The sequence below is a fragment of the Rhineura floridana genome, chromosome 22 (genome assembly GCF_030035675.1).
Source record: "Rhineura floridana isolate rRhiFlo1 chromosome 22, rRhiFlo1.hap2, whole genome shotgun sequence".
Taxonomy (NCBI): domain Eukaryota; kingdom Metazoa; phylum Chordata; class Lepidosauria; order Squamata; family Rhineuridae; genus Rhineura; species Rhineura floridana.
The window spans coordinates 15,485,001-15,557,089 of NC_084501.1; the positions used below are offsets into that span (position 1 = coordinate 15,485,001).

Below are 72,089 nucleotides of genomic sequence, written 5' to 3' on the forward strand. Positions count from 1 at the left end.
TAGGAATGGCATGTGTGGTGTTGACAGCCCTTCGCGATACACTGAGCAGTTGGTGACATGCATGACATGCAGTACTATTTGTTTACACTTGGAACAATACAAAGCGACAGCTCTCCGATCTCCCAGTCACCCAGGCTTGACATAAATGATGTACAAGAGATTAGGTGCTAACCAATGAGCAAGTGGCTGAGCAGGACTGAAGAAAATGGATTAAACAAACAAACAGACCAGGTGCGGGGAATCTTGAACAATGAGCAAGCCCTGAGTAGGTGTGCCTGTAATGAGGCAGATCAGCAGGCGCTGGCATCAGCACCAGGCACCCTAGGGAAGCGGCTGAGGTTCCCAGTGCCCCAGCAAGGTCTGGCAACACTGACTTCTGGCCCAGAGCCTCCACATTATTTATTTATATGTATTGATTTAGACCATTTATATACCACTTATATTTAAATAAAACTCTAAGGGGTGTACAACAAGTCAAAACGCCATAAAACAGCAGCTACAAAAAAACAATCAATAAAATACAATTAACTGAACAAAACATCCCTTTTAGTAGCAACATAATATAAACATTGCACATAAAATTCAGTGCAGGAAATACAAGGGGAAAAAATCATAATATACATAGTAGACCAAACAGAATATTCCCTAAGTTCCAAAGAAGAGAAAAAACAAGTTAAAACAAGCTTATTTTAAAACATGATAGATTAAACAAATCTGCTCATTTCTTAATCACAGCATAAAACAATTAAAACAGCCGGATCCTTTATAACAGAATTTTGTCTAACTACAGTTGGGGAAAAAAAGGTATTGTTTAGTTCACTCAAACACACCCTTACAAGATCAGCACATTCATATTTAAAAATATCAACATTCTAAACCAACACACTCACGCTTACCTTAAAATAACTCTACAAGCACACTCATAATTCAACCTCATATCCTAAAAACAACATACTCACATGTACATTCCATGCGAATCACCATGAAAACCACTCAAATCTACATACAGCCAAATAATACACACACATATTCTAAGTACAACATTTATACCAAACGTCAGGTTAAGAATACATTTTACCAGCTTTGGCTGTTATGACAGCTACAGTCGCTTCTGGAGCATGATAGCCTAACCACTGCCATCCATGCGGTGGTAGTCTCCATGTTTCACTACAGCAATGCACTCTATGTGGGGCTGCCCTGATGTCAGCCTGGATGCTGCCAGTGGTCCCAAATGCAGTGGTCAACTGCTCACTGGGGCAGACGATCTCAGCCGTGTTGCACTGCTGGTGAAAGGATTGTCCTGGCTCTCAGTTAGCTACTGGGATAAGTTCAAGGTGCGGGTATTGGTGTACAAAGCCCTATACAGCTTGGGACCAGGATATATAAAGGGTCTTCTCACCCCTTATATACCCATTCAGTCACTGCACTCTTCAGGAGAGGGCCTCCTACAGATATCATCTTATCAGGAGGTCTGTTCCATACGATGCCGGAATCGGGTGTTTAACATGGTGGCACCTAACCTTTAGAACTCCCTCCCACTGCAGCTCAGTCAGGAACTATCTTTATTGTCTTTTTTGGTGCCTGTTGAAGACCTTGATTTTTCAACAAGTCTTTATCTCAGCCTGAGTCTGGGGGTCTGAAATGGTTATATTAAAAAAAAGTTAAATTTCTTCAAGAAGTTTTGTAGGAAACAATCCATTAAATAAATAAACACACCAGGTTGCTGTGTTTCAGAACCTCCATTTTAATTACCCACAATCCCATAAAGGGACAGTGTGCCGGAAGCTCTGGGGCATTGTGGGAGATTAAAATGGCAGCTCGCCACCTGAAGGTACCCATCACCATTAAGAAGGATCCATCAGAAGGCACTTCACACAGGACCCTCTCAAACCTGGAGCCACCTCTGCAGAGGAGTGCTAGTGAGGGCTCTGGCAGTCATCTTTCTCTCTCTCGGTAATGGCCCTGGGAATTGTGCTAAGTCTTGGTTGAGCATCATTCCCACTGGACCATTCCATGGGAAATAGAAACGACAATGGGCAGCCAACAAGTCAAGGATAGAAAGTGCATAAGCTTCTGCCACCCCTGCAAAGGTGTGCCCATGAAGACAAAACTGAGATTTGAGCAGAGCTTGGAAAAGTTACTTTTTTGAACTACAACTCTCATCAGCCCAATCCAGTGGCCATGCTGGCTGGGGCTGATGGGACTTGTAGTTCAAAAAAGTAACTTTTCCAAGCTCTGGATTTGAGTCTCCTAGGTACAAGCTGAACATTCTAACCTAACTTCACTGACCCGGGTACCATCCAGATTTCGTTGGACTATAGCTCCCACCATAATTGCTGGCCAATGGTCATGCTGTCTAGGGGCTGATGGGAGTTGAAGGCACCAGGTCAGGAAAATCTGCTCTAACCACTTAGCTCCACCATCTCTATACCATCTTGTGAACTCTTCCTTTGCACTTTGGATGCTTTAAGCTTATATCTTGGGGGGGGGAAGAAAACATGTTGTCCCTGAAGGAATTCTGTCCCTTGGTAATTAAAATGAATATGCTAGTCATTTTATTTGTCCATATACTTTGAGCATCGCATCCTGAGATACGTTCAGTCTCATTAAATGTCCCGCTACATTGTGTCACATCCACAGACCAAATTTCTTCTGCTAGTAATTACCTGGAATGCAGATTACACAGATTGGGATGAGACATATACAAAGTATTTAGATGGATAAACAGCCCCAACTTTAACTGATTAAATGATCTCTTAACTTGCATGTGGGGTACTCTTTGGCCCTTCTACATGTTGCTGAACAACAACTCACATCAACCCCAGCAAGCATGATCAATAGCCAGGGAAGATGAGAGTTGCCATTCAGAAACACTGGGAGGTCCAAAGATTCCTCACACCTATTTTAACAGCATGCACGTATGCAGGCAGATGACTTCCTGATATGGATATGGATGGGGGGAGAAATTAAATCTATCAAATTTGCACTTTCCAAAACGATATGAGAACCAAAGTACAGACAACCTTCGAAATTCTCTAAAGTTTGTGATGCAGTTCTCCAGCCGAAAATATATTAGGGGAAAGCATGCATAAAAAATGAATGCATGAGTAAAAACAACAAACACAAGAGCATTATATAAGGAGAAATTGCTTGTAAAAGCGTGTAAGTTAATCAAAATTGCATAGAAAAAATATGTGTGTTGGGGGGAAAGCACATTAAAATGTTGACAAATATTTGTGAGGATTTTATTTTTAAAAAAATGACAAAATGCTGAAGAAATGTGGATAAGTTTATTTTAACTGGAGAAATAAGAAATGAAGAGAACCAAAATATACAGATCCTTCCAGCCTTAGTTCTGGATGAGGTGAATGTATACTACCACTGTACGCATCCATTGGATGTCTGGGCAATTAAATTCCAGGTCATGGAGTTTAGAATTATAGGGCTCATTCACACTGTGCCTTACTGTGAGATTGGTGCTACTTGCATCCCCATTTAATTTGTATGGTTCACATGACATTGCAGGCAATCAGCAGCTAGCACACAGTTTTCCTGTATCAGCTCAATCCAATTCTAATGTGAAAAGAAAAGGAAAAACTGGCTCAGCTTTGCTGCGCTCCTCCGTGTTGGCACTTTGCCTCAATGTTTTTTTAGTGGGTGGGCTATCTTATGCCCCATCGCCAGCTGTCTGCCACTAGTAAAAGCTGTGGCAGCTGCTGCCTACTTTGCCTTTCACTCACTCCCCCCTCATTTCAGCACCATACAGTTTCCTATCACTTGCACCCCCACTCTCTCCCACCTTCAGCCAGGAGAGGCATGCAATTGACAAGAAACAATGAAACTGACAAAAAAACCCTCCTGTTCTTTATTAACAACATTGATACTCCAGAGGGAGTAAACATGTAAACTTAGGGGAGGGGCCACAAGGAAACAGTGATACTAAACATTTCCAGAGGAACCCCTACTTATGTGAAAGGAAAACAGCAGATTTGAAGGTAGGAAGTGTGAACCTTGCAGATCTATCACAACGGCAAAAGCTGCATCTTTACTGCAAAGTTCAGCTTCCGTGTGAATGAGCCCTTAGAGCAGTGATTCTCAAACGGTGCGCCCAGGCACACTGATGAGCCCTAAGAGGTGGCTAGGTGTGCCTCAAATATTATGAAAGTATATTTTAAAAATGAGAAGAAACCCATTTGTATAGGGTAATAGTTTTCTATAGTTTAAGTTATTTTTATTCATAGTTTAAAATATATTAATATATTTTTAATTTTGTACATGAAGGGCGCCAGCATTTTTTAATATGTTTTACAGTGCGCCGCGAAGCAAAAAAGTTTGAGAACCACTGCCTTAGAGTTAGAAGGGATCTGGAAAGTCATCTAGTCCAACGCCTGGCTCAGTTGAGCTTCTACAACATACTAGTCTTTCATTCACAACATCCCTGAGCGATCAACATCCAGCCTTTGCTTAAAAGCCTTCAACAGAGGAGAACCCATGGTTTCCTGAGACACTGTTTAAGTTATTTATATGCTGCTTAATTATCAAAGTTTCAAAGCAGTGTACATTAAAATCGTATAAAGAGTACAATGAATTGGATCAATTAAAATGAATCTCTCACTTATATGCCGGTGCAGTGGAGCAGAAAATGGTGTGGGGATGTGCCCCATGTTCTGACAGCAGTAACATAAATGTTATATTTGAAGAAAAACAAACCATCCATAGTCACCCATCCAGGCATTGACCAGACCCATAAAAAGAGCCCTGTGGGATCAAGTCAATGGCCCATCCAGTCCAGCATCCTGTTCTCACAATGGCCAACCAAATTCGGAAGCCACAAGAAGGGCAGGAAGGCAAGAGCTTTCCCTCACTCATCAGAACATAAGAAGAGCCTTGCTGGATCAGGCCAAAGGCTCATCTAGTCCTGCATCCTGTATCTCACAGTGGACAACCAAAGGCATCTTGGGAAGCTCTCCCTACTTGTGATTCCCAGCGACTGGTATTATTCAGAAGCATGCCACCTCTGACAATGGAGGTAGAACACAGCAGAGGCAGAACACTGGCTGACAGTAGATTTCACAATGCACATCATTCACGTAAGAAATTTGCACCCCCAGGGCATAGCAGTGGGGCCAACTAGTTTCAACAGCTTTAAGAAGAGATTGTGATCATTCGTGGAACTAGGAAGGTCTCTCAGTAGCCATTTGGTAGAAATGGAAGGGAGAGGACTAATGCTCCCATGCCCTGCTTCCTAGAGTCATATGACTGACCTCTGAAGGAACCAGGATGTTGGAAGAAATGGACCCTTCATGCTAATCCAGCTGGTCTCTTCCAGTGCTCTTACAATGGGCTGTATTCGACTAAGTGATACTCACAGCAGACCAACTGAAATCAATGGACATGACTAACTTATGGCCATTGATTCCAATGGGTCTACTCTGAGTAGGACTGAGTTGACCGCAACCCATTATGCTCTGTAACTGCAGCCTCCTCCTTCTTCATCTAAAGAAAATGGACAAAGAAATCTGCAGCTGGCTCTCTGAGTCAGGGAGTTTCCCATCTCAGTCGGTTACCTGCAATGAACTTTGTTACATAACTGTCCTACACCAGGTAGTGGATGTTTCAGAATAATCAGCAGCAGCTGCAGGGTGTGAAACAGCAGGCAGTGCACATGGAGTCACTTCATGACTTCTTAGTTTACATGAACATGTCTTTAGATTAGGAATGGAGAACATGTGGCCCTTCCGAGATTTGTTGGACTCCAGCGCCTATCAGCTCTGACCACTGGCCCCTGCTGGCTGAGGCTAGGGCTGGGGGAGACATTCAATTCAGTTCACAATTAAAGCTGAATAGACCAAATTCATAAGGACATAAGATGAGCCTGCTGGACCAGGCCAAAGGGGGCCCATCTAGACCACCTTCCTGTTTTCACAATGGCCAACCAGATGCCCAAATGTGAAGCCCACAAGCAGGACCTGAGCATGACAGTAACCCTCCCCTCCTGAGGCTTCTGGAAACTGGTTTTCAGAAGCATACTTCCTCTGACTATGGTGGCAGAGCACAGACAACATGGCTAGTCGCCATTGATAGCCTTACCCTCCATAAATTTGTCTAATCCTCTTTAAAAAACCACACTTCCCCAAACAATGCAACAGCCAAAACATAATTATCCTTTGGTGTTCACACCCATATTTTGTGAAGCTGTTCTCCAACCAAATGTATTGGGGGCAATGTGTATAAAAATAAAATAAAAAATTGTGAAAATATGTTGTTGTTATATGCCTTTAAGTCGATTACGACTTATGGTGATCCTATGAATCTTTTTTTGGATATATTCATAGGGTTTTCATGGTAAGAGGTATTCAGAGGTGGTTTACCATTGCCTTCCTCTAAGCCTACAGTGTCCGGTATTCTCAGGTGGTCTCCCATCGAAGTACTAACCAGGCCTGATCCTGCTTAGGTTCCAAGATCAGACGAGATCAGGTGTGTTCAGGATAGTATAGCTGTAGGCTTTTGTGAAAATAACCTACAAAAATGTATTATATTAGGAGAATTTGCTTGCAAAAAAAAGTCTGTTTATTAGAAGACAGTCACACTAAAATGCTGATGAATGTTCATGAGGATTTTTTAAAAACACATTTTTGCAAATTTCTGCAAAAATGTGGGGAACTGAATTTAAGATTCAAAAAATGAGAAACTGAGAGAACTGAAATTGACAGCTCCTTTCCCTAGCTGTGGCTGATGGGAACTGGAGTCCAACATTATCTTGAAGGCCACAAGTTCCCTATCCATTCTTTGCATGGATGTTTCTGTAGACCTATTGGACTCCTGCTGCCATCAGCCCAGCACAGATACACCAGCACAGAGTCCCTGTTCCTCACCCAATACATTCAGATCAGGTAAGAAGGTAGATAAGCACCCATTCTCTTCCTCTCAAACAATTGATCTAAAGACCACAGAGGGGTCAGTTTGTAAACCCAGGTCTCCCTCCACTCTATCACTGTGTCTAGAACATAAGAAGAGCCTGCTGGATCAGGCTAATGGCCCATCTTGTCCACCATCCTTTTCTCACAGTGGCCAGCCAGATGCCTCTGAAAAGCCAAGAAAGTCCCCATTTGCTGCTGATTCAGAACCATTTTCTCCTCTGCTTAGAGCTTCTTTCTCCTTTTATTTGAGCGAGTCTAACCAATCAGAGATCCTGTAGTGAACATGGGTAACCTAGTACATCAGATAATCATGTAATAATCAAATGTCTTAGAAAACAATGGTGCTAGTCAAACATGGTTATGTGAAAACATCACATGAGTCCCATTCAGAGAGGAACACACTAATGAAACTATACACAGAAATGGTAGTTTGCTCAGTTCTGGTGGAAATGTACATGGAAATAGAGAGACAGGGTTTACACATCTCTGGCACACCTGCAAGAAGAACTCATCCACTACCCCAAACCAACTCCATTAAGCCAAGCAATTAGTCAGGGCTCTTTATTAACTCATTGTGTTTATTCATCAACAACTAACCAGTGATAGCCATGACAAGTGTTAATCCCCTGCACCTTTGTAAATCATCCAAGACTAGAAGGGCCAGTTGTTAGACAGGGAATAAAAATGCAACTCACCACTCCTGGGGTTGTCTCATTTCCCGTAGGAGAGGCCTGTAGAGAGTATAAAAAGACCTCTGAATTCAAAATATCTTCATTCACTCACTTCCAACTATTCTTTGGTTCCAGTTGCTGAAGAAGGTAAGCCTGTGTTTATTTGATAAAGGGTCTTAAGCCTTTTTACTGAAGCAGGAGCAGAATATGGCAGATGATCTAATTGTTGAGTCTCTGATCAATGATTGTTCAAGAGAAGATTTAGAGAATGGGCTTTGATGCAATCAAGTACTGCTTAAGGGCAATGTAGATGTGGCGATATTTCAGATGGGAACTAGAGAAGGGATTATAGATAGGTAGCAAATAGTAACAGAATTCAGTCCCAAAGCTCAATTTAGAGGTTGCTGCCATTACTCTCAATGGGTTTCTTTTGTCCACAGTGATGTCAGCTCATAGTAATTTACTAGTAACTTAGTAATTGTCACAGTAGTATTGTTAGGTTTTGAATGTGGAATTTGTACTGTATGTCTATATTGATCCTTTGTTGTTCTTGTTGTTGGGATTTATATGCTGCTTAGAGATTTCTGTTGAAAACTGAAGCTGTATATAAACAAATAAATAAGTTTGGCTGCGCCATATTGTGACATCATCACAATCACTGTGTGATCCCTGATCAGTAAGAATCACTCGGGGGTGCAACCCCCATTTTGGCTTAAGTGAAGTAGTGAATAGTGAGGGAAATGAAGGGACGGTCACAAAGGTTCTGCTTTGTGTGTGGCTTCAAGGATCTCCAGAAGTTTTGCTTTGGAGGCTTGCACCACAATCATTGCAGAGCTGCTGCCAGTTAGACAGCAGGTATAATACAGGGAGAATAAGCATGAATCCAACAGTGCATTGGATTCATAGCTTAAGGACATCTTTTGCAAACAGAAGGTCTTCAGGTTCAGGCCTTTGACATCTCCTACTTAAATGATCTCAGAAAGGAAGACCGGGAAAGTCTTTGTAATCCCAGAGAGTCACTGTCAGCCGGAGTATTCAATACTGGGAGAAATGGACCAGTAGAATTATGAAACATTAGTGTTCAAAGGGATCTTGAAGGTCACCTAGTCCAACCTCCTGGTCAGTATGTGATCTGCAGTCCTTTTAGCCAAAGAACTGAAGGGAATGGCAGTGGTTCAGTTATGCAGAAACACAGGGAGTTACCTTCTTCTACATCAGACCATTGCTTCATGTAGCCCAGAAATTGTCCACCTTGTGCAAGCAAAGCACATGCTGTGATCTGTGAGCCTTCTCCATTGTATAAAGCTATTTTACATCATGCCAGACCATTGGACAATCTAGCTCAGCGTTGTCTGCTCTGGTTGGCAGTCACCCTCAACTATCTTAGCCAAAGCTTTTCCCCCTCAAGATCTGTAGATCAAACAAAGAATGCCTTGCATGCCAAACATGTGCCCCTTTATGGCTAAGTTCCCATCACTTCCATAGCATGTTTCTTTTAGATGGCATCACTGCAGGGTCCAGTTCCATGGACCACTTTTTTCTCTTACTAGCCATCCACCAATATCTGGATCTGATTCTTTGGAAGGCATCAGGTGTGATTAGGTATGCCACTGCTTCCATCTTATTTATTTAAGCCACAAGGCTATGGCGACTGATGTCTCTCCAACACATCAGCCAGAGGACTCTCCCCCCCCCCAATAAACTGAGACAAAGGAGACTTTATATAATCCAATCAGTTCCTGGAGCCTTAGGCCAGGGTCATGAACCTCAGGTCTGAGGATCAAAAGCAGCCCTCTGAGTATCTCTATCCAGCCCTCGAGACACTCATCAAGCCACATGGCCTCAGTCCAGGCCATACATCTCACCAGTCCTGCTGTGCATCCTCCTTGAGGGTTTCCCCCTTGAACTCTGATCATGCCCCTTCCTTGCCTGGATGGAGGATGGAGATAAGTGAGTCTGAGCCTGTGCAGAAACCAGCCTACTGCCCAAAGGCAAAGCATATATTTCCTGCTATGCCCAGTTTGGCTTCTGGCCCTGCCCACCACTTGCATGTGGTCCTTGGAAGCTTGCCTAGAAAGGAATATGGCCCACAGGCTGAAGGAAATGCTCCCTGCCCCTGCTTTAAGCCGGTACAGGACCACTTATGCTTGGAAGACTGATTTTGTCTCTTTTCTGTTTCAGAGCTAAACAACCACAAAGAAAGCAAGAAAGCAAGAAAGCAAGAAAGCAAGAAAGCAAGAAAGCAAGAAAGCAAGAAAGCAAGAAAGCAAGCAAGAAAGAAGAGATCCCCTTACATCCCAACATTGAAAAATGAGCTCTGGGCAGCAGAAACAGAGCACTAGCTCTTGTTGGGGCAGCAGCAGTGGCGGCTGCAGCTCATGTGGTGGAAGTAGCGGTGGAGGTTCCTCTAGCTATCCGAGCCAAGGGAAGTTATCAGACTGCTGCTGGGGTGGCAGTGGCGGAGGCAGAAGCTCTGGCCAAAAGACCATCACCATCTCAGGTGGCAGCAGCGGTGGAGGCGGCGGACAGAGCTGCTGTGGAGGAAGTACAGGATCCAGCGGCGGATCTGGACAAATTGCTATATGCAGCAGAGGAGGTGGAGGCAGCGGCCAACAGTCTTCTGGATGCTGCAGCGGAGGAGGGTCCAGTGGGGGATCAGGAGGTGGGATCTGCCAGCAAAAGATCCCAAGCTTAAGTGGTGGGGGAGGGATATGCTGTGGAGGCGGCGGTAGTGGAGGGTCAAGTGGAGTTAAAATGATAGGTGGAGGATCTGGTGGTGGTTGTGGTGGAGGAGGCACCTGTGGAGGAGTTAAGATCATAGGATCAAACAGTAGCAGTGGAGGGGGCTTTGGCATTGGAGGAGGGTCCAGTGGAGGGGTTAAGAATATTGGTGGGGGATCTGGTTGTGGGGGAGGCAGTGGAATTAAGGTTGTAGGTGCCGGATCCAGTGGAGGGGGATCCATTTGTGGAGGTGGGAGCAGTGGAGGATCTGGTGGTAAAACCATCACTGTAAGTGGTGGAAGCAGTGGCGGCCAGAGCTCTGGCGGTTGCATTGGAGGTGGGTCCGGTGGTGGTGGTGGATCAGGTGGACAAACCGTTATAGTCCCATGTGGTGGAGGTAGTGGCTGGGGTGGTCAGACTGTCATAGACCCATGTAGTGGAAGTAGTTGTGGTGGCAGTAGTGGCCAGAGCTCTGGCTGCAGCATCGGAGGAGGATCTGGGAGTGGGGGCAGCTCAGGTGGCCAAAGCATCATAGTCCCATGCGGTGGAAGTAGCGGGGGTGGCCAGAGCTCTGGCTGCTTCACTGGAGGAGTCTCTGGTGCGGGCAGCTCAGGTGGTCAGACCATCATAGTCCCATGTGGAGGAAGTAGTGGCAGTGGCAGTAGTGGCCAGAGCTCTGGCTGCTGCATTGGAGGAGGATCTGGGAGTGGGGGCAGCTCAGGTGCCCAAAGCATCATAGTCCCATGTGGTGGAAGTAGCGGGGGTGGTCAGAGCTCTGGCTGCTTCACTGGAGGAGTCTCTGGTGGGGGCAGCTCAGGTGGCCAGACCATCATAGTCCCATGTGGCGGAAGCAGTGGCAGTGGCAGTTGTGGCCAGAGCTCTGGTGGCTGCATTGGAGGAGTCTCCAGTGGTTGTGGAGGCTCAAGTGGTCAGACCATTATCCTGTCAGGAGCTAGCAGTGGTGGTGGCTGCGGAGCTGGCCAGAGCTCTGGCAACTGCATCAGAGGAGGGTCTGGAGGGGGCTCTATGCAGACAAAGCAACCCGTTTGCCTCCCTCCTGGCATAGGCCAAACCAAGCAATCTTGCCAATGGCCACCCAGCCAGAAGTAAAGAGTTCTGGGTTGTTTGCTCCATTCTACGACGACGTGCTCTCCCAGAAAGAAAGAAAACGAGACCGACATGTCAGTGTATTTCGTTCTTGATGTCATATCCCACCTTTAGGTGGAACAGCTTTGCATGTTGCATGCCTTGTTCCCTGTCTTGGTCACAAGCTTGTCTCCTCGGTGTTGCATGTTCAATGTGATGCTGTCCAAAGGGGAGACAAATGTGAATGCTCATGCTGGAGGAGTGTTGGCAAAATGCTCCATCGGTTTCCTGCTTCAGATCTCTACTAATGCATGGGAGATAATAAAGCTTACTTGAGAATTAAAATGAAGCGATGTTGATATTGTCCTTCTTCCTTTATAAGAACGTAAGAAGAGCCTTGCTGGATTAGACCAGAGGCCCAGTGAGTCTAACATCCTTTAACCAACCAGACAATTATTTTATTGTATTTGATTTATTATTTAAAACATTTGTATACTGCTTGATCATTTGCATTTCTAAGCGGTGCACATAAAAAAGACAAGCCAGGCATAAAACAGATAAAACGCTAAAATCACCGTAAAGCCAAACATTTCCTTTTAAATAAAATAAATCTGTAAATAAAATTTTGAAATCAAAAGGCAAGACAGAAATGATGGAAATCAACAAAATTATTAGAGGCTGGGCACTGAAAAAGTGACAGCTTCTTACAGTTTCACAGTGGCACAACTAAATTTGGGATAAATTCAGAACATCCCTAGCATTGACTGCATTTTGATTGGCTGACGGTTCTGAGGCCTAATTTACATACAGTGTTTGCAATATGGTTGCTATTCCCCTGTAGCTGCATCTCGTATTGAATTTCTAAGCTGTGCACATAAAAAAGCCATACATAAACTCAAACAAGAGGACAATAAAATCATTGTGAAATCAACCATGACCTTAAAATGCCTGCTGCAACAAGAATGTTTGAGTCACATACCTGAAGTTTAACAGATGCCTCTAGGACAGCAGGGTGCAAAAACACCAGCCCTCCCCTGTTATGTTTGATCTGTTTCCGGGGGGGGGAGGATTGTGAGGGATTTTTGGAGGTCCAACTCTAAACCAGGAGATTGCATATAGGCATCATGGGAAGTGAACTTTGACCAACTGGGGATTTATTACCTATCCAAACACATTTGACAAAAGGAGGTAGCTGAGCCCTGAGATGGTAGGGTAGATGGTACCACTTAGGATTGTGGAGGGGAAGGAAAGGAAATGTTAGATGCAATGTTCCCTTTATCTGTCCAACTGCCTTCAAGAGGAATGGGGAACTTATGGCTCTCTAAATGTTGTTGGAGCCCCAGTCATCATAGCCACTGTTCACTGATGATGAGAGTTGTAGTTAGGCAACATCTGGAGGGCCACAGGTTCCCCATCCATGGTTTAGAAAAGGTGTGGGGAACCTGTGGCCCTCCAGACATTGCTGACTAAAACTCCCATCATCCCTGAACAGCGGCTATGCTTTTAGGGTGCTTTTTATGTATAGAGAGCCAATATGGTGTAGTGGTTAAGGTGCTGGACTATGACCTGTGAGACCAGGGTTCGAATCCCCACGGAGCCATGAAGCTCACTGGGTGACCTTGGGGCAGTCACTGCCTCTCAGCCTCAGAGGGAGGCAACGGTAAACCCCCTCTGAATACCGCTTACCGTGAAAACCCTGTTCGTAGGGTCGCCATAAGTCGGGATCGACTTGAAGGCAGTCCATATTTTTATGTAGAGGAGCAACCGTCATCATATCCATCCTAGTCTTCATCTTAAAGGCATAGGGTGAGCCACCGCTTAAAAAATGCAGCATGTGCTACAGTTTAAAGTAAATCACAATCACAGAAATAGGGTGGGTCCTAAAAATATACATCTCAAGTGCCAAAGACCACTTTCCATCACTCGTGACCTCAGCATGTGATGGAAACTGCATACTGAAGGTGCCAGATGTGCATCTGAGGGGAGGGAGTTTCACAACTTAGGAGGTGCCACAGAGAATGGCCTCTCCCAGACCCCCCCCCCCGAGCTTCTGTTCCCTACCTCTGCCCTAGAGGGTATACTCCTTTTAGGTATCTCAATATTTTTTTGTTACGCATAAAATGAGAGCCCACCTAGTTCAGGTGTGGTTAGATTTTTTTACGGTCTGAGGGCTATCTTCACCTTTGGCCAAACTTCCAGGTGTGGCCACCACTCTGGGTGTCACCACTGCACACTTGCACACACACACACACACTTGAATTTGTACACAGAAAGGTAAATGTCTCCGTCCCTTCAGCTGATCTGTGCTGAACAACTGAGGAAGGCTTTTCCTGAGCCTTCTCCATTCATCAAATTCACTATGGAGGGGGTGATTTGCATCCCTATCAGGTGCTGGGCTTTGCTCAGCCCGGAGCCAAAGGGCTGTAGGTTAATGGTAGAGCACCTGCTTTGCATGCAGAAGGCCCCAGGTTCAATCCTTGGCATCTCCTGGCAGGGTTGGGAAAGATAACCCAGGCAGAGAGGTGGACAAGGCTGATCCAGATGGAGCAATGGTCCTACTGTTGCTGTTGTTTATTTCCCGTCCAGGGCAGCTGCATCATGGCTCCTTCAACTGCAGATTGAACCTGGACCTTCTTGCATCCATTGGATGTGCACCTCCATTGAGTTATGGTCCCACTCCTGCATTCAACTGTGCCAGACCATTTGGGGACTATGTAGCTCTATATTATCTGCTCCAGCTGCCAGCAGCTCCCAAAGGACATCAGATGCTTCATTGGTCCATCTAGCTCAGTGTCATCCTCACTGGCTGGCAGTGGCTCTCCAGAGTTTCAGACCTGACCATGCCAGAGATTGAACCTGGAGCCTTGCACAACAAATGCTCTAGCACTGAGCTACAGCCCATCACCAGGTCCCAAGCAGACATAGCTCTTCCTGAGCCCTGCTTCCTGAGGTCCTTTTAATCTGGGGGGCTTTGGGGATTGAACCCGGAGCCTCACACATGTGCTCTGGGCATCATATCTTTGCACATTCCTACTTGTCCAGATGCATGATGCATCCGATGATCATCAGGTGCACCAACCATCATCTGATTATCATCAAGAACCTGACACAACAGGCTCCTACCTACAAAACCCAGTGCCACATTAAATCACATGACAAGTCATTGCTTGACAATGTGCACAGTGACATGGTGACAGACATGTTGTGGTTCTCCTGCTGCTTCCTAAGGCAAGGATTCCATCATGGTTAGCACAGCAAGTAGGCAGGATCTATACAAACTGTGATGCATTGTCAGCGGTTCTGGGGTCACAAATAAGGGCAGGGTTGTAGGTGCAACACAGTGCAAACAAACAAAGGTCAAGAACAGAGAATCAGTCTAGGTCCTAAATATTGATTCAGAAGAGACAAGATCATGCAACTGTCCAGGATCAATGTCACAGGATGCTCAGACAGTAACACAGTAAGGAAATCAGAGGGAGTAAAGTCAAGAGATGAACATGAAAGGTTGTCACACAGAGAAGGGCCGGGATCTCTTCTCAATCATCCCAGAGTGCAGGACATGGAATAACGGGCTCAAGTTGCAGGAAGCCAGATTTCAGCTGGACATCAGGAAAAACTTCCTAACTGTTAGAGCCATACGGCAATGGAACCAATTACCTAGAGAGGTAGTGGGCTCTCCAACACTGGAGGCATTCAAGAGGCAGCTGGACAGCCATCTGTCGGGAATGCTTTGATTTGGATTCCTGCATTGAGCAGGGGGTTGGACTTGATGGCCTTATAGGCCCCTTCCAACTCTACTATTCTATGATTCTATGAGATCTGTGTTAATTTTTGCAAGGGGAAGTCTCAAGATGGGGACCTTATATACTCGGGCCTCCTAGACCACACCTTAACTCCAGCTGCTGGTAGTGAAGGCCATTCACATATTGCTTATTCATGAGGAGACCCCTTTGCGTGTGGGACATACGGCAATTCTGGATTCATAGACAGATGGTATGTCATCAGTGGCACTCAAGGACTGAGGTTGTGGTGGCTTCAGCTCCTCCTTTGACAACTCCAAGAATTATTCATCAGGTCTCCCCCTCAGAGATCCAGGTGATCCTTAGCACTGGTTCCAGGGGACACTCCTGCTCTTCAAGATCCTGGGACTACAGGGTTTGTCCTCAGAAGATTCCACATTGGGTACCCAGCCATGGATAGGCATCAGGTTCTGGGGCTGGGATCTAGTAGACGGAGTGGCCCAGGCTCACATAACAGTAGGGATGGATGAATCTGTGAATTTTGGTTTCTCCCCATTCCTCTTTTTTTCCCAGCTGTATACTCAATCCTCCTCATTTCCAAATCCATCTGTGGGCTTTAAAAAAAAGGACCTCATCAAAATTCAGTGCATTTATTTCTATTATACATGTTTACATACAATTTTGTCTAAAGCAAACATGTTGGCAAAGCATTTCCCCCTATTATAATGCATTGTGTATGTAGTTTTCATGATCATATGCATTTTTTATGCACACTTTACCCTCACATATGCATGTTTGCCCTTGGCTGGAGAACTGCCGTGCAAAATTTGGAGAAGTGCAAATTTTGAAGGCTGGCTGGGTATTCTTTCAGAAAGCGCAATTTAGGTAGGTTCACCATTAAATGAATCAAAGTTTTCCATCTTTACATAAGACCTTTCCCCAAGTGTGTATTCCACACCAGACTCCCTGTGTCTGGGAAGCGGGGGGGGGTTTGCATTGGATAGATCTGGTATAACATATCAGGACCATTCATTTTAGTCTTTGCTAATGTATAGTCTGACTGATCAACTCCACATTCCAGATCACACACACACAGATTAATTTCAATACATATTTTAAATGTCTTTCTCTCAAAACAAGCAATTCTAAACTATTTTGTACATTTAAAAAAACAACAACCCAAGAACTATATACAAACTTTTGGAAAGTGAGAAAGTAAATCCAGATTGTTTATCTGGTACAGAGTAGTGACTATCAGAGCCTCTCTCTCTCTCTCTCTCTCTCTCTCTCTCTCTCTCTCTCTCTCTCACACACACACACACACACACACACACACACACACACACACACACACACTTCAATACATATTTTAAATATCTTTTTTTCTCTCAAAACAAGGAATTGCAACCTATTTGGTGCATTTAAAAACAAACAAACAGGAACTATATACAAACATTGAGCACGTGAGAAAGTAAATCTGGATCCGTCATTTAGTCCAGAAAGGGTGGATCAGGTTGGTGCATATTGGAATCCACAAAGAATCTCAAGCATCCACTCAAACTCACCACACAAGTAAAACTAGATGAAATAACAAGGAAATGGCTTTAATGGCATTTTGCCTTCTGGCTTGTTACGAGCCGGGGGGGGGGGGGGAACAAATAAGTGATCCTTAAAGAGCAGCATTAAAAAAAAATTTCCTGGGAAGAGAGTTTGCTTCCTAGTGTGACAGCACTGGGTAACCTATTTGGCTTTCAGCCCCCTTGAGGATAACAAACCATCAAACCACTGACTAATTTAGCAGTGATCTTCCTTCTAGGAAGGCCCTGTTGCACTTTCTGTGCCACAATTGGGATAGTGAACTAGGCGGATCCAGAGGAGTCCAGGCCCTGCCTGTCAGCCCCTACCTCCTCCTTCGTCTCGATGTTGCTCCTTGTAGAATGCAGCGGGGAGGAAGAAGAGGATGGGGACAAGCTAGAATGAGTTGGTTCCACTTGTCATTGGCTCTGGTTCCACCAATTGGTGAGCTCCCTGTTTTCTGCTGTGCCAGTCTCAATAGACAACAGCCACCATTGTATAAAACATATCCCACCCAGATATCTGAAAGGCTGCCTTCTTCCCTACTGATCCCCTCAGGTGTTACGACTGGCAGAGGGGGTTCTCTTGGTAGTTCTCCCACCCTTAGATGTTTGGGGAATAACAACCTGGAAGAGGGGTCTTTTCTGTGTCACAGTCCCCAAGCTGTGGGATTTCCTCTCCACCGAGATGTATCTCAACCTTCATTGTATAGCAATTGGATTTATCTATTTCTGAAGTTCAGGGTGTGAGTGCAGATCATTATTTATCCAAAATGGCACTATCCACACTGGGCAGGATTCTGAGGGCCACAAGCTAGTGGCGGGCAAGGCCAGAAACAAACATTGGTTGAGCAATGAACATAAATTCAACCTTTGTGCTGTGGGCAAGCTTCTGCACAAACTCACACACCGGAGCCGCTCTGTCCTCCGTCAAGACAAGCAAGAGGAATTACCAGAATTTAAGGACACACCTCAGGCAGGCAAAAATACTCAAGGAGAATGTGATGCAGGTCCAGCAAGGGATGTAGCTTCCAGAGAGTACTGAGGGCCAGATAGAAAGGACTGAGGGGTGATGTCTGATCCCTGAGCTTGAGGAACCCCATCATTGTTATAGATAGTTCTTCCTTGCTATGAACAGGGGCAGCCCCAAAGACATTGGGCATGTTTATTTATTTTAAAAACCTACCTTCCTTTTCAGTCCTAGGACCTACCCCTCCAATATGACAGTACAGAAGTTTAAAAAAAGTCATTAAAATGACACCACAAGGCAATTGATTAGCAACAGCTTAGAAGAACTCAGTGGGGAAAAAAATAAATTGTGACTTTTGTTGGAAAGCTAAGAATTGTGGAATCCAGGCATGCCTTCCTAGGGAGAACAAATAGGGATGCCTAGCCGCTGTTATCCATGCCTTCGGACCTTCCAGACTAGACTACTGCAAAGTGTTGTACACGGAGCTGCCTTTGGAGACTATTTGGAATATTTAATTGGCTCACAATATGGCAACTAGATTACTGTGTGAGGCTGGAGAACATTTCAAAGGTTCTAGAACAGTTTCAGTGCTCACAATCCATCTCTGGGCATGACTCCAAGGGTTGTCCCCGACTAAATTATACTCAGAGTAGACCCGTTGAAACGAGTAAACCAAAGGGCTAACGTGGGATGCAGCTGGAAGGATTTTATTTATTTATTTGCTTATCTTATTGGGAAACATGTTTTAAAACCGCTTAATCAAAGATCTCACGAAGAAAACTGTAGATAAAAGGTAACAAAAAAATCCACCAAACTATTAACGTGTGGAAATTAGCTATATTTAAAACACTGATAAAAATTGATGGAAAGTTGGAACTGAAGTAACTAAATTCTGCCTACTAACTATGTCTGCCTTGGATAGGTCTGCTGATTTTTTTAAAAAAAGGTTTTCAGTGGGCATTTAAACCAATAAAGCCGCCGTGGCTGCATAATGTCAGAAGGCAGAGAATTCAAAAGCACAGGTGCTACCACACTAAAAGGCAGATTCCTCTCTCTGTAACGACACACACCCATGCACCCACACGTGTGCGCTTATGCGTGTGGATACACACACACACACACACAGAGAAACAAGTTCATGGCCCTCTACAGGTTTTTCATGTTTGAAAAACTGTTTATTGAAACCGGTTTTTAACTTCCAGTGGATTACTGCCTTTAGGAATGTTCAGATCATGTTCTGTTCACTCCCTGCCGCTGTTGGATTCTCTTTCTTTGGGGGTTTATACGTCCCTTTGAACTCTTTGACGTTGGATGCTTTATTATTATGGATCCACACCCCTATTTTATTTATTTATTTATACACCTCCCCATCGCCAAAGCGCTCTGGGTGGTTTACGAAAATTAAAAAAACACTGAACATTAAAACAAATATGCAATTTTAAAAAAGCATACAAAGTTTAAAACCACAAAGCACAGAGAAACAAGTTAAAAGACCTGGGGTCAGAGCTCAGCCGATGCTGTTGGAATGCCTGGGAGAAAAGGGAAGTCTTGATCTGGCACTGAAAAGATAACAATGTTGGTGCCAGCCGAACTTCATCGGGGAGGTCGTTCCATAATTTGGGAGCCCTAAGGATCTTGTTTCAGAAAAGCAGAGAGAGAGAGAGAGAGAACCAAACAGGCTGCATATTTAAGGGTTTAAATTCAATATCACTGTTTCTTAATTGATGTGTGCATTTTTATTAATGGCTGATAGAGTCCTTATTAAAAACAGTTTTGTTTAAATTGGTGGGATGGGACACATATTTTCACCTTCTTCCAAGAAAACAGCTTTGAAATTCACCCCAGGTCACTCTTCATTGCAGCATTTGCACAGAAGAAGACCTACAACGTAGTTCTCCTTGTTTATTGTGGTTGCCTGTGGAGTTGTAAACAATGGTTTGTACCCAACTAAGCTCTACTTTGAGGAGACTTACGGAAATTTATGGACCAAAATGAGGTCATGTCCATTCATTTCAAAGGGTCTATTCTGAGTATGATCAGTGGTGCTAACCAATCAATGTCTCCAGATCCCAGCCATTTTCAAGGGTTTGGGGATTCTGTAAACAAACAAAAAAGCTGACCTAGGATTAAATTTATCCCATGAATTTTGCCACTGGAGTTTTTCCTGCACCACCACCAACAACAACCTATTAAAAAAATTGTTTTTTAAAAAAGCTGAGACCAATGTAGGGAAGCAAATGTAATTGGCCTCCTAAAACAACCCACACAACTTAGTTTGGGGATATTTTACCACCCCAAATTGAATTGCTTTGGGGAAGAAGAAAAAAACCCTATTAAACTGTGTGCATCACTTCCACATTGCGCCTCATCAGTTTCATATGCCATTAGAGTTCCCTTGGGGTGGGAAACTATCCCATACACGGTGGCCTTGTTCTGTTTTCTTGAAAAAGTGTTGGAGCCCCAAGACAAGAAAAATGAGGGGTCTTCACATGTTGCATTCAAAGACTGACAACCTATCAATGCCGTTGTGTTTTTTTTCAAAAATAAAAAATTGAGGTGATGGTACTCATATCTTGATAAAACTGTTGTGAGTGCCAACGCAAAACGGCTATCATGGGCAGCCCAAAAAAGAGAGGTGGTGATACTCCTATTACTGAATACCATCACACACAAAAAAAGCCCTGCCCCTCTGAAGCTTCATTAGAAGTTGCTTGGGGTGGAAAACTATCCCATAAAGATGTTTTTTTTTATATCCTTGGAAAAGGGTCAGAGTTCCCAAGACCAGCAAAGACCTCAATGCTCATTGAGGGGTCTCCAAACATGATACTGTTCGACCATCTATTCTGCACCTGTGCCCTGGGCTCCTGCTGGGAAGAAGGGTGGGATATAAATCAAACAATAAATAAATAAATAAATAAAATATGCTCATACAGAAATTCACATGCATTGCTCAACAAGTAGACTGTCTGTGTCCCTGTGTACACAGCAGCTAAGCTACACAAATCAAGAAGTGTACAGTGTTTCACACAAACAGTTGTACATGTGTAGCAAGTTCCATTACATTTTTTAAAAAAGTGAATATGAATGCATACACAGTAAGGAACATGCTTATGGATAAACACTTGTGCTGGAAATAGAATGATTTGTCTATTCCTTCCAAAAGCCGCCCCTTCCCCTCAACAAAACCTTGAATATATCACATCCACCAAGAGACCTCACTATGTGTGGGGCACCGCTAGAAACGAGCATCACAGGAACTTGCCTATTAGGTGGAGCACGTCATTAAGCTGTTTACACATCACAAAATAACGAGTGATACAAAACAGAGATATGGATCTCATATGACTGGTCTGGCATCTTGGGATTGATGAGGACAGTTGTTAGACAGATAGTAACTGTGTCACTCACCATTCTGGGGGTGCCTCACTTCCCGTAGGAGAGGCCAGGAGATGGGTATAAAAAGGAGCTCTGGCTTCCAAGCTCATCATTCGAATCCAGTGTGACTTCTTCACTCCAACGCATCTGCCAAACAAGGTAAGCTCAAGGCTTGGACCCTTGATACTCTTCCTTCCTTTTCATGGATTGAAACGTCTGCAGGATTGATGCAACAATGATGCTATTCAGATAATATGTCTGTAGATGCTAATGGTGTGATTGGGTTGATTTGGGCACTGGACTGAATTCTTGATACGGTATAGAATTCCTTAAAATCAACAGAGGGAGAGAGAGCTTCTTCTGGATGTAAATCAGTTGAGGAGAATCTGTTAGGAGTTCTTCCTTTGTTCTCTTGTCTATTTGCTTCTCAGGTTAGAGTCTGTGGGTGGCATGTAGGGTATACAGTATAGCCATCATTTCCATGCTCATGGAGAAGCATGTTATATTTGGGTGGAGCTTGACAGTCCATGAACAGTTGAGGTCACAGCAGATGAATTAGCGTGCCCTCTCCAACGACAGTGCTTAAATGATAGCTGCAGCTATGTCAGACATTTCATCACGCCCTTAAAATGTTCCAAGAGGCACCTTAATCCTTTTTTTAAACGATTTAAGGATAAATCTGTCAGACAAAAGTTCACCGAGAAATTATTCTCAGCAAAGGCCTTACATCCATGCAGTCTGCACAGCCCAGACCTGCTTAGCTGCTTAAGGAGCAGATTGTTATGACATTATCTGACCTTCACATCTGCACCAGATAAAGGGTTCAGCTTGCCAGCTTGCAGCCTGCAATATAGCTGAGGAAACAGAAAATGGAAAGTATGAAAAATTGAGCATTAAAGCCAGCAACTAATGAGGTGGTCAACTTGTGTCGGGGTTGCACCATTTGCACAAGGGGAGGGTCACCAAGTGGGATGTGCCTCCACAATTTAAATCCTTATGTATTCTGATATCTGTTTTTACTGCCTTTCAGGCTGTGCCAAAATGATGTACAACAGAAAATAGCAATAATAATAGAGACATGGCATTGTTAGGGAGAAAGCAAGGTTAGAACTCAGAACCCTGCATGATGATTTTCTATGTGCGAGGAAATAATTTGCACCATCTAGATATGTTTACATGACAGGTGGAATCTAAATATGTTTTTAAAAAAACACGGGTAAGTATTCAGCCAGATGATTCCCCCCAACACGTACACATACCACCAACACTAATGAAATCTCAAATGCTACACCCCAGGCACAACTTGACCATCATGAGAACTAGGCCCTTGAGCAGTGAGCATTGCAGCCAGCGTGTAACTTAACAACACTTTGTCCCTTTTCAGGACTAACCCACAAAAACACACCGTCCGCAAGATGAGCAAGCAAAAACAAACCGGAGGAAGCTGTTGCTGTTGTGCTTCAAGCGGTGGCGGCTGCTGCTGCTGCGCCAGTGGTGGTGGGAGAAGATGTTGCTGCTGTAGCAGAGGCGGTGGATACGGACAGCCTATCATCGTAGTCCCAGGAGGAGGCTCTTGCTGTGGCGGCGGCGGTGGTGGCGGATATCAGCAAGGTTACTACGGAGGAAGCGCTGGTGGACTCCTCCTGCCTGACGGCGGAGACGGGATAGGCCAGCAAAAGATCCCCCTAATTGGAGGAGGAGGAGGATCAGTCTGCTGTAGCGCCAGTGGAAGTGGAGGGTCAGTCTGTTGCAGCTCAGGAGGCAGCTCTGGTGGGCTGAAGGTTTCAGGTCCAGGGGTTGGCAGTGGGGGGCCAGTCTGCTGTAGCTCCAGTGGAAGAGGAGGGTCGGTCTGTTGTAGCTCCGGTGGGCTGCCGGTTGTAAGTTCAGGGGGTGGCAGTGGAGGGTCGGTCTGCTGTAGCTCCAGTGGAAGTGGAGGGTCGGTCTGTTGTAGCTCTGGAGGCAGCTCAGGTGGGCAGAAGGTTGTAGGTCTAGGGGTTGGCAGTGGGGGGCCAGTCTGCTGTAGCTCCAGTGGAAGTGGAGGGTCGGTCTGTTGTAGCTCTGGAGGCAGCTCCGGTGGGCTGCCGGTTGTAGGTCCAGGGGGTGGCAGTGGAGGGTCGGTCTGTTGTAGCTCCAGTGGAAGTGGAGGGTCGGTCTGTTGTAGCTCAGGAGGCAGCTCAGGTGGGCTTGGCGTTATAGGGTCCCAGACAAAGTGTCCCATTGTTGTCCCACCATGCTTAGAACAAACCAAGCAGGTCTGTCCATTGCCAAGCATCAAGTAAAATGCAACAATTGTCAAGCCATGAGAGAAAAGCTGTCTTGGCAAGCTTCCGTCATGTTCTTATCAATGTCTTGTTAAGCTGGCAACCTTTCTACACGTTGTTTCTTTGTCCTTTTCTTCTTCAATGGCATTTCATTTTTGCGCGCTCAATGTGTGTCTGAGCCTTCTACAATAAGTTATGATTTGTGTGCTGGAGGGGAGTTCAGAATACATCTCCCCCACACACACACACATGCAAATGCTGATTTCTTTGCTTCAATCTCCATTTATGCATGGGAGTTAATAAAACTTACCTCAGAATGAATACATGGTTGGTGTCTTCTTGCATCTTCCCATCACCACCCTCATAATCTGTCCATTATGTGCCTCTTTTAGGTTTGTCTGTAATATTTTTTTGTGTTGCTTCCTATGAAAAAAGTCCCCAAACTATTTACAACCAATGTTTTAAAAATACAAGTCTAAAATCATATAAACCTTATTTATTTAAGGGAAAAAAGTGAAGAATTCAATAACATCCTCAGTGCTGCCAAATGCCTGGGGAAATAAAAAAACTACAACAACCTTTTACCTGGTGCTGAAGAGATGTCAAGGTTGGAGGCAGGTAGTCCTTCTTGGGGACAGCATCCCATAAGCTACACAGAAGGTCCCTTCTTTCATTCCTGCCCTCCAGACTTCCATTGGAGGTGGCAGGCAGAGAAGGGCCTCAAACGACAATCTCAGGGTCCAGGCAGCTTTATATGGGGAAAGGAGGGTCCTTTAGCTGTGGCGCTCATGGGCTGCGTTAGTCTTTCAAGGTCAAACCCAATAGTGAGTTTCCAGGTACTCATATTTTGGGTACAGTTCCCAACCCAGGAATGATGGAGCACATAGACCTCGGGGCATTCAATCTACTCCACACAGGAATGCTCTTTTCCATTAACTCAGCACTCAGTGGTTGCTCACATCTGGATACGTATGGAACCATAACTAGACCCTCGAGCAGCCTTTGCCAACTTGAACTCTTGTTGCCCCAGGCACCAATGGTGGCTGGTGTCCTTAGGGAATGGTGGGGCGGAAGGCAGGGAGCCCAACACTCAATGGAGCCAGAGCCAATGGCATTCTGAGCTAGCAAATCCTTGCCTTTGCTCCGTCTTCTCACCTCCTGAGTTCTATCAGGGACAGCACCGAGACTAAGGAGGAGGAAGGTGGCAGACAAGGCCACCCCCTAGACTGGCTATAAATATGACAGCAGGCAGTTGGGGTCTGGCTGAAGGCAGACAGATGTCCACCCAAACAGATCAGCCTCTTCTGCCAGGTAGCATGGCCAGTCATCAGGGATGATGGGGAATGGTATCCAACATCATCTGGAGGGTGACAGACTTCCTTTCCTTGTGCTAGAACATAATAAAAGGCCAGGAACTGGCTTAAACATATGTGGTGATAAGCACAAACGTCTGCTGAAGCCCTGTCCTGAAAGACAATGGGGCAGAGTCTTTCAACAGGTGACACCTGGATTCCATTTTAGCAGTCCATTAGGGAGCCAAGACAGAACCTTCACCCCACCCAATCAGGTCTATTGTATATCTGTTGTCTTGGCTGACAGCCAGGAATGTTGAATAAGCATTGATGTTCACACAATGCATTGCTCTCTTTGAGTACACCAGAGTCTTCCTTTAAAAAAAAAAAAGGCAGCATCTTGGCCCTCCGTGTTATGAATAAATGGATGTTGAGGTGGCGGTGGTTGCATTTTTCATATGGCTACATTCAGTGGTGTATGGAGTCCTTTGGGACTGATGGGGCAGTAGGTATGGAGGCCAACAGCAGGTGGAGACAGCCAATTGCTAGTGAAGCCAAGTCATTCTGGTTCCTCCCATCCTCCTTCTTCCTGCTGAGTTCTACAAACACATCAACGAGGCTAAGGGAGGGGGGAAGTGACAGGCAGTACCACCTCCTGGGCGGATTGCAAATGAGAAAGCAGGCCAGTGGGAGCTGGGTGGAGTTGCTGGGGCTGCGTCCCCCTTGCCCCAGTGGATCAGCCTTCACTGGCTAGCTTTTAACTAAGGATGGGTGAATTGTCTATTTCCAGTCCATGCCATTCAAACATATTTCCACTCATACTTCTTTTTTCTATCAATTACAGCATGTGTTATGATAGCATTACCCAGAATGTTGGCCACATCTGAACTAGAGCTTTCATTTTATGAGTATCCAAGATACCAGCAAGCATGGCCCATAGCCAAGGATGGTGGAAGGAGTAAATCCAGCTGAAAACTAGAAAAGCTTGTGCAATCCTTTTTTTTTTTTTTGACATCAACTGTCTATACTCAGTCCCAGTGACTCAGATTTATTGAAATTCATGTCGTATCTTGAGGCTAGACAGAGGTCTTTAAGCATGCTATGGGAAGAGTCTATCTTGATTACTTAAACAAAAACAACCTATGAATGGTATCCAACGTTAATCCTATTCAAAGTAGACCCACTGAAGTTAATAGATGTGATTAACATGAATTAATTAATTTCAGTGGGTCTACTCTATGTATAACTTAGGTAGAGACAACCCTATGTCCTCAGCCAAGAATGGAAGAGAAATTTGTTTTTGTTCACTTTTTAAGATGTATTTATTTATTAGATTTATTAGTTGCCCATCTGGCTGGTTGTCCAGCCACTCTGGGCGACATACAGTATAAAAACATACAAATACATTAAAACATTAACATCTCAGCAATAGAGTAAACCTAACCCACCCCAAAAGCCTGTCTGAAGAGCCAGGTCTTCGAGGCCCGGCGGAAGCTCATCATAGCGGGGGCGTGGCGGAGATCGTTTGGGAGGGAATTCCACAGAGTGGGAGCCACAATAGAAAAATCCCTCTCCCTGGACCTCAACAGTCTAGCTGTCTTAACTTGATGTACCTGTGTAGCTCACACTTTTCGAAAGAGTACACGGATCAAATACAGGTATCCTTCAAAATTTGCACTTCTCCAGAATTTGCAGTGCAGTACTCCAACCATGTGATGTATGGAAAAATGTATGTACTAGGGGAACATATGCATATACATGTGAAAATAACATACAGAAGTGAATTCTATTATAGGAAACTGCCTTGCAAAAATATGCTTACTGGACAAAATTACATACAAATGTGTACATTAATTTGGGGGGCCCAAGGCACTGCCATATTTTAATTAGACAGCAATGCCCTAGGAGAACATCAATGAATATTCAACATCTAGGGCTGCCAAACAAAACAAATATACAATGCACCTGATTGGGTAGGGTGAAGATTATGTTCCTGATGGACTGCTAAAATGGAATCCAGGTGTCACCTGTTGAAAGACTCTGCCCCATTGTCTTTCAGGACAGGGCTTCAGCAGACGTTTGTGCTTATCACCACATATTTTTAAGCCAGTTCCTGGCCTTTTATTATGTTCTAGCACGAGGAAAGGAAATCTGTCACCCTCCAGATGATGTTGGATTCCATTCCCCATCATCCCTGATGACTGGCCATGCTACCTGGCAGAAGTGGCTGATCTGTTTGGGTGGACATCTGTCTGCCTTCAGCCAGACCCCAACTGCCTGCTGTCATACTTATAGCCAGTCTACGGGGTGGCCTTGTCTGCCACCTTCCTCCTCCTTAGTCTCGGTGCTGTCCCTGATAGAACTCAGGAGGTGAGAAGATGGAGCAAAGGCAAGGATTTGCTAGCTCAGAATGCCATTGGCTCTGGCTCCATTGAGTGTTGGGCTCCCTGTCTTCCGCCCCACCATTCCCTAAGGACACCAGCCACCATTGGTGCCTGGGGCAAAAAGAGTTCTAGTTGGCAAAGGCTGCTCGAGGGTCTAGTTATGGTTCCTTACGTATCCAGATGTGAGCGACCACTGAGTGCTGAGTTAATGGAAAAGAGCATTCCTGTGTGGAGTAGATTGAATGCCCCGAGGTCTGTGTGCTCCATCATTCCTGGGTTGGGAACTGTACCCAAAATATGAGTACCTGGAAACTCACTATTGGGATTGACCTTGAAAGACTAACGCAGCCCATGAGCACCACAGCTAAAGGACCCTCCTTTCCCCATATAAAGCTGCCTGGACCCTGAGATTGTCGTTTGAGGCCCTTCTCTGCCTGCCACCTCCAATGGAAGTCTGGAGGGCAGGAATGAAAGAAGGGACCTTCTGTGTAGCTTATGGGATGCTGTCCCCAAGAAGGACTACCTGCCTCCAACCTTGACATCTCTTCAGCACCAGGTAAAAGGTTGTTGTAGTTTTTTTATTTCCCCAGGCATTTGGCAGCACTGAGGATGTTATTGAATTCTTCACTTTTTTCCCTTAAATAAATAAGGTTTATATGATTTTAGACTTGTATTTTTAAAACATTGGTTGTAAATAGTTTGGGGACTTTTTTCATAGGAAGCAGCACAAAAAAATATTGCAGACAAACCTAAAAGAGGCACATGATGGACAGATTATGAGGGTGGTGATGGGATGATGCAAGAAGACACCAACCATGTATTCATTCTGAGGTAAGTTTTATTAACTCCCATGCATAAATGGAGATTGAAGCAAAGAAATCAGCATTTGCATGTGTGTGTGTGGGGGGGAGATGTATTCTGAACTCCCCTCCAGCACACAAATCATAACTTATTGTAGAAGGCTCAGACACACATTGAGCGCGCAAAAATGAAATGCCATTGAAGAAGAAAAGGACAAAGAAACAACGTGTAGAAAGGTTGCCAGCTTAACAAGACATTGATAAGAACATGACGGAAGCTTGCCAAGACAGCTTTTCTCTCATGGCTTGACAATTGTTGCATTTTACTTGATGCTTGGCAATGGACAGACCTGCTTGGTTTGTTCTAAGCATGGTGGGACAACAATGGGACACTTTGTCTGGGACCCTATAACGCCAAGCCCACCTGAGCTGCCTCCTGAGCTACAACAGACCGACCCTCCACTTCCACTGGAGCTACAACAGACCGACCCTCCACTGCCACCCCCTGGACCTACAACCGGCAGCCCACCGGAGCTGCCTCCAGAGCTACAACAGACCGACCCTCCACTTCCACTGGAGCTACAGCAGACTGGCCCCCCACTGCCAACCCCTAGACCTACAACCTTCTGCCCACCTGAGCTGCCTCCAGAGCTACAACAGACCGACCCTCCACTTCCACTGGAGCTACAGCAGACTGACCCTCCACTGCCACCCCCAGGACCTATAACCGGCAGCCCACCGGAGCTACCTCCAGAGCTACAACAGACCGACCCTCCTCTTCCACTGGAGCTACAGCAGACTGGCCCCCCACTGCCAACCCCTGGACCTGAAACCTTCAGCCCACCAAAGCTGCCTCCTGAGCTGCAACAGACTGACCCTCCACTTCCACTGGCGCTACAGCAGACTGATCCTCCTCCTCCTCCAATTAGGGGGATCTTTTGCTGGCCTATCCCGTCTCCGCCGTCAGGCAGGAGGAGTCCACCAGCGCTTCCTCCGTAGTAACCTTGCTGATATCCGCCACCACCGCCGCCGCCACAGCAAGAGCCTCCTCCTGGGACTACGATGATAGGCTGTCCGTATCCACCGCCTCTGCTACAGCAGCAACATCTTCTCCCACCACCACTGGCGCAGCAGCAGCAGCCGCCACCGCTTGAAGCACAACAGCAACAGCTTCCTCCGGTTTGTTTTTGCTTGCTCATCTTGCGGACGGTGTGTTTTTGTGGGTTAGTCCTGAAAAGGGACAAAGTGTTGTTAAGTTACACGCTGGCTGCAATGCTCACTGCTCAAGGGCCTAGTTCTCATGATGGTCAAGTTGTGCCTGGGGTGTAGCATTTGAGATTTCATTAGTGTTGGTGGTATGTGTACGTGTTGGGGGGAATCATCTGGCTGAATGCTTACCCGTGTTTTTTAAAAAACATATTTAGATTCCACCTGTCATGTAAACATATCTAGATGGTGCAAATTATTTCCTCGCACATAGAAAATCATCATGCAGGGTTCTGAGTTCTAACCTTGTTTTCTCCCTAACAATGCCATGTCTCTATTATTATTGCTATTTTCTGTTGTACATCATTTTGGCACAGCCTGAAAGGCAGTAAAAACAGATATCAGAATACATAAGGATTTAAATTGTGGAGGCACATCCCACTTGGTGACCCTCCCCTTGTGCATGTCTCTATTATTTAAATGCCCTGGATCACTGCTGTGTTTTCCACCATTCTGTAGATTTTTACTGGCATTTTAATATATTACTTAAAAAATTATGTTAATATTTCAGATATGGTTTTCATGTTCATTTCCATTTCATTGTACACTGCCTTGGGATGCCCCATGAAAAGCATGGTACAAATGTTTAAATATAGTAGGATTTAAATCCTGGAGGAGCATCAAATTACACAATCACTCCTATGTGCTTTGAAGTGGTGCAACCCAGGCACAGATTGGCGATCTCAGTAATCACTAGCTTTAATTCTGTGTTCTTTACAAATATATATATATATATATATATGCCTTGATTTCCTCAGCTACATTGCTGGTGGAATTCTACAAACTGAACCCTGCATCTGGTGTAGTTAATCTGGAGGTCAGATAATGTCATGGCAATCTTCTACTGAAGCAGCTAAGCAGGTCTAGGCCATGCAACTTGATTGGATGTGAGTCCTTTCTTGGAAACAATGCTTTGGTGAACTCTTATCTGACACTTTTTTTTTAATAATCACAGAGGATTAAGGTGCTTCTCCAAATAGGTTAAGGGTGTGGTGGAATGTCTGACATAGCTGTAGATATCATTTAAACACTGTTTTTGGAGAGGGTACACTAATTCATCTGCTGTGACTTCAACTGCTCATGTACTGTCAACTTTCCAGCAAATAGAACATGCTTCTCCATGAGCATGCAAATGATAGCTACATGGTATATCTTTCATGTCACCCACAAACTCTAACCTTAGAAGCAAGTTATTTAGACTATAGAACAAATGAAGAACTCCCAACAGATTCTCCTCCTCTGGTTTACTTCTAGAAGTATGTCTCCCTCTCTCCATTGATTTTAAGGAATTGTAAACTGTATCAAGAATTCAGTCCAGTCCCCAAATCAACCCAATCACACCATTAGCATCTACAGACATATTATCTGAATAGCATCATTGTTGCATCTATCCTGCAGATGTTTCAATCCATGAAAAGGAAGGAAGAGTATCAAGGGTCCAAGCCTTGAGCTTACCTTGTTTGGCAGATGTGTCAGAGTGAAGAAGTCACACTGGATTCGAATGATGAGCTTGGAAGCCAGAGCCCTTTTTTATATCCATCTCCTGGCCTCTCCTACGGGAAGTGAGGCACCCCCAGGAATGGTGAGTGACACAGTTACTACCTCTCTAACAACTGGCTTCATCAATCCCAAGATGCCAGACCAGTCATATGAGATCCATATCTCTGTTTTGTATCACTCGTTATTTTGTGATATGTAAACAGCTTAATGACGTGCTCCACCTAAGATCTGGATTCCTGTGATGTTGATTTCTAGCGGTGCCCCACACACTGTGGGGGCTCTTGGTGGATGCCACATTCAAGGTGTTTTAGAAGGGAAGTGGTGGCTTTTGGGAGGGATAGACCAATGAGTCTATTTCCAGCCTAAGTGTTTAACCATAAGCATGTTCCCTGCCATTTCTGCATCGATCTTCATCTAAAAAAGTATGGAATGCACACTTTGGATGTCTTTTAAGTTGCCACGAATGATGTTGCAATGTTCAGAGAAAGTCAGAATTCAGTGCATAGATACGATTTGGTCTGAACACTGGACCGTTTTAGGATTTGCAGGGATGCCACTCTATTCAGTAGACTCATTGAAATTAATGTTCCTAAGTTAGTCATTCCCATCTATTTCTATGGGCCAACTCTGAGGCCCTGTTCACACGTTACAGTCAACCAGTGTACAGTCTGTGTACCTGGGTACAGAGTAACATGTAAATACCCCTTGAGTTGGACTAACATCGGATACAATCCCTTCTCCTCATGCACATCCACCTCCAGGTGTGATATTCCTTATGGCATCCTCTTCACCTGGGAGTAATGGGAGATATTGACATGTTCACAATTTACAATGAACACAGGCACAAGCTGTCTCCACACATGTACAGCTGTTTGTGTGAAAGAGTGTGCACCGTTGTTGGTGTGAAAGAGGGTGTACAGTTGTTTATATGTACACAGGTGTACAGTGTGAATACTAGTTGCAGTGGATAACTTTACGGGAGTACAGCTCAACTATACTTTGCTCGTCTTGGGACTCACACTTTTAAAGAAAGCAAAAAAAAAAAAAAAAACAAGGCATAGCTTTATGGGATGGTTTTTTCACCCCAAGGGACTTCTAATGACATATGAAAGTGACGAGGTGCAATGTGAAACTGACACATAAAGTTTAATAGGGTAATTTTCTTCCCATAGCCAATTCCCAAGTGTCTCAGGATGATAAAAAGTTCCAAAAGAAAGCTCTGTGTCAGAATAAGACCACTTAAGTCTGCTTCTCTGTGCTGGTTTTTGTTAAAATAAATAAATCCCCATAAACATTGCTGTGGGGGGGGGGAAGCCATGGCAAAAATCAAGACATTTTATGGGGTAATTTTTGTACCTTTTTTTCCTTTTTCTTTTCAAAACAAAAAACTGAAATGCTAAGTGGAAGGAAATTGGAGACATTGCATTTTTGCCAACATTAGCCATGCTCAGAGTAAGCCCAATTAAGTAGGCCAATTCCCTTTATGTGTTCAAGGCAACCCCCACTAAGAAAGACACTATAAGTTGTCAAGAAAAGCACATAAAAATAAAAATAAAGAATAGTGATAGGATTTAAAATGTTCAAACACCTAGCATTTTCCGCTGGCTGGTTATACACAGTATTTAATAGGTTCCCTTCCTCTTAACTCTTCTTTTCTGAAACAAGATCCATAGTTTTATAGATCTATAATAAAGCATCCATCATCATTGAGGAAAAAATCTGCTCAGTTCGCATTTAAAGCTGAATCTATCAAACCCCCACATTCTGAAACACTACAAGAACCAAATATCAGCGGTCCTTCAACATTTGCACTTATCTGAATGTTTGGAATGTATATCTCCAGTGTGGTGTAGGGAGACCAGGGTCCAAATCCCCACATAGCCATGAAGCTCACTGGGTGACCTTGGGCCAGTCACTGCTTCTCAGCCTCATCAGAACCCTATGCATAGGGTCGCCATAAGTCGGAATTGATCTGAAGGCAGTACATTTACATTTTATCTCCAATCAACCAGGGAAAATATGCATAAAAATGAATATATTAATGAAATAATATACAAAAAAAAATTGGATTAGTAGAAGGTGCTTGCAAACAATGTGTACGTTAGTTGAAACTGCCCCCAAATGTGTTTATTAGGGGAAATTTATACTAAAATGCTGAAGTATTTTCAGGAGGATTATTTCTTTAAGGAAAAAAATTGCAAGTTGCTGCAGAAATGTGGAGAACTGAAATTAAGATTGGGAGAAAATGAGAAATAGAGAGAACCAGAGATGGCAGATCATTCCATCCTTAAACATCAAACAGTTCAAAGGTATATCTAAAACTGGAAAAATATGAAAATCCAATAATGGAAGCAAATTGGGTGTTTTTCTTTGTTTGTGTTACTGCAGTAGGTTAATATTGGTTGGGGAAATTGTTGTCTCAGCTGGTTTGTGTGTTTTTTAAACAGAACAAAAACTGAACATGGTAAGTGGCTGGATTTCATGGACATTGGGATTTTCCTGGCATTAATCCTACTCAGAGTAGACCATTGAAATTAATGGACATAGCCAACAGTGTTTTTATTATTATTATTATTATTATTATTATTATTATTATTATTATTATCCACCCGTACACTACGTTCAAGATCAAAGGCCCTCCTTTCGGTGCCTACTCCAAGGGAGGTGAGCCTGGCGCCAACACTGTTATCTTTTCGGCGCCAGGTCAAGACTTTCCTCTTCTCCCCGGCATTTTAGCATGTGTTTTTAAATTGTTTTTATATTGTTTTAAATTTTAAAATTGTATTTTAAATTGTTTTCAAAATATGTGTTTTAAATTGTATATTTGTTTTAATGTTTTTGATTGCTGTAAACCGCCCAGAGAGCTTTGGCTATGGGGCGGTATACAAGTGCAATAAATAAATAAATAGATAAATAAATAAATAAATAATAATAATAATAATTATTATTATTATTATTATTATTATTATTATTATTATTATTATTATTATTATTATTATTATTATTGAAGACCCTATCAGCCATCAATAAAAACACACTGGTAACCAAGGAACAGTAATATGGAATTAAAATCCTCAAATACCACCATGTTTGGTTGGTTGCTTATATTCCCCCTCTCTCCGCTACTTAGTGGTGTGGATGTATAATAAAGTGTGGATATATAATAAAGCATCCATCATGAAACAGTTCAAAGATGCATATGAAGCCTTAAAAGAATGAGAATCCAAAAACAGCAGCAACAGAATAGAAAATAAATTGCACATTTGTAAGGGCAGCAATCCACCGGGAGTAGAAAAAGCCCATTTACACAGACGGTTTTAAAAACATGACTAAATGTGAGACGAGAAGGGGGCTCCAATGATTTTGTTTAAGATATTCTGCAGTTTTGGTGCCACCACTGTAAAGGAGCTGCCTGCCCGCCTGCCCTCCACCATAGCTCTTCAGCTTCCTCTTCAGTTTTGCTGGCATTCTGTTATAGGTCTATTGTTTCCCACTGCATCTCATTCCACCCCTCTCACCCCACAGTATCCATCATGTACTCATTTTGCTGCTTTTGTTGAAGTTTGGCATCAACTCTGTTCTCAGGTCACATCATGGAGAGTTTCAACACCTTCTGATTTCCAGTGCAGCACCTGGTAAAGGTGGCAGGTGGATGACACCCACAGGGGAAGTTTAATGATAGCCTACATTCATGTTTTGCCCACAGAGGGAAAGAGAATGAAGCCACAAAACAACAGGGTATGGCCTGGAATATGGGCCACAGCTTTAAGAACACAAGAAGAACCTGCTGGATCAGTCCACCATCCTCTTTTCACAGTGGCCAACCAGATGCCCCAGTGGAAATCCTTCAAGGTGGACCTGAGCACAAGAGCACTATCCCTTTATACGGTTTCCAGCAACTAGTATTCAGAAGCATGCCACCTCTGACCATGGAGGTAGAACATGGCCATTGTGGCTATGAGCCATTGATAGCCTTCTTCTCCATGAATTTGTCTAATATTCTTTTAAAGCATGGCTGCCAGGCCCCAGAAGCTGATAATCTGTGATCAGTTTGTTTGCATAAACCACCTTTTCCCCACTCTGATGTTCTTGGGTGACCACCAGTATGAGAAGCTGACAAAGGCAGAGGTGAAAAGGTTTCACCACATAAATAAAATATCTTTTTTGTTAATCATGGAGAGAGAGAGAGAGAGAGATGTTGTTATATGCCTTCAAGTCAATTATGACTCGGGGCGACCCTATGAATCAGGGACCTCCAATAGCATCTGTTTTGAATCACCCTGTACAGATCTTCTGAGGTCAGGTCTGTGGCTTCCTTTATGGAATCAATCCATCTCTTCTTTGGCCTTCCTATTTTTGTCTACTCCCTTCTGTTTTCCCCAGCATTATTGTCTTTTCTAGTCAATCATGTCTTCTCATTAAGTGTCCAAAGTATGATAACATCAGTTTCATCATTTTAGCTTCTAGTGGTAGTTCTGGTTTAGTTTGTTCTAACACCCAATTATTTGTCTTTTTTTCCTTCCATGGTACCCACAAAGCTCTCATCCAACACCACATTTCAAATGAGTCCATTTTTTCTCATCCACTTTTTTCACTGTCCAACTTTCACATCCATACATAGAGATTGGGAATACCATGGTTTGAATGATCCTGACTTTAGTGTTCAGTGATACATCTTTGCATCTGAGGACCTTGTCTAGTTCTCTCATAGCTGCCCTCTCCAGTCCTAGCCTTCTTCTGATTTCTTAACTATTGTCTCCATTTTGTTTAATGATTGTGTGAAAGTACTGATAATCCTTGACAAGTTCAATGTCCTCGTTGCCAACTTTAAAGTTACATAAATCTTCTGTTGTCATTACTTTAGTCTTCTTGATGTTCAGCTGTAGTCCTGCTTTTGTGCTTTCTTCTTTAACTTTCATCAGCATTCATTTCAAATCATTACTGGTTTCAGATAGATAGATAGATAGATAGATAGATAGATAGATAGATAGATAGATAGATAGATAGATAGATAGATAGATAGATAGATAGATAGATAGATAGATAGATAGATAGATAGATAGATAGATAGATAGATAGATAGATAGATAGATAGATAGATAGATAGATGATAGATGGATGGATAGATGGATGGATAGATGGATAGATAGATGATAGATGGATGGATGGATAGATGGATAGATGGATAGATAGACGACCGACAGACAGACAGACAGACAGACAGACAGACAGACAGACAGACAGACAGACAGACAGACAGACAGACAGACAGATAGATAGATAGATAGATAGATAGATAGATAGATAGATAGATAGATAGATAGATAGATAGATAGATAGATAGATAGATAGATAGATAGATAGATAGATAGATAGATAAGCATCAAATTACACATCACATAATCTTGCTCTGCATTCCTTTTAGGATTTAGTTTATATATCTATCTATCCATGTCCGTGAGTCTCTTGGTCAACATTACAGTGAGGGCCCTCAAGATGGTAATTCATGAGGGTGTTGGCTTGCATAAGCCACCCTTTCCCACTCTGATACACTTGGGTGGCCATCAATGACCTCCCTGGGCTTTCTTTTAACTGACACGTAACTGGCTAAGGTCAGTGTGGTGGAGTGGTTAGCATGCTGGACCTGAGTGTGGAGATTTGGGTTGGCATCCCCACTCAGCCATGATGCTCACTGGGTGACTTGGAACCAGTCACCATCTTTCACCTTAAATCAGTGGTGCCCAAGCTTTTTTTTTTTGCCCCACAGACCACTTACAAATAGCCAAGGGTCTTGGCAGACCACTTAATGATTTCTTTCTGCCTTGTGTAGCAACTGTAACACCCTGTGCTAGATGCTTTGTAATTTCAAATTGTATTTTTAATTGCATCTTTTATTTCTTATCTCGTTTTAATTTGTTATCTCACGAGGTTGTTGAACTGGGCGCTGGAAACATAGGAAGCTGCCTTTTACCCAGTCAGGTCATTGGATCCATCTACCTCAGTACTGCCTGCACTGACTGGCAGCAGCTCTCCTGGGTTTCAAGCTGGGGCATTCCAAGCCCTACCTGGAGATGCTGAAGATGGAAGCTGGGACCTTCTGCACACAAAGCAGATGCTCTAACCACTGAGCTATGGTCCTTTCCCTGTCTACCTTCACAGAGATGTTCTGCAGCTGATTGCAGTCCTCACGGGAAGCTGCCTTCTACCAAGTCACTCCATTGGTCCCTCTAACTCATCATTTTCTACACTGCCTGCTAGCGTTTCTCCAGGCTTTCAGACAGGGGTCTGGCCAATCCCTACTTGGAGATGCCGGGGGGGTGGGGTTGAACCTGGGCTCTTCTTTTCAGGCAGGAATTTGGGAGTTTCTGCATGCAAGGCAGATGTTGTACCACTGGGCTATGGTCCTTCCCCTTTTTTTATGGGAAAAGAAAAGGGTAGGAAGAAACGTCCTTGGAAGACGAGTGGGATAATAATAGGGAACTCCCTGTTTTAGTGTGACAGGCAGAGAGAGAGAGAGAGAATGTGTGTTAATGGCATTGGAAGGTTAAACACATGTTTCCTATATACATTATGCACACCAAAGTGTCGGTATTCCAACAGAGCCATTAGCAGATTAGTAGACACTCACACATAGCATGAATATTTTTCAGATTCTCCATCCAGAATATTTTTGTTGTGACATCGTCACCATGTATGGATGAGAGCCACATCATTCCAGAACCTGTCTTCCAGGATCTTTTTTTATTATTTTTAATACAAATTATTAATAATAATACATTTAAAAAAAAATAAATTGGTTGTTGGAATGTGTAGAGTTACTCCTGAGAATTTTCGCCCTCTGATGTTCAGAGCAGTGGCCTCCACATGTCCTTTACATGTCACATGGAGGAGATATACACAGGTCCCTCACTAATCCCCAAAACTAGTGGGGGCTGGGGGATTCCACAGATGATAGATAGATAGATAGATAGATAGATAGATAGATAGATAGATAGATAGATAGATAGATAGATAGATAGATAGATAGATAGATAGATAGATAGATAGATAGATAGATAGATAGATAGATAGATAGATAGATAGATAGATAGATAGATAGATAATTTCTATTATAGGTATCAACATATATATCATAAACAACCAAATTCCTACAAATGGCATAAGTCATATACTACTGAAGGCATATATATTGCTCTTAATCAGATGGCTCCCTAAAAAGAGCTTGCTACTGGATCAGGTGAAGGGCCCATCTAGTCCATCCTCCTGTTCTTACAGTGGCCAACTAGGTGCCCAACAGTAAGTCCACAAGCATGGCCTAAGTGCAACAGCAACTCTCCCCTCCTGCAGATTCCAGCAACTGCTATTCAGAATCAGTACTGCCTCTGAAAATGGAGGTGGAACATAGACATTGGGGTTACTAGACATTGATAGCCACATCTTCCATGAATTTGGCTAATCCTTTTTTAAAAAAAACCAGGCTGGATATAGGAGCCACCCTATGTAAATTGTTTTCACTGATTTTAATCTCATGTTTCCATATTGTTGGGGTGGAGGGAAGAGTCAGCCTTTTTCAGATATCTGGGTGGGATATTTTACACAATAGCGACTGGTGGCCATTGGGACTGGTATGATGGAAGGCAGAGAGGCCGACAAGAGGTGGAGCCAGAGCTCATAGCAGGCAGAGCCAGTTCATTCTAGTCTTGCTTCCAATCTCCTACACCCCTCTGAGCTCTACAAGGGGCAACGTTGAGATGAAGCTGACAGGCAGGGCCACCTCTGGACTGGAGCCTGCTGGGTTCATTTAGTCCAACTTTCCATTTGTGCGATAGACAGTGGAAGTCAGCCATTTTGAAAATGGAATTCACTGCTATAAACAATTCAGGCATTGTGAACTGTTAGCTAAATTGGGCAATATTTTGACAGACTGTTGTCCTCAAAGGTGCCAAAGGCCAGATAGGTTACCCAAAGCTGCCGTCTGAAGAAGGAAACTGTCTACCCAGGGAAAACATCATATTGTACTTTAAGATTCACTTAATTAATATGTATTTTTTTTCCTGGTTCCCAACAAGCGAGAAGGCAAAATGCCACTAAAGGCATATCCTTGTTATTTCTTCCAGTCTAACTTGTGAGGCAAACTCGAGTGGATGCTTGAGGTTCTGATAGGCACCAAGCTGATCTGAGCTTCTCAGATAGATATACAATTAATCTGGATTTACTTTCTTTCATTTCAAATGTTTGTATACAGTTCTTGGTTCTTTTTTAAAAAAAGTATGAAACAATTTAGAATTGCTTGTTTTGAGAGAGAGAAAGATATTTAAAATATGTGTTGAGATAGATCTGTGTGTATGATCTGGAATGTGGAGTTGATCAGTCAGATGATACATTAGCAAAGACTAAAATCACAGGTCCTGGAATTTTATACCAGACCTACCCAAACCACTGCCTTCCTAACATTTGTGTGTGTGTGTGTGTATGATGTTAAACACATTTTGGGAAGGGTTTTAGGTAGAGAGGGAGGGAGAAATTTGATACATTTCACAATTAAAGGTGAACCTACCTCATTTGCACTTTCAGAAAGAATACTAACTGAAACCCAGCCATGCTTCAAAATCCACACTTCTCCAAAAATTGCTGTGCAGTCCTCCACCGAGTCATATGTACAAAAAATCATCTACTAGGTTAAAGTGTGCATAAAAATGCATATCATAGTGAAATGAAAAACAAAATGCATTGCATTGGAGTAATTGTTTTGCAGAAACATTTATATTAGTCAAGATTGCATAGGAATATGCATATTAGGGGGAAAAACCGCACTACAATATTAATATGTGTCTGTGAGGACTTTTTTTTTTTTAAACAAAACATAGACTGATGCAGAAATGAAGAGAACTGAACACACAGCTGGAAAAATGAGACACTGGAAGAAACTGACACTGACAGAGGTATATTCCTAGGTCAGGAGTGGTGAACCTTTGGCCCATGGTGCTGAACTATGACACCCATCATCAATGGTCATTGATTGGTCATTACCCTCATCTTAGGTCATTGTTGGCTACTCCTTCCAGCAGATGCCAGCCTCAGAAACAGATGCCTGTCCCTGATCTTGAACCCAACACGGAATCTTCAGATGACAAACCAGAAACCCCACAGGTCAAGGACCTTGAGGAGCAGTCAGTGTTCCCTTGAACCAGTGCTAATGATCCCCTGGAAGAACCCCCCAGTAGGAGCCTTGGAACAGTCAGAGGAGGAGATGGGGCTACCACCTCAAAAATGCTGATGCCAAAAGATCTAGGTCTGGGCTGCAAAGTGATGACATGCCATGTGTCTATAGACTCAGAGTTGCTGCCTGGCCTGTGCGTAAGGTGTCTCTTTGTGTGTAAGCAGTCCTTGAAACATCATCACTACTAGCACCTGAGATTAAGGTATGGTCTAGGAGGCCAGGGTACATAAGGTTCCCCCTTGAGCCTTCCAGTTGCTGAAAGCAGCATAGGTCTCTTGATTTTATTTCCTCTGTTTTCCTTGCTGTGTTGGGACACTCGGTAGCAATGACCTTGGACTGTTGAAAACCAGTGTGCTAATGTGGAGAACTGAACTTAAGACTGGGAAAAAGGAGGTACAGAGACAAACCTCGGCTGACAGATTCATCCATCTGATCTTAAAGACTGATCTTAAAACCACTGGTCAAACCATCCCTCCTATGATATTTTAATTACAGAAATGACTGGCTTGGTTGCTAACGCAAACAAATGCAGGCATGAACAATAAGGAGCCCATCTAAAAAAAGTGAAAACATATATGGTTGTCCCATTGATCAGATTGTTGAGGGGAAGAGTACTGTCCTGCTCAGGACCTGCGTGCAGGCTTCCTAAATGTGTCTGGTGGTCCACCATGAGAAAAGTATGCTATACTGGATGGGCCTTTGGCCTGACTCAGTAGGGCTCTTAGCTCCATTCAGCATTGCCTTCTAGAACAAAAAAAGTAGGATATAAAGAGTGGCTGGCTGGTGTTCCTTGAGAACGGCAGGGCAGAACACAGGGAGCCCAACAGTAAAGCAAGAAACAACAGTGGCAGGTAGAGGAGCCAATGACTTCTAATATTGCCCCCACTCTTCTCCCTACTGAGTTCTAGAAGGGGAAACACTGACCCTGAGGAGGAGGAAGAGGATAGGCAGGCCACCCTCTGGGCTGGCTGTAAATAAGAAGATAGGCAGGTGAGTGCTGACTGAGGTAAGCTGACCCTGATAGGTCAACCACACCTAACTAGTGGTTAGAGTGTCGGACCAAGACCAGGGTTTGAATCCCAACTCAACCATGAAGCTTACTGGGTGACCTTGGGCCAATCACTGACTCTTAGCCTAACCTACTTCACAAGTTTGTTGTGGGGATTAAATAGGAAAGGGGAGAACCATGTACACCACCTTGAGCTCCTTAGAGAAAAGGTGGGGTATAAATGCAATAAACAAGCAGCTGTAAACAAACTGGGGATGGGTGAATCTGGGCTGTATCCCCTAAGCAGAATATAAGTCTAAATGAATAATTTCTATTATCTTCAATGGGTCTGCTCTGAATAGAACTAGCACTGGATACAACCCTCTGCCTGTTCTAGCCCATGTCATTTTCGTCAGCCATAATTCTATTCCATTTCTGAATTAATTTGCAATTATCATCACCACCACTGTCATGATTAAAAGTGGCCACTAGGAGGCACCTGCCTGGTAGTACATCACAGCAAGAGGAAGGGCAGCCAGAGACCTTCCATGAGCCAGAGAAGGATGTTCCATCCCTCCCTGCCAGAAAGAATATGCGGCAGCAGCTTCCATTGGCCCTCTGATTGCAGAGCCAAACAGAATCACACACTGGCCCCGTCCAGCAGTCAACAAACTGAAAGGTGGGCAATATTGTCCACCCCCAAAGTCCACATTCCTTTCTGGGCACCCTTCTGGGGGCCACATGCCAGTGGTGGATGGGGGTCAGGGGCAAAAATGGCCAGAGCAACAAGTGTCAAATATACCTTTGTTCAGTAGGCTAGTTTCTACACGCACTCACCCACACCCCTATCTAGCTTCCATCCAGGCAAGCAAGAAGCATGGTCAGAGTTCAGGGACATGTTCCAGCCAACCAAAAGCACTCAATGAAAGAGGGGTCTGGCTTGCGGACAGCAGCTCTCAGCACTCTTCACAAACTATACTTCCCAGAATTCTTTGGGGGAAGCCCTGACTGTTTAAAATGGAATAACAGTGGGATAAATGTATGGTGTGGAGGTGTCCCTTAGGTCCCTATGTTCATCACAATTTTTAATGGTGCAATGAAACCAATTATTCCCAGGGCCCATAGAGTCAATTTGAGACACTGTCCTTTTATTTGGGAGCGGCTGTCCTCATGCTCCTTTGTCTCCTTCTCCCTCTACTGGCCAAAAGGAGGAACAGCCTCCATCAGCTAGAAGGAAAAGAAAAAGTGGCATCATTCGGCAGCTGAATGTAGGCCAACTGTACCTGCCTAGAATGAATGAATGCATTTTATTACGGTCATAAGACCAGCCAAAAACTAATTACAAACACAAAAATAATCCAAGATTACCAGAGCTATCAACATATTTAACTCGGCCAGATAGGCGTCTCAAAGATAAAATATTATTATTATTATTATTATTATTATTATTATTATTTTCCCATAGAGCTAAGTATAAGTAGTTTACAGATAGCTGTTATGAGGCAGGGCCATGGAGCCTGCTAAACTACAATTCCCACCCCACACCCCCACCTAATGGTATGGCTGGTTATGCTTTCCCACGAGGTTTTGTGCGAAGAGTAACAAGGGCAGAAATTAAGATACAAAACTAAAGCTACAGCATAAATGTTCTGCATAATTGTTATCTTGTTCTTTGGCAAATTTCCCTCATCCACAGTGAATCCCATTGTTTGTTAGGAGCCTTAGTTTTCAAGGTCAGTTAGAGATACACACACACATACACAACATCACCAGACTTTCATACCCTCCTTGGCAGGAGGGGGAGAGAGGAAAAAGTATTTTAAAACCGAGGCTTGAAGGTAAAAAAAGAGAAGAGAGGAAGAAAGAGGAAGGGGGGCTGAGGAATATCAGAGCTCCCACACACGTGTACTACGCTCTCAAGGAAAGCATCAAGGACTGCAGGGACAGAACCGGGGAGACTCTGGGTCTCGGTGCAAAACTTTGAGACCAAGAGATTCCTTCCTGGTTTTGGATCAGAGCTCTTCCACATAGCTTCAGCTGTATTCAACCGCCCATTCCGGGCATAGGATAGGTAATCTCTCCTACCTTTGACCTCTTATAGTAATAGGGTCCTTTGATTTCTTAACTTTAAAGTTATGAATGGGTTAGGATATTAATTATTAATGCAGCCATGCACCCAAGTAATTCTGTAATGCTTTCCTACTCTTTCTCTCAATAAAATCAAGCTTTGCTTTATTTTGGTTTGGACCTGCATTTCTTGGGTTAAATATATACACCATTTAGGCACATTTCAGGGCAAAGCGCTTGTTTTATCCCTAGCAAAAGATCCCCTCCTCTCAAGGAGGTGTGTTTCATGGGACATGAGGGTGGCAAATGCACACACTCAGGTTCCCAAGAGCACATGTCGTAACATAGCTCCTAGTCTAACAGTAGACTACTAAATCCCAAACAGAATTAATACTTTTAGTTTTGTAATTATTCACTTCAAATGATGCTAAAAACTCGAGTTATTAAAAACAATTACAATAACAAATATAAACGATTTAAACCTAATACATCAATATCTAAAAATAATTTAAAAATATTAAAATTGGTAAAACATCTTCGATATAATTACTACTGAGGAGGTTTTAGAATAAGTTCTCTACAATTTAATATAGCAATAGTATATTTAGCAACTATTGCTGTTACCCTAGAGGAGTGGTCTCCGAGTAAATAATCCAACCAGAAAGATTCTGGTTTGTGTGCGAAGGGAGCTAAGAGGGGGGAAATTAGTTGGTGTCTTAAAGAACGATAAAATATACAATGTAATAAAACATGGGCATTAGTTTCTATTTCTCCTTCCTCTCACGGGCACAATCGGTCACTGTATGGAATTTTCTTAAAATGACCTTCGAGGAGAGCCGAAGGGAGAACATTTAATCTGATCCAGGTAAAAGCCTTTCGATACTTCGGAATAATTAAATCTGATAAATAAGCCATTGGCGTCAGGAGTCTCAAATTACATCTTTGATTTTTTTTTAACATAAGTTGATGTTGAAGATCGAGATCTCTAATCCATTGGCGAATATTGGACCGGGCAGCTTCTAAACCCATTTCATAAATTAAATGAGTAGAGAAACCTAAAGTTAATAATTTATTTTGAATTGTGTTTGCCCAATTAGATTGACAATTGTCTATCAGAATGTGGGAAGCCAATCCTACCGGTTCAAAAATGAGTTTTAACCAAGTGTTAATCCTGTTGAGCCATATTCTGGATTCAATGGATTGGGCTCCTGCCTCAAGACGTAATACGCAATTTGGTACTCAAGAAGGAATGGCCATAATAGATATTTAAAAAGTGTTTTGAACAATTTCAAGCTCGATACAATTATCATATGTACCCACTTGGGACCCAAATGTCAATTGCGGAATAATTTTGGCATTATTTTTTTTCAAAACAGAGGGGAAAGATTGGCCTCCTTTAGTGTAAAAGAAAGTTATCAAGGCCTTCGTTGTTCTTTTTGCATTTAGGGCCGCCCATTTTGTATGCATACCATATCCTCCTGACGCTTGAAAAATTATTCCTAAATATTTAAAGGAATTTACTTGTTCAATTTCGTGGCCTTCTAGGTGCCATCGATATTTAGTTCTTTTTTTAGTGAAAAGCCATAACTTTTGTTTTTTGATAATTTATGGTCAATAATTCAGAGGAGCAATATAAGGCTATTTGGGAAAGTAGACGTTTTAGACCAATTGGGGTCCTTGATAACAACACTATGTCATCTGCATAAAGAAGAGCGTTCCTTGGTCTACCTGCTAAAATTGGTGAATGCAAAGAGATAGAGGCTAATTTTGGGACTACATCATTAATATAGATATTAAACAAAAGGGATGCCAAAATCCCTGCTTAACACCTTTAAATGTTGGAATTGATTTTGTCAAATAACCTTTATTATTGCATCTTACTTGAAGGGTAGTGTTTTTATAGAGTCCTTGTATCAAATTTAAGAGGCGCTTATCTACTCCTTCCTAGAAGCAAACAGGAATGGAACATCCCAGCAACCAGACGATGGTGCTGGCTTACCATATTTAGAATGCATGACTCATCCGGCTGTAGGTTAACAATCACAGCAACAACAGACAATTTGGATGTTCCACTCAGGTCCTCTGTGTGTTCTGGAGTGCCAGGGAGCCACAGGGTTTAAATGAGGCATGTTGAAACTCACCTGGTGCTGTTGAAGTCGGAACATTCCAGAAGCCGCAGGCCTTTGGCGAGTGCCATTGCAGCAACTGTGCATCTCAAGCTCAAGGGAGAGGAGACCCACACGTCAATGTTGCTGTGAAGATCAGTCACTCGTTGACATCAAACTAAGCTCTGCATGAGTGTAAACTGAGAATTGATATATGGTAAAGAGGATCGATCTGTCAGCAAGACTTTGGAAAGATGCATCATGTTCCTACATCGCCTTTGTCCTGGCAGTGCTAAAGAGCTATAATGTATAAGAAGGGTTAGGGAAACTCTTTCAGCTTGAGGGCTACGTTTCTTTCTGGGAAATGTCCCAGGGGCCACATGCCAGTGTTGGAGGAGCCACCTGCAAAGGTGGATGGACCAACAAGTGTGTTTTCAAATTATTAGTATTAATCTTTAAAAACCTACATTTAGTTGTTTTTCTGTACTCTTTTTTTAAAAAAACTTTTTGTCTCTTTTTTAAATTATGCTTGTAAATTCTGAACTTCCTATTAAGGATAGGTGCTGTCCATGAAATAAACTAGAACTTGAAACAGTTTCCCATGTGTTTTTTTTACTGCAGATTTTAGCAAGGGGTCAGAGAACGCATCATTTCCCCCCTTCGAGACTTTCTGAGCATTTTCCTTCAGGATCCAATACATTTATTACTGAACAGGTAGCAATATTTCTGAATGTAGTAATATCTCTTAGACATTCAATCACTGTTAGTTCTTAAATCCTCATCCTTGCTATTTTGATTTTATGGTTATATCTTTATCCAGTTGTATACTTTTTAATGGTTGGTTTACCACAAGGAAAAGATGTTGCTGCAGCTTCTAAATCACAATGGGTTGTCTTCAGCTAAGTCCTCCTCAGAGAAGACCCACTGAAATGAATGAACCTTAATTAGCCATGTCCATTAATTTCAATGGGCCTACTCCAAATAGGACTAGCCCTCAAAGTTGGTGACCATCACTGCCATTTGTGGGGCAAATTCCACAGTTCAATGATACCCTGTGTGAAGACGTCCTTCCTTTTTATCAGCTTCATTGTGTTCTGATATTGTGGGAGAGGGAGGACATCACCCTTTCTTAGTGCCTCCCTTGCACAATCCATCCCATCCTGGCACCAAGCCTCAGCATGGTGGCATGCTGTTTCCATGCCCACACACTTTAAGGTGTACCAAGAAGAGTACCTGGCAGCCTACACATCTGCCCTGAATCAATAAAGTCTTGGGTGCATCTGCCAGGAACCTTATGGGACACGCCCATACCACCTCTCCTCCAGAGCTGCTGAGCCAAGAGGCCAATGTTCAGAGAAGCCTCGCTTCATCTGTTTGATGCCTCTGGTGCTCCCAAATGCCTTATTATTTCTAGGCTTACCCATAGCTGTGTCTGCAGCTGTGGCATCTGTTTAGGGTTTAAATCAAATTAAATTAAATTAATTCAGCCAAATTAAATTCCCAAATTAAATTAAATCCCCAAACTAAATTAAATCCTCAAATTAAATTCCCAAACTAAATTAAATTAAATTCAGCCAAATTAAATTCCCACAGCAGATTAGTCTGTTCAGTAGTTTATCATTTAGAACAATTGGTTTTTTTCTTGTTTGGCCTTCCTGTGCCTCTCGATAGGCTTCCAGAGTGGGTTAGTGGTCAGATTTAAGCCCTTAGGTTGCATCCACCTACATTCTACTCAGAGCAGACTCATTCAAATGAATTACCCTTCATTACCCATGTCTATTGACTCCAGTGGGTCTACTCTGAGTGTAGCCGGCCTGGGATGGTATCCTTAAATAATATTTTGTCACAAAATGAAACAACTGAACATATATATAAGCCAAGACCCTTACTGTGAAATTTGGAGAAGTGCAAAATCCTAAGGATAATTCTGTTCCAATACATGGAATAGTCAAGCAGATGCAAATTAGGTCAGCTGTCTGAGAAATGTGAATCACACAACATCGTCTGCTATCCAGCCTTAAAAGTTACACTACCTACACCATCAGTATAATTCAGGCACCAATACTTAAAATTGAAGTGATGGGGGATCTGGAAGCTTGTGGAAGGCACCGTCCTGATACCCTCCACCTCTCATCAGCCCCAGCCAGAATGGCCAGTGATGAGGAATGTTGGCTGCTATATTCTAGCAATATCTGGAGAACCATAGGTTCCTCCACCATTGTCCTCAAGGAACAGTGCCAGGGAGTGAGCTTAACAGGAAGGCACAACTTTGTTTGAGGGAGGCAACAAAGGTTCACAGGAAAGGAAGGGCAAATGAGGGACACCCTGTTTGGCCCAGTATCTCTTCCTCTCACGGGCCAAGGTGTAGCTGGGTTCCATGAGCATCTGCTTTGCATGCAGAAGGTCGCAGGTTTAATCCCCAGCATCTCCAGGTAGGGCTGATGACTGATAACTTACTCACATCAGCCTACTTAACCTGAGCAATTAGGCTACCGAAGAGAAAATGTTTGGTTTCAGGTGCTGCATTAACCCTTCCAAGATTATGGAGTAGAAAAGTGAAGGGTTTTAAAAACCATAAATGTAAAAAGAAACACCAGTGCACCCAGATATCTCATCTGAAAAGTGTGTATATCAATTAATATTTTATGTTGGTCACTGGAGGGCCAAAGTAACAATGGTTAACAACTTGCATACCAAGGTGAATAAAAGGCAACAGTATTTCAGTGCCAATCACTGAATGAAAATGTTTTTAGAACATTTTTAAAAAAATATATGTTTGTAAAGATGTTTTGTTTCAATATTTTGCAAAGACTTTTATTTTTAAGCTGTTTTAGAGCATTTTTAATAGCGTTTTTGTTTGCTGCCCTGGACTCCATCTGGGAGGAAGGGTGGGATATACATGTAACTAATTTAACTGATGTCTTCTTCAATGTGTACGAAAAAAATTTCTGATTTATTTATTATTAATTTATTAATTAATCAGAGAGAGTTTTTTACACACGGAAGAAGACATGCATCAATTTTTTTTTTCAGGTGAACTGCTAAGAAATGAACGTTGCCTTCAACAACCCAACACATCTTCTAATGGTCATATGAACCACAAACTTGACCCACTCCTTTAAAACAAAAAAAATCCTTGAGGGTTCTCATGATGCCAAACCTTTAAGCCACAAATACACAGTGCTCCAGGTGAAATTTAAGCATATGATTTTAATGATCCCTGTTGCCCATACAAAGGCCAAAATCACAAATTGGTAACATTATCACAAATTATGTATCAAGGAGGATAAAAGGCATTGGGATTTGAGCACCAGCCAGAAAAGATATCTGCTACATTATTATGCAGGGAGAAAGACACACAGCAGGTTCACTTTTCCTTTCTTTCAGCCACAGATGACTCAGAACTGAGCATGTTGCCCTTCAGCTGCCAAGCACCTCTTCCTCAGGAGTCGTGTCTTCTCTACTTCTGCTGCTGGGGTGGCCACTGGGTGGGTTGCTTGACCTGCTGCTGCTGCTGGCAAGGTGGTGGGCAAATCACAGGAGGTGGGCACAACACAGGAGGCTCCTGCTTGCATGGAGGTGGAGGACACACCACTGGAGGGGGGCACACCACGGGAGGTTGCTGTTGGCAACCCGGAATGGGCTTTGTGCAAGAGCCTTGGTCGTGGCAGGAACTTCCACCCCTGTGGCAGGAGTTGTCCCGGGGAACGTTGTGGCATCCTCTATCGTTGCGGGAGCACATCTTGATATCTGTAGAGTGTAGAGTCCTGGAAGAAAGAAAGAAACATCTCTTCAGGGAAGGTCCAAAGGCAAGTGTCTATGGCTTCATCTTTCACTGTGAGCCATTTACAGTACAATGGCCTTTAGGGGCAAGTGTCATCTATCAAATTCTATCTGTGCTACCAAATGGAATCCATTGGTAAACCTTTTAACTGTCGTCCTTCTCAACAGATGTATTCTGGAAGATGTCATTTAAATGTGTCGCTTAGGAAGCGGATTCAGGCCACATCCACGACATACATTATAAATGCTATTATATTGCTTCAAACAGCCATGACTTTCCCTCAAAGATTCTTGGGAGCTGTCCTTTGCTACGGGTGCTGAATGTTGTTAGGAGACCCCTGCTCCCTTCACAGAGTTACAGTTCCCAGAGTCACCTGGAAAGGACTCCCTGTTAAACCATTCTGGGAACCATAGCTCTGTGAAGGGTCTCTTAACTCTCAGCACCTGTCACAAATGAAAGTTCCCAGGATTCTTTGGAGGGAGCCATGCCTGTGGTTGCCACCCTGGGCTCCTGCTGGGAGGAAGGGTGGGATACAAATTAATTAATTAAATAAATATAATACTGCTTTGAATGTGTGATGTTGATGCGGCCTTATACTGAGTCAAACTCTTGGACCATCTAGCATCTCCAGGTAGGGTTAGGAATGTCCCCTGCACTGCCTGAAACCCTGGAGAGCTGCTGCCAGTCAGTGCAGACAGTAATGAGCTGCAGGGACAAGTGGCCTCAGTAGAAGGCAGCTTTCTGTTTTCTTAGTTGTTGCATAATCACTGCACCCCCACACTGAAGGCAAGAATCAGAGGAAACTACTAGCCCCATTGTTGCTCTTTTATTCTGCCCTCATCCTGAAAAGCAAGTGATCTAGATTCATGGAGCTCTGGGCTTTCATGACAACGTTCTCTACTCTCTTTAAGAGAGTGTATAAGACATTGAGTTCTGGTGTCTTCAGGGTTAGCCAAGAGAACCACAGGGTTAGTCTGGGAATACAGGAAGTGGCCTCAGACTGAGTCAGACCACAGGTCCACCCTGCTTGCTTTCATTTACGGTGGTAGTGCCTCTCCAGGGATTCAGATAGGGAAATGAGGCCATGAGACCTTCTGCATGCAAAGCAGAAGTTCTGCCACTGAGCTATGGTCCTTCCCCAATTTTTTTTTTAAGAATATCCTATTTTTTTCCCTTGTTGGTCAAAGGGGTTGGCTAGATTTATTTCCTGCATGAGAACTCAACTCGTGCATTAGGGATGTGCTAGACTTTGGCCCAATTTGGATTTGGTACTGAAGTTTCCATTAATTTGCTTAATATCTTTTGTTGTTGATCAAATTTTTATGTAGCAATTTTCCAGGCCTATATTAAAAAAGAGTGGGTTTTTTTAAAAAAAAATCCACCTCTGAAATATTGATATTAAAAACAATATTTTCCTTTCATTTGTTGATATTTCCTTTCAAGATATCAATATATCCTTTCAAAATATAAATAGTTCCTTTCAAATAATCAATATTAATATCATTTCTTCAGGGGAGGGCAAAATAAATCAATAAACGCCATCGTTAGTGGACAAAGAACACACCTGAATAGATACTGGCCTGTTGTTCAAACTGGTACCAGCCAATGGATTCCATCCCTATCTTACACATGATTCTTTGAACTCTTAGTTCGCCAATGCCTTGCCAACGCTTTTCACTTAAAAATGTTGTGCATAGATTGCTTTCAGAGGAATCTAATTTGAAAACCTAGGTCATCCCCACCCATCTTAAAAAAGCAAAGTTGCAACCAACCCCAAGCACAATCCACAAAACAGACAGTATCTCCAGACTTACCCAAAACGTCAACAGGGAAATGCGCAGAAGGGAAGACTGCAGGTGTTATGTTTGGATCCCCAAAGTGTGAAACCTTTTATATGGTCTCTTTCCTTTCCTTCTGGAAATGAAATTCCTCTCTTGGGCAAGAGTGAGTGACATAGGCCGTCCACATGATGAGCAAAGCTTCAATAGATGGGCCTCACCCCGTGGAAAATCATCACCAGGAAATAATGGAATGACTTTTGCAACATGTCAGGTAGCTCATCACATCCAGGGCCCGATTCTGTACTGCATAATGTAATTGCCTTTTGTCAGAAACCAATATATCAACTGACATTGGGCAACCTTTGGGATAAAGAAAGGCATCCTTTTGAGTGATGTCTTACTGGATTCCTTAAAGGCAAATCATGGAGAAGGTGATCGGAGCAGTGTTTCCTCACTCTGTTTCTTAAAAGCATGTCTAATTAATCCATGTGTCTACAACAGCTAGTTGATTCACAGGGCTAAATGTTTGATGGTCCTTGATGATGCAGAAGACCCCATCCCCCCAAAAACCTCTCTGGAATATGGACACACCTGGTGCCAAACATATCGACACTGCTACAGGAGAGTTAGACTGCTGTGAGGGTACGAGTAAGAGTCAAGAAATTTAATTTATAGTTTTTCCGCTCTGCTTTATTGTGTACATGTTGAAATGCATTTTAACTTATGCTGTGCTGCAAACCACCACCCTGAGATCCCTTTGGGATGAAGGGCAGTCAAGGAGTGTAGTCAATCAATAAAATGTAGAATGTCATCACACCCAGGACATAAACCTGCCCTACACTATTTAAATAAAACCTTTACAAACCACACAACCATAAGAAAAGCCGGCTAGATTAGGCCAATGGTCCATCTAGTCGAGCATCCTGTTCTCACAGTGACCAACCAGATGTCTGAGGGAAACCAACAAGCAGGACCTGAGTTCAAGGAGCACTCTCCCCTCCTGCAGTTTCTAGCAACTGGTATTTGGAAACATACAACCTCCAACTATGGAGGCAGAGAGTAGCCATCAGGGCTAGTAGCCGTTGATAGCCTTATCCTCTATGCATTTGTCTGATCTTCCAAGTTGGTGGCCACCCATAGTTTTAACTATACGCTGTGTGAAGAAGGTCTTTCCTTCATCTGTCCTGAATCTTCCAACATTCAGCTTCATTGGATGCCCATGAGCTCGGATGTTAAGAGAAAGGGAGAAAATCATTTCTCTATCCACTCTCTCCATGCCATTCACAATTTTATACATTTCTATCACGTCGTCTCTGACTCGCCTTTTCTCTAAATGAAAAAGGGAAAAGAGACGGGATCCTAATCTCACATTTTCTCCTTCTCTCTCCACCCCCCATCTTCTCAGATGTCAAAGGTAAGAATAACCAGTTTCTCCTAAACTGAAGCCGATGTATTAGGATTCCTCCAAGTTTGTGTTTTCATTTAAGTTTTTTCACAATAAACTGTTTCTGAGTTTATTCAACATTCAGTTCATTTGTGGTACACACACCCCTGCTGCATTAATATGATTGCTTTTTTAAAAGAGAGTTTTTTGTCTTGTTTTTACGTAACACATGTTGGTATCTAATGCTAATCCTGCACACAGTAGACCCTTTCAAGTGAATGGACATGGGTAACTTAGATTCCTTCATATAACCTGCCATCACTTCAACCTGGTATTATATGAAGCTTACAGGGGCATTATGGTAAGTGTACAAACATTACTTTCACTTTCAGAAAATGCTTGCCTACAAATTTAATTTTTTACTTCTGGATTGCCGAGGTGCCGCAAAGTGCTTCAGAGGTCACTGCTTCAGCTCATGCCCACTTCATCTCTGACAAGATAAACATCTCCTCTGAGGAAATCTGCTTCACCATGGGATTCATCCAGAACTACTTTGTAAGACCATTCTCCACTCTTCTTCAGAATGTCTCTTTAAAGAATCCAGTAAGATATATCTCAAAAGGATCATTCTGTTGGACATTGCTTTTCATTATCCTTAAAGTTCACCAAGGTGTGTGTTTGTTGATACAAGGAATTCTGACAAAGGCAATTACATTACACAGTATAGAATCAGCCCCTGACATATGATGAAGTGCACGCTGTATTGCAAAAGAAATTCCATTATTTCATGGTGATAGCATTCTATGGGGTGGGGCCCATCCATTGGCTCTTTCCTCATCAGATGGAAGGCCAATCTTGCTCACTCTTGCCCAAGAGAGGAATTTCATTTCCAGAAGGCAGGTAAGAGACCATATAAAAGGTCTCATACCCCAAGGATCCAGACAGACACCTGCAACATTTCCTATCACAAGTGATCCTGCTAACGTTTTGGGTAAGTCTGCTGATAATATCTGTTCTGTGGATGGGATTGGAGGGAAGGTTAGAGCTTTTTTGGGGGGATGGAGATGATTTAGGTCAAGGGTAGCCATCTTGATGTCCTCTAGCTGGTGTTGGACTACAACTCCCATCATTCCTGCCCAATAGCCATGCTAGCTGGGGCTGATGGGAGTTGTAGTCTAACATCTGGAGAGCACCACATTGACTACCCTCTGCCTGACCTAGGTTTTCAAATTGCATTTTTGTTGAACTTCCCTTCAGATGATTCCCCTTCACCCCAGGTTACTTGAATGAAGTTATTTCTTTGTTCAAACTCTTTTCATAGGAAACTGCAAGTTCTGCGGTCACTCTGTTCAGCACAATAATGCCCAGGTTTTCATTTTTTTTTATTTTGACAATCTGTATGCCACTTAACTAGAATCATCCCCTTAGATAGCTGCTGCAACTACAAGACTTTTGGAAATGGGATTTGACTTTTAGGATTGAAGTTACCTTACATAAACGTCTTGCTGCAGAATCACCTTGTGTTATACCTGAAGACAGCTGAGGGGGGAACCAGATGTTGCTGAAATACAGCTTCCATCATCCCTGGCTATGGGTATGCTTGCTGGGGATGACAGGAGCTGTAGTTAGCAACATCTGGAGGGCAACAAATTCCCCAATCCTGTTTTAAGAACTTAAGAAGGGTTGACAGAGCAGACCCAAGGCCCACCTGGTTCAACATCCCATACCCCAGTGAGGCCAACCAGATGATGTGAGAAGTCCACAAAGAGGGAATGAAGGAAATCACCCACTCTGGCTGCTGTTCTGCTAGTCAAGCCTTCCCCAACCTTGTGGCCCACATGCTTAAAAGGTTTACCAATGGATTTCACTTGCTCCAAAAGACCATCATACTGTAAATGGCTCACAGTGGAACACAAAGCCATAGACACTTGACATTGGACCTTCCCTGAAGAGATCTTTCTTCCTTTCTTCCAGAACTCTACACTCGACAGATATCAAGATGTGCTCCCGCAACGACAGAGGATGCCACAACGTTCCCCGGGACAACTCCTGCCACAGGGGTGGAAGTTCCTGCCAGGACCAGGGCTCTTGCACAAAGCCCGTTCCGGGTTGCCAACAGCAACCTCCCGTGGTGTGCCCCCCTCCCGTGGTGTGCCCCCCTCCCGTGGTGTGTCCTCCACCTCCATGCAAGCAGGAGCCTCCTGTGTTGTGCCCACCTCCTGTGATTTGCCCACCACCTTGCCAGCAGCAGCAGCAGGTCAAGCAACCCCCCCAGTGGCCACCCCAGCAGCAGAAGTAGAGAAGACACGACTCCTGAGGAAGAGGTGCTTGGCAGCTGAAGGGCAACATGCTCAGTTCTGAGTCATCTGTGGCTGAAAGAAAGGAAACGTGAACCTGCTGTGTGTCTTTCTCCCTGCATAAAAATATAACAGATATCTTCTCTGGCTGGTGCTCAAATCCCTATGCCTTTTATCCTGCTTGATACATAATTTGTGAAAATGTTACCAATTTGTGGCTTTGGCCCTTGTATGGGCAACAGGAATCATTAAAACTATGTATTTAAATTTCACCTGGAGCACTGTTATATTTGTGTATTTGTGGCTTAATGACTTGGCATCATGAAAACCCTAAACTCTTTCTCGTTTTGTTGTAAAGGGGCAGGGGAATGGTCAGGGGTGATAGGAGTTGTTGTTCAGCAACATCCGGGAGGGCTGATCTAGGAGACACATTCTCCTCAAGGCAACCGCCCAGGGGGCACATGTGTTGTGGTGGGCAGAGCCAGAGGCAAAAGTGGGCGGAGCAATGGAGGCAATACTTAACCTTGTACATTCCAGACATGCAAAATGCAAAGCCGTCTGGACCCACACCAGGGATGGGAGAGAATTTTGATTCAGTTGGCATTTAAAGCTAAATCTATCACATTCGCACTTTCCAAAACAATATGAGAACCGAAACATCTGAATTTTGTGATGCAGTTTTCCAACCGAAGAATGCATACAATAATGCATGCATTTCGGGAAAGTGTGCGTTACAAGGAAAGCATCAGTGAAAATAACATGCAAGAATGCATTCTGTGAGGAGAAAATGCTTACCAAAAGGGGTGCCTCGGTCAAAACAGACTACAAAAAAATGTGGTTCTTAGAAGAAGTGCATATTAAAATGTTGAGGAATTTTCATAAGGATTTTTTAAAATAAATAAGTACATCCGCAAATGGCTGCAGAAATTTAGGGAACTGGATTTAAGGCTGGGAAAACAACAAGCCGAGAGAACCAAAACTGGCCGATCCATCCATCCCTAAACCACCCAACCATTCTCTCCAAGAGACAGACAGACAGACAGACAGACATTCTTGTAAATAAGATGCCATGACCTCAGGAGGGCTAGTTGGAAAACAGTCAAAACAGGACAGATTGTCCCATTGTTCAATGTTAAACAGGCATTGCCTCAATAGGTCTTTCCCTGTGCTATTGTGGTTACTAAGTTACACAATGCCCAATCACTGAGATCTTTGGGGGAGCCCCTGTCTGTGCCTCCCGACGGCTCAGACATATGACTCGTATCCAGCAGGAGCACCCTGAACAAACTACAATTCCCAGGATTCTTTGGGGGGAAGCCATGACTAAGTGGCATAATGGGGAAGGGCTGTAGCTGAGAGGCGGAGCATCTGCCTTGCATGCACAGGAACATAGGAAGTTGTCATATACTGAATCAGACCAGTAGTCCACCCAGCTCACCTTTGTCTGCACTGACTGGCAGTGGCAATACCCAGTTAATAATAATAATAACAACAACAACAACAACATTGTTGTTGTTATTATTGTCATTGTTGTTATTATTATTGTTATTATTATTGTTATTATTGTTGTTATTATTATTATTACTGCTCTTCCTCCCAAAGGGAGCCCAATGGAGCAAACAACACATGATAAAAATGAAACTCGTCTTCCCAAAAAAAATTTTAATCCTTTTCATCAGCCATAACACACTTATATTCCATTTCTCAATTAATTTGCAATTATCATCACCACCACTGTCATGTTTAAAAGTGGCCACTAGGAGGCACCTGCCTGGTAGTACATCACAGCAAGTCGAAGGGCAGCCAGAGACCTTCCATGAGCCAGAGAAGGATGCAAGGAACTTGCTGTTCCATCCCTCCCTGCCAGAAAGAATACGCGGCAGCAGCTTCCATTGGCCCTCTGATTGCAGAGCCAAACAGAGGCAAACGCTGGCCTCGTCCAGCAGTCAACAAACTGAAAGGTGGGTAATATTGTCCTCCCCTAAAGTCCACATTCCTTTCTGGGCACCCTTCTGGGGGCCACATGCCAGTGGTGGATGGGGGTCAGGGGCAAAAGTGGCCAGAGCAACAAGTGTCAAATATACCTTTGTTCAGTAGGCTAGTTTCTACACGCACTCACCCACACCCCTATCTAGCTTCTATCCAGGCAAGCAAGAAGCATGGTCAGAGTTCAGGGACATGTTCCAGCCAACCAAAAGCACTCAATGAAAGAGGGGTCTGGCTTGCGGGGAGCAGCACTCTTCACAAACTATACTTCCCAGAATTCTTTGGGGGAAGCCCTGACTGTTTAAAATGGAATAACAGTGGGATAAATGTATGGTGTGGAGGTGTCCCTTAGGTCCCTATGTTCATCACAATTTTTAATGGTGCAATGAAACCAATTATTCCCAGGGCCCATAGAGTCAATTTGAGACACTGTCCTTTTATTTGGGAGCGGCTGTCCTCAAGCTCCTTTGTCTCCTTCACCCTCTACTGGCCAAAAGGAGGAACAGCCTCCATCAGCTAGAAGGAAAAGAAAAAGTGGCATCATTCGGCAGCTGAATGTAGGCCAACTGTACCTGCCTAGAAACAAACAGGAATGGAACATCCCAGCAACCAGACGATGGTGCTGGCTTACCATATTTAGAATGCATGACTCATCCGGCTGTAGGTTAACAATCACAGCAACGACAGACAATTTGGATGTTCCACTCAGGTCCTCTGTGTGTTCTGGAGTGCCAGGGAGCCACAGGGTTTAAATGAGGCATGTTGAAACTCACCTGGTGCTGTTGAAGTCGGAACATTCCAGAAGCCGCAGGCCTTTGGCGAGTGCCATTGCAGCAACTGTGCATCTCAAGCTCAAGGGAGAGGAGACCCACACGTCAATGTTGCTGTGAAGATCAGTCACTCGTTGACATCAAACTAAGCTCTGCATGAGTGTAAACTGAGAATTGATATATGGTAAAGAGGATCGATCTGTCAGCAAGACTTTGGAAAGATGCATCATGTTCCTACATCGCCTTTGTCCTGGCAGTGCTAAAGAGCTATAATGTATAAGAAGGGTTAGGGAAACTCTTTCAGCTTGAGGGCTACGTTTCTTTCTGGGAAATGTCCCAGGGGCCACATGCCAGTGTTGGAGGAGCCACCTGCAAAGGTGGATGGACCAACAAGTGTGTTTTCAAATTATTAGTATTAATCTTTAAAAACCTACATTTAGTTGTTTTTCTGTACTCTTTTTTTAAAAAAACTTTTTGTCTCTTTTTTAAATTATGCTTGTAAATTCTGAACTTCCTATTAAGGATAGGTGCTGTCCATGAAATAAACTAGAACTTGAAACAGTTTCCCATGTGTTCTTTTTACTGCAGATTTTAGTAAGGGGTCAGAGAATGCATCATTTTCCCCCTTCGAGACTTTCTGAGCATTTTCCTTCAGGATCCAATACATTTATTACTGAACAGGTAGCAATATTTCTGAATGTAGTAATATCTCTTAGACATTCAATCACTGTTAGTTCTTAATCCTCACCCTTGCTCTTTTGATTTTATGGATAAATATTTATTCAATTGTGTACTTTTTAATAGATGGTTGACCACAATGAAATGATGTTGATGTAGCTTCTAAATCACCTCCTCAGAGAAGACCTATTGAAATTAATGAACCTGTAGCCATGTCCATTAATTTCAATGGGTCTACTCCAAATAGGACTAGCCCTCAAAGTTGGTGACCATCAATGTCTTTTGTGGGGCGAATTCCACAGTTCAATGATGCCCTGTGTGAAGACGTCCTTCCTTTATATCAGCTTCATTGTGTTCTGATATTGTGGGAGAGGGAGAACATCACCCTTTCTTAGTGCCTCCCTTCCACAATCCATTTTATTTATTTATTTATTTAATTCAATTTTTATACCGCCCATAGCAAGGCTCTCTGGGCGGTGTACATCCCATCCCTGTACCAGCCTCAGCACTTTGGCATCCTTTTCCATGCCCACACACTTTAAGGTGTACCAAGAAGAGTACCTGGCAGCCTACACATCTGCCCTGAATCAATAAAGTCTTGGGTGCATCTGCCAGGAACCTTATGGGACACGCCCATACCACCTCTCCTCCAGAGCTGCTGAGCCAAGAGGCCAATGTTCAGAGAAGCCTCGCTTCATCTGTTTGATGCCTCTGGTGCTCCCAAATGCCTTATTATTTCTAGGCTTACCCATAGCTATGGAATCTGTTTAGGGCTAATCCAGTCATATTAAATCCCCAGGGCAGATCAATTTGTTCTCCAGTTTATCATTTAGAATCTTTTTTTTTCATTTTGGGTCTTCCTTTGCCACTAAGAAGGCTCCCAGAGTGGGTTACATGTCAGATATAAGCCCTTAGTTGTATCCAGCTACATTCTACTCAGAATGAATGGCCCTTCCTTATCCATGTCTATTGACTTCAGTGGGTCTACTCTGAGTAGAGCTTGCATGGGATGGAATCCTTAGATAATATTTCATCGCAAAATGAAACAACTGACAATATATGTTTTTTATTCGTTTGGTTACAGTTCGAGCCAAGACCCTTATTGTGAAATTTGGAGAAGTGCAAAATCCTAAGGATAATTCTGTTCCAATACATGGAATAGTCAAGCAGATGCAGATTAGGTCAGCTGTCTGAGAAATGTGAATCACACAACATCCTTTGCTATCCAGCCTTAAAAGTTACACTACCTACACCATCAGTATAATTCAGGCACCAATACTTAAAATTGAAGTGATGGGGAATCTGGAAGCTTGTGGAAGGCACCCTCCTGATACCCTCCACCCCCATCAGCCCCAGCCAGAATGGCCAATGATCAGGGATGATGGCTGCTATAGTCTAGTAATATGTGGAGAACCACAGGTTTCCCCACCATTGTCTTCAAGGAACAGTGCCAGGGAGTGAGTTTAACAGGAAGGCACAACTTTGTTTGAGGGAGGCAACAAAGGTTCACAGGAAAGGAAGGGCAAATGAGGGACACCCTGTTTGGCCCAGTATCACTTCCTCTCACGGGCCAAGGTGTAGTTGGGTTCCATGAGCATCTGCTTTGCATGCAGAAGGTCACAGGTTTAATCCCCAGCATCTCCAGGTAGGGCTGATGACTGATAACTTACTCACATCAGCCTACTTAACCTGAGCAATTAGGCTACCGAAGAGAAAACTTTTGGTTTCAGGTGCTGCACTGACCCTTCCAAGATTATGGAGTAGAAAAGTGAAGGGTTTTAAAAACCATAAATGTAAAAAGAAACACCAGTGCACCCAGATATCTCATCTGAAAAGTGTGTATATCAATTAATATTTTCTGTTGGTCACTGGAGGGCCAAAACAACAATGGTTAACAACTTGCATATCAAGGTGAATAAAAGGCAACAGTATTTCAGTGTCAATCACTGAACAATGATGCTTTTTAAATCTTTTTTTAAAAGATATTTTTAAAAATGTTTTGTTTTTATGTGTTTTTAAAGATGTTTTGTTTTAATATGTCTCAAGTCTTTTGTTTCGAAGATTTTTTTGGGGGGGGGAGAGGCCGCCCTGGATTCCTTCTGTGGGATAAAGTTATAATTAATTTAATTGATGTCATCTTCCATGTGTAAAAATAAATATTCCCATTTATTTATTCTTAATTAATTAACTAATCAGTCAGATTTATTTTTTACACACGGAAGAAGGCATGTATTTTTTTTTCTGCTGAAGACAGCTAATGAGTGAACTTGTTGCCTTCAGCAACCTAACACATCTTCTAATCATCATATGGACTACAAACTTGACCCACTCCTTTAAAACTAACAAACCCTGAAGGTTATCATGATGCCAAGCCGTTAAGCCACAAATACACAAATATAACAGTGCTCCAGGTGAAATTTAAGCATATGATGTTAATGATCCCTGTTGCCCATACAAAGGCCAAAATCACAAATTTGTAACATTTTCACAAATTTTATTTCAAGGAGGATAAAAGGCACTGGGATCTGAGCACCAGCCAGAAAAGATATCTGCTACATTATTATGCAGGGAGAAAGACACACAGCAGGTTCACGTTTCCTTTCTTTCAGCCACAGATGACTCAGAACTGAGCATGTTGCCCTTCAGCTGCCAAGCACCTCTTCCTCAGGAGTCGTGTCTTCTCTACTTCTGCTGCTGGGGTGGCCACTGGGGGGGTTGCTTGACCTGCTGCTGCTGCTGGCAAGGTGGTGGGCAAATCACAGGAGGTGGGCACAACACAGGAGGCTCCTGCTTGCATGGAGGTGGAGGATACACCACGGGAGGAGGACACACCACGGGAGGGGGGCACACCACGGGAGGGGGGCACACCACGGGAGGTTGCTGTTGGCAACCCGGAACGGGCTTTGTGCAAGAGCCCTGGTCCTGGCAGGAACTTCCACCCCTGTGGCAGGAGTTGTCCCGGGGAACGTTGTGGCATCCTCTGTCGTTGCGGGAGCACATCTTGATATCTGTCGAGTGTAGAGTTCTGGAAGAAAGGAAGAAACATCTCTTCAGGGAAGGTCCAAAGTCAAGTGTCTATGGCTTTGTGTTCCACTGTGAGCCATTTACAGTATGATGGTCTTTTGGAGCAAGTGAAATCCATTGGTAAACCTTTTAAGCATGTGGGCCACAAGGTTGGGGAAGGCTTGACTAGCAGAACAGCAGCCAGAGAGGGTGATTTCCTTCATTCCCTCTTTGTGGACTTCTCACATCATCTGGTTGGCCTCACTGGGGTATGGGATGTTGAACCAGGTGGGCCTTGGGTCTGCTCTGTCAACCCTTCTTAAGTTCTTAAAACAGGATTGGGGAATTTGTTGCCCTCCAGATGTTGCTAACTACAGCTCCTGTCATCCCCAGCAAGCATACCCATAGCCAGGGATGATGGAAGCTGTATTTCAGCAACATCTGGTTCCCCCCTCAGCTGTCTTAAGGTATAACACAAGGTGATTCTGCAGCAAGACATTTATGTAAGGTAACTTCAATCCTACAAGTCAAATCGCATTTCCAAAAGTCTTGTAGTTGCAGCAGCTATCTAAGGGGATGATTCTAGTTAAGTGGCATACAGATTGTCAAAATAAAAAAAAATGAAAACCTGGGCATTATTGTGCTGAACAGAGTGACTGCAGAACTTGCAGTTTCCTATGAAAAGAGTTTGAACAAAGAAATAACTTCATTCAAGTAACCTGGGGTGAAGGGGAATCATCTGAAAGGAAGTTCAACACAAATGCAATTTGAAAACCTAGGTCAGGCAGAGGGTAGTCAATGTGGTGCTCTCCAGATGTTAGACTACAACTCCCATCAGCCCCAGCTAGCATGGTTATTGGGCAGGAATGATGGGAGTTGTAGTCCAACACCAGCTAGAGGACATCAAGATGGCTACCCTTGACCTAAATCTTCTCCATCCCCTCAAAAAATCTCTAACCTTCCCTCCAATCCCATCCACATAACAGATATTATCAGCAGACTTACCCAAAACGTTAGCAGGAACACTTGTGATAGGAAATGTTGCAGGTGTCTGTCTGGATCCTTGGGGTGCGAGACCTTTTATATGGTCTCTTACCTGCCTTCTGGAAATGAAATTCCTCTCTTGGGCAAGAGTGAGCAAGATTGGCCTTCCATCTGATGAGGAAAGAGCCAATGGATGGGCTCCACCCCATAGAATGCTATCACCATGAAATAATGGAATTTCTTTTGCAATACAGCATGCACTTCATCATATGTCAGGGGTTGATTCTGTACTGTGTAATGTAATTGCCTTTGTCAGAATTCCTTGTATCAACAAACACACACCTTGGCAAAACTTTAGGGATAATGAAAAGCAATGTCCAACAGAATGATCCTTTTGAGATATATCTTACTGGATTCTTTAAAGAGACATTTTGAAGAAGAGTGGAGAATGGTCTTACAAAGTAGTTCTGGAAGAATCCCATGGTGAAGCAGGTTTCCTCGGAGGAGATGATTATCTTCTCAGTGGTGAAATGGGCATGAGCTGAAGTAGGGACCTCTGAAGCACTTTGCAGCACCTCGGCAATCCAGAAATGAAAAATTTAATCTGTAGGCAAGCATTTTCTGAAAGTGAGAGTAAGGTGTGTACACTTACCATAATGCCCCTGTAAGCTTCATATAATACCAGGTTGAAGTGATGGGGGAAGGGAAAACAGACACCAGAGTTGGGAGAGGACAGAGGGACAGCTCTATTGTGAATGACAGGTCAAGCTTGGAACCAGAGGGGATGATGTTATCTGGAAAACAAATCCATTTAGTTCTTCCACTCCACCTTCAATCAGTGTTAAAGATGATTACCACAAAAGCCCCTAGGCCCATGTACCTGCAATTTGGCAAGCTTCTTACCCCGAGGCACCTCTTTCAGGTCTTTAATTTTTTAGACTAATTGACCACAAAACACAAGGGGAGATTAAGTGCTTCACATCCTAAAACTGTAATGGTTCCCTTTGCAGGAAACTGCTATGGCTCTGCTTCTGAAATTCAGCAGAATTCCCTCAGAAGGAATGGCTAAATTTTGATTATTATTGCCCCAAATATTTAAAACAGGTATATATATACATATATATACCTATTGAAAACAATGGACCCAGGTTAGCTATGTTCATTAATTTGAACAGATGTACTCGAGTAGCACTAACACTGGCCACAACCTATTAGAAACAATCAGACATAGTTGAAATATCAATCAATACATCACTCAATATCAATCCACACAACATTGTAGACAGCAGTGGGTTACATCCAGCTAAGTCCTACTCAGAGTAAAACTCACTGAAATTAATGGTCTTAATGCACTACTTAATTAATTAAGTGCTTCAGGGGAAGGGCTGCTCTCTGTTGAGGGCAAGGCCATGAGAACCACTGCTGAAAGTGGCTGTAACTTGAAGAACTGTGGTTTGTTTCCACTTAGATCCTCTTCAGAGCAGAGCCATTGAAATCAAAGGAATTCTGTTAGCCATGTCCATTGATTTCAATGGGTCTACCCTGAGTAGGATTTAGCTGGAAACAACCCTGTAACTCAGGGGTGAGGAACTTTTGATCCCCCTCTTTGATGTTGCTGGACAATAACTCCCATCATCCCCAGCAAGCATGGCCAATGGTCAGGGATGATGGTATTTGCAGTTCAGCAACTTCCAGAAGTCCAAGGTTTATCCACACCTGCTGTAACTTGAAAAACATATGCCTAATTTCCCCTCCTCCCTTCCATTCTTTTTTCCTTGTGTGCTATGTCTCTTTAGATGACAAAGGGCAAAGACTGTATTAGAAATGATTTTTTGGCAAGCCTCACTGAGAGTCTTATGGACAAAAGTACAGGGTGTAAATGCAGGATATAAATGAATGAATCAAGAATAAGTAGCAGGTTATATGAAGGAATCTAAGTTACCCATGTCCATTCACTTGAAAGGGTCTACTGTGTGCAGGATTAGCATTAGATACCAACATGTGTTACTTAAAAAATAAATAAAAAACCTCTCTTTTTAAAAAGCAATTGTATTAATGTAGGGCGTGTGTGTACCACAAATGAACTGAACGTTGAATACACTCAGAAACAGTTTATTGTGGAAAAACAGAAATGAAAACAGAAATTTGGAGGAATCCTAATACATCGGCTTCAGTTTAGGAGAAACCGGTTATTCTTACCTTTGACATCTGAGAAGATGGGGGGTGGAGAGAGAAGGAGAAAATGTGAGATTAGGATCCCGTCTCTTTTCCCTTTTTCATTTAGAGAAAAGGCGAGTCAGAGACGACGTGATAGAAATGTATAAAATTGTGAATGGCATGGAGAGAGTGGATAGAGAAATGATTTTCTCCCTTTCTCTTAACATCCGAGCTCATGGGCATCCAATGAAGCTGAATGTTGGAAGATTCAGGACAGATGAAGGAAAGACCTTCTTCACACAGCGTATAGTTAAAACTATGGGTGGCCACCAACTTGGAAGATCAAACAAATGCATAGAGGATAAGGCTATCAACGGCTACTAGCCCTGATGGCTACGCTCTGCCTCCATACCTTCATCCCAAAGGGATCTCAGGGTGGTGGTTTGCAGCTCCGCATAAGTTAGAATGCATTTCAACATGTTCACAATAAAGCAGAGCTGAAAACTATAAATTAAATTTCTTGACTCTTACTCGTACCCTCACAGCACTCTAACTCTCCTGTAGCAGTGTCGATATGTTTGGCACCAGGTGTGTCCATATTCCAGAGAGGTTTTTGGGGGGATGGGGTCTTCTGCATCATCAAGGACCATCAAACATTTAGCCCTGTGAATCAACTAGCTGTTGTAGACACATGGATTAATTAGACATGCTTTTAAGAAACAGAGTGAGGAAACACTGCTCCGATCACCTTCTCCATGATTTGCCTTTAAGGAATCCAGTAAGACATCACTCAAAAGGATGCCTTTCTTTATCCCAAAGGTTTCCCAATGTTGGTTGATATATTGGTTTCTGACAAAAGGCAATTACATTATGCAGTACAGAATCGGGCCCTGGATGTGATGAGCTACCTGCCATGTTGCAAAAGTCATTCCATTATTTCCTGGTGATGATTTTCCACGGGGTGAGGCCCATCTATTGAAGCTTTGCTCATCACATGGGAGGCCTATGTCACTCACTCTTGCCCAAGAGAGGAATTTCATTTCCAGAAGGAAAGGAAAGAGACCATATAAAAGGTCTCACACTTTGGGGATCCAAACATAACACCTGCAGTCTTCCCTTCTGCACATTTCCCTGTTGACGTTTTGGGTAAGTCTGGAGATACTGTCTGTTTTGTGGATTGTGCTTGGGGTTGGTTGGAACTTTGCTTTTTTAAGATGGGTGGGGATGACCTAGGTTTTCAAATTAGATTCCTTTGAAAGCAATCTATGCACAACATTTTTAAGTGAAAAGCGTTGGCAAGGCATTGGCAAACTAAGAGTTCAAAGAATCGTGTGTAAGATAGGGATGGGATCCATTGGCTGGTACCAGTTCGAAAACGTTCCATTGAGCAACAGGCCAGTATCTATTCAGGTGTGTTCTTTGTCCACTAACGATGACTTTTACTCATCTGTTTTGGCCTCCCCTGAAGAAATGATATTAATATCGATGAGTTGAAAGGAATTACTGATATTTTGAAAGGATATCTTGAAAAGAAATATCAATAAATGAAAGGAAAATATTGTTTTTAATATCAATATTTCAGAGGTGGATTTTTTTTAAAAAAAAACTCTTTTTAAATATAGGCCCAGAAAATTGCTACATAAAAATTTGATCAACAACAAAAGATATTAAGCAAATTAATGGAAACTTCAGTACCAAATCCAAATTGGGCCAAAGTCTAGCACATCCCTAATGCATGAGTTGAGTTCTCATGCAGGAAATAAATCTAGCCAACCCCTTTGACCAACAAGGAAAAAAATAGGATATTCTTAAAAAAAGATATTGGGGAAGGACCATAGCTCAGTGGCAGAACTTCTGCTTTGCATGCAGAAGGTCTCATGGCCTCATTTTCCTATCTGAATCCCTGGAGAGGCACTACCACCGTAAATGAAAGCGAGCAGGGTGGACCTGTGGTCTGACTCAGTCTGAGGCCGCTTCCTGTGTTCCCAGACTAACCCTGTGGTTCTCTTGGCTAACCCTGAAGACACCAGAACTCAATGTCTTATACACTCTCTTAAAGAGAGTAGAGAACATTGTCATGAAAGCCCAGAGCTCCATGAATCTAGATCACTTGCTTTTCAGGATGAGGGCAGAATGAAAGAGCAACAATGGGGCTAGTAGTTTCCTCTGATTCTTGCATTCAGTGTGGGGGTGCAGTGATTATGCAACAACTAAGAAAACAGAAAGCTGCCTTCTACTGAGGCCACTTGTCCCTGCAGCTCATTATTGTCTGCACTGACTGGCAGCAGCTCTCCAGGGTTTCAGGCAGTACAGGGGACATTCCCAACCCTACCTGGAGATGCTAGATGGTCCAACAGTTTGATTCAGTATAAGGCCTCATCAACATCACACATTCAAAGCAGTATTATATTTATTTAATTAATCAATTTGTATCCCACCCTTCCTCCCAGCAGGAGCCCAGGGCGGCAACCACAGGCATGGCTCCCTCCAAAGAATCCTGGGAACTTTCATTTGTGACAGGTGCTGAGAGTTAAGAGACCCTTCACAGAGCTATGGTTCCCAGAATGGTTTAACAGGGAGTCCTTTCCAGGTGACTCTGGGAACTGTAACTCTGTGAAGGGAGCAGGGGTCTCCTAACAACTTTCAGCACCCGTAGCAAAGGACAGCTCCCAAGAATCTTTGGGGGAAAGTCATGGCTGTTTGAAGCAATATAATAGCATTTATAATGTATGTCGTGGGTGTGGCCTGAATCCGCTTCCTAAGCGACACATTTAAACATCTTCCAGAGTACCTCTGTTGAGAAGGACGACAGTTAAAAGGTTTACCAATGGATTCCATTTGGTAGCACAGACAGAATTTGATAGATGACGCCCCTAAAGGCCATTGTACTGTAAATGGCTCACAGTGGAAGATGAAGCCATAGACACTTACCTTTGGACCTTCCTTGAAGAGATGTTTCTTCCTTTCTTCCAGGACTCTACACTCGACAGATACCAAGATGTGCTCCCGTAACGACAGAGGATGCCACAACGTTCCCCGGGACAACTCCTGCCACAGGGGTGGAAGTTCCTGCCAGGACCAAGGCTCTTGCACAAAGCCCGTTCCGGGTTGCCAACAGCAACCTCCCGTGGTGTGCCCCCCTCCCGTGGTGTGTCCTCCACCTCTATGCAAGCAGGAGCCTCCTGTGTTGTGCCCACCTCCTGTGATTTGCCCACCACCTTGCCAGCAGCAGCAGCAGGTCAAGCAACCCACCCAGTGGCCACCCCAGCAGCAGAAGTAGAGAAGACACGACTCCTGAGGAAGACGTGCTTGGCAGCTGAAGGGCAACATGCTCAGTTCTGAGTCATCTCTGGCTGAAAGAAAGGAAAAGTGAACCTGCTGTGTGTCTTTCTCCCTGCATAATAATGGAGCAGATATCTTCTCTGGCTGGTGCTCAATTCCCAATGCCTTTTATCCTGCTTGATACATAATTTGTGAAAATGTTACCAATTTGTGGCTTTGGCCCTTGTATGGGCAACAGGAATCATTAAAACTGTGTATTTAAATTTCACCTGGAGCACTGTTATATTTGTGTATTTGTGGCTTAATGACTTGGCATCATGAAAACCCTAAACTCTTTCTCGTTTTGTTGTAAAGGGGCAGGGGAATGGTCAGGGGTGATAGGAGTTGTTGTTCAGCAACATCCGGGAGGGCTGATCTAGGAGACACATTCTCCTCAAGGCAACCGCCCAGGAGGCACATGTGTTGTGGTGGGCAGAGCCAGAGGCAAAAGTGGGCGGAGCAATGGAGGCAATACTTAACCTTGTACATTCCAGACATGCAAAATGCAAAGCCGTCTGGACCCACACCAGGGATGGGAGAGAATTTTGATTCAGTTGGCGTTTAAAGCTAAATCTATCACATTCGCACTTTCCGAAACAATATGAGAACCGAAACATCTGAATTTTGTGATGCAGTTTTCCAACCGAAGAATGCATACAATAATGCATGCATTTCGGGAAAGTGTGCGTTACAAGGAAAGCATCAGTGAAAATAACATGCAAGAATGCATTCTGTGAGGAGAAAATGCTTACCAAAAGGGGTGCCTCGGTCAAAACAGACTACAAAAAAATGTGGTTCTTAGAAGAAGTGCATATTAAAATGTTGAGGAATTTTCATAAGGATTTTTTAAAATAAATAAGTACATCCGCAAATGGCTGCAGAAATTTAGGGAACTGGATTTAAGGCTGGGAAAACAACAAGCCGAGAGAACCAAAACTGGCCGATCCATCCATCCCTAAACCACCCAACCATTCTCTCCAAGAGACAGACAGACAGACAGACAGACATTCTTGTAAATAAGATGCCATGACCTCAGGAGGGCTAGTTGGAAAACAGTCAAAACAGGACAGATTGTCCCATTGTTCAATGTTAAACAGGCATTGCCTCAATAGGTCTTTCCCTGTGCTATTGTGGTTACTAAGTTACACAATGCCCAATCACTGAGATCTTTGGGGGAGCCCCTGTCTGTGCCTCCCGATGGCTCAGACATATGACTCGTATCCAGCAGGAGCACCCTGAACAAACTACAATTCCCAGGATTCTTTGGGGGGAAGCCATGACTAAGTGGCATAATGGGGAAGGGCTGTAGCTGAGAGGCGGAGCATCTGCCTTGCATGCACAGGAACATAGGAAGTTGTCATATACTGAATCAGACCAGTAGTCCACCCAGCTCACCTTTGTCTGCACTGACTGGCAGTGGCAATCCCCAGCTCCACATCAAGATGCTGGGGATTGAACCTGGTGCTGTTGCACTCAGTTCCTGCTTGCGGGCTTCCCATTGGGGCATCTGGTTGGCCACTGTGAGAAAAGGATGTTGGACTTGATGGGCCACTGGTCTGATCCACCAGGCTCTTTCTTTCTTATGCAACTTCAGCATTCCAAGCAGATGATCTACCACTAAGAAGGTCCAAAGTTCATTCCCCATCATCTCCAGGGAGTGCTGGGAGAGACTCCCTGACGGAAACTCTGGGAAGATGCTGCCAGTCAGTGTCGACAATACTGAGCTAGATAGACCAATGGTCTGACTCAGCATAAGGCAGCTTTCTGTACTCCTATATCACTGCTTTTAAGCATATAGTACAGATAGGACCAAAGTTAATCCCCCAAATCCGTTGATTCAAGGGACAATCAAAATCAAACTCATTTATGTTGAACCACCCCCACCCCAAAAAATAAATGTCATGGTGTACCCACATTTGCAACAACATGTGAATGGAATAAATATCTAGAATTGGAAATGAACTGTGGTCTCACCATCCAACCGCATATCGTAAGGATGATGTTTTGCTTTTACCTGTATTTCCTGTTAGGCCTGTTAAGAAAATGAATGATGACTGTTTTACTGGTATGAATATCTTCCCTGGTTCTGCAAGGTATCCTGGTAGACATGTACCAAACATGTTTATTTTGGAATGCAATTTGTTTTTGTGATGAAATATTGCATTGGGGGAAAAAATAGCCCTGACTGTGTGGATGTGAATGCTAATACAGCTCATTATCTCCATGCTGCAGGATGACAGGGTTGAGGCTGAGAGAGAGAGAAAGAGAATGGCTTAGGACTAAGACTAAGGATGGGCAAGAAATTTGATTTGGTTCACATTTAAATCCAAATTTAACAAATCCTCCCTTTCCGAAACGACATGAGAACCGAAACACAGCCATCCCTCAAAATGTGCACACATCCAAATTTTGTGATGCAGTTCTTCAATGAAGCAATGTTTGCACAAATGCCTATATTAGGGGAATGTGGTTGAGTGGAAGGGTTGTGTGAAGGGCAATCTGCTGTAGACCACCTTGAGCATCCTTTGATTGATAAGGCGGGGTATAAATCTTCAAAATAAGTAAATAACAACATTTTGTATTTCACCTTATACCTTTTGTGTGCCATCCTGGGATTCTTCTGGGAGCAAGGACAGGATATCAATCAATCAATCAATCAACCAACCAACCAATCAATCAATCAATCAATCAATCAATTGATATGACCGTATTAATGAAAATAACATACAAAATGCATTACATTAGGAGAAATTCCTTTCAAAAATGTGCACATTAGTCAAAACTGCATACAAAAATGTGTTTAGTAGGAGAACTTCACACTACAATATTGGAGAACTTTCATAAGGATTTTTTTTTTAATTAAATCAATCACAAATTGCTGTAGAAATGTGGAGATCTGAATTTAAATTTGGAAAAAAGAAGAAATGATGAGAACCATTGCTGGCAGATCCTTCCATCCCTACTTAGGACAGTCCTGAAGTGGAGTCTAATTTTAATATTGCAGGTTTGGGAGTCAGGCTGAAAGAGAAGCACACAGCAACCGTGCAACATGGTCCAATGTTAATATTGCAGGCTGGAGATGAGGCTGGTTTGGATCTCCAGCCAAAAGTCTCTCATACAAAACATTCCTGGAGCTGCACTTGCGAAACTCAGTGCCCTTAAATTAGCCACCCGGATTGTTCTCAACCCAAATCCAGTACCCAGGTACATACAGAAGTCCCATTCTCTGTTGACTTGCATTCTGAAGTATTTGCTTCTTTAAATGTCTAATTTTTTAAAAAAAAAAAACCCTCCACATCTTAACATTGCAATGGAAAAATAAAGCCCAGCCTGGTTGCGAGCAATAACTATTTATCATATTGTGTATGTTTGAGCTTTAATGGAGGGGTTGCGTTAAGGGAAATCTGCTGTGAACCACCTTGAACATCCTTTGATTGATAAGGTGGGGGTATAAATCTTCAAAATAAATAAATAACATTTTGTGTTTTCTCTCATTTTATCTTACAGCACACTGCTTTGATACCTTTCTGCTGTGAAACAGTTTCTAAATCTGAAAAAAAAATATTTTAACAGAATTTGTATCGTGCTTGATTACGATAAAACCTCAAAGTGGTTCGCAACGATATTAAAATTATCCACAAAAAAAACAGTTTTAAACAGTCATTTGAAACATTTAAAAGATAACTACAACGAACTATAAATTAAAAAGAGATTAAAACTCATCAACACCTACTGGATAGGGCTGCCTAAACAAGAATGTTTTAAGCAGGTGCCGAAATTATAGCAAAGGCATCTGCCTGATATCAATAGGCAGGGAGTTCCAAAGTGTTGGCCATTCATTCATTGGCAATCACTCGTGGCCGAGTAAGATTGTCTTCCAAGATAAGGTCTTTAATGGTGGGTCCATAAGAGACTGTGGAGGCCAATTCTGGATACACACAGCCTCCCACAGTGAGGACATAGGTTTCCAGATGGAAGATGGTCACGATGAGGATTTGTTTGATGTGCCTTCCGCTTAGCTCGTTTGTCCCTTTTGCCTGTACTCGTGCTTCTTCAAAGTCCATAGCACCTTTGATAATGGCTGACCTCCAACTGGGACGCTCATGGGCCAAGGTTTCCCCGTTCTCGATGCTTGTTACATTTTTTTAGATTAGCTTTAGATTAGATTAATGTTGGTGCACCCACACTAAATAAGTGCGACCCAGTCCACTGTTATTTCCGAATATTAACAATAGAATTGTAGAAATGGTTTCATTGCTTTTAGATTCTGCATTTTGTTTGCATTCTGTCTCCTTTTATCTTACTGCACACCACTTTGATTGCTTCTAGCTGTGAAGCAGTTGATACATCTGCACAATAACTTAGCAAATAAACTAACAAATTAACTAAGGGGGGTGATCTGAGGAAGGTGCCAACAAAGCAATCGCAGTTGTGAGCTATCTGGCAGCATGCCTCTGGCTTGCGACCTTTGCTAGGATTGGCATGTGATAGATGCTATTTTAATTCCCTGCAGTGCAATCCTTGCCCACTCACACCTTTTCATCACACGCTGCTTAGGTGTGTCCAGACACTTCATCACACAAAGCAGCTGAGTCTATGGGCAGCCTGATGACTTTGCTTAATTGGAGCCTTGAGTAGATTTCTCCTGTCAACATGTCACCAATCCCAGATATTTCATGTCCTTTGGAATGTTTTCCTATTAATATCAGGCAGGCACCTTTGTGGTACTGTTTGTGGCTGTAGCTATTTGTTTAAGTGAGCCTACTGTCATGAGTTGACCTTACAAAGCCCTCAGAGCTTTTCCTGTCCTCCGGATTCACCAGGCAGACCTGTAGCTTTCTATAACCATAAAGGTAGGGACGATGAAGCTTTTCTGGTGGGTAGGCCAGGTGCTTGTCTCCCCAACCTTGCCAGGCCAAACTCAATAAGTAGGCAGCGCCACCCACCTGTCAGTCACTTGGTGCCACTATGATATGAGGTGATGTTGTGCTTCAAAGCCCCGAT

The 72,089-nt window shown here is 43.3% G+C and overlaps 3 protein-coding genes, 1 long non-coding RNA gene and 1 pseudogene across 5 annotated transcripts; 3 read left to right on the top strand and 2 right to left on the bottom strand.

Annotated features, from left to right (window-relative positions):
• Positions 1-6,386: 6,386 nt before the first annotated feature.
• LOC133375271 (5S ribosomal RNA) lies at positions 6,387-6,505 on the bottom strand (annotated as a pseudogene).
• Positions 6,506-10,345: 3,840 nt separating this feature from the next.
• On the top strand, positions 10,346-11,705 carry LOC133375174 (loricrin-like). Its single transcript, XM_061606744.1, has one exon. The coding sequence runs from the start codon at positions 10,346-10,348 to the stop codon at positions 11,420-11,422; it is 1,077 nt and encodes a 358-aa protein (XP_061462728.1). The 3' UTR covers positions 11,423-11,705.
• A 9,419-nt stretch (positions 11,706-21,124) lies between these two features.
• Positions 21,125-23,639, top strand: LOC133374705 (loricrin-like). The gene is made up of 2 exons (XM_061605887.1): positions 21,125-21,216; positions 22,442-23,639. Exon 2 carries the CDS (start codon positions 22,473-22,475, stop codon positions 23,334-23,336), a length of 864 nt encoding a protein of 287 aa, XP_061461871.1. The 5' UTR covers positions 21,125-21,216; positions 22,442-22,472; the 3' UTR covers positions 23,337-23,639.
• A 29,155-nt stretch (positions 23,640-52,794) lies between these two features.
• On the top strand, positions 52,795-54,428 carry LOC133374855 (late cornified envelope-like proline-rich protein 1). 2 transcript variants are annotated; one of them, XR_009760003.1, is made up of 2 exons: positions 52,795-52,880; positions 53,864-54,428. XR_009760003.1 is itself a non-coding variant. In XM_061606127.1 (2 exons), exons 1-2 carry the CDS (start codon positions 53,250-53,252, stop codon positions 54,186-54,188), a joined length of 333 nt encoding a protein of 110 aa, XP_061462111.1. In that variant the 5' UTR covers positions 53,235-53,249; the 3' UTR covers positions 54,189-54,428. The 2 variants fall into 2 exon arrangements, 1 of the variants encoding a protein (XP_061462111.1); XM_061606127.1 differs by lacking the exon at positions 52,795-52,880 and adding an exon at positions 53,235-53,257.
• Positions 54,429-60,093: 5,665 nt separating this feature from the next.
• LOC133374784 (uncharacterized) lies at positions 60,094-61,716 on the bottom strand. The gene is made up of 2 exons (XR_009759974.1): positions 61,629-61,716; positions 60,094-60,645 (listed from the first exon to the last, which is right to left on the bottom strand). It is a non-coding gene; the product is annotated as an uncharacterized LOC133374784 (long non-coding RNA).
• Positions 61,717-72,089: the final 10,373 nt, after the last annotated feature.

Bases quoted from the DNA above. Each gene is read 5' to 3' on its own strand.
- LOC133375174 (XM_061606744.1), top strand. From the start codon at position 10,346: ATGATAGGTGGAGGATCTGGTGGTGGTTGTGGTGGAGGAGGCACCTGT.
- LOC133374705 (XM_061605887.1), top strand. From the start codon at position 22,473: ATGAGCAAGCAAAAACAAACCGGAGGAAGCTGTTGCTGTTGTGCTTCA.